The 72,089-nt window shown below is 35.1% G+C and overlaps 3 protein-coding genes and 1 pseudogene across 7 annotated transcripts; 3 read left to right on the forward strand and 1 right to left on the reverse strand.

Annotated features, from left to right (window-relative positions):
- The first annotated feature begins 9,569 nt into the window (after positions 1-9,569).
- LOC18445894 (uncharacterized) lies at positions 9,570-11,074 on the forward strand. The gene has a single exon (XM_006856020.4). The coding sequence runs from the start codon at positions 9,601-9,603 to the stop codon at positions 10,897-10,899; it is 1,299 nt and encodes a 432-aa protein (XP_006856082.1). The 5' UTR covers positions 9,570-9,600; the 3' UTR covers positions 10,900-11,074.
- An 18,685-nt stretch (positions 11,075-29,759) lies between these two features.
- LOC18445893 (outer envelope pore 24B-like protein) lies at positions 29,760-42,928 on the forward strand. The gene is made up of 3 exons (XM_011629392.3): positions 29,760-30,178; positions 30,685-31,044; positions 42,612-42,928. The coding sequence occupies exons 1-3, from the start codon at positions 29,981-29,983 to the stop codon at positions 42,693-42,695; spliced, it is 642 nt and encodes a 213-aa protein (XP_011627694.1). The 5' UTR covers positions 29,760-29,980; the 3' UTR covers positions 42,696-42,928.
- A 5,410-nt stretch (positions 42,929-48,338) lies between these two features.
- On the forward strand, positions 48,339-51,099 carry LOC18445892 (putative indole-3-pyruvate monooxygenase YUCCA5; annotated as a pseudogene). The gene is made up of 4 exons (XR_016048474.1): positions 48,339-49,039; positions 49,170-49,388; positions 50,086-50,208; positions 50,775-51,099. The product of XR_016048474.1 is annotated as a putative indole-3-pyruvate monooxygenase YUCCA5 (transcript).
- Positions 51,100-57,301: 6,202 nt separating this feature from the next.
- Positions 57,302-68,637, reverse strand: EMB2444 (RNA-binding (RRM/RBD/RNP motifs) family protein). Of its 4 annotated transcripts, none has more exons than XM_088856885.1 (10): positions 68,520-68,637; positions 67,348-67,396; positions 65,526-65,614; positions 65,302-65,358; positions 62,991-63,088; positions 61,575-61,637; positions 61,424-61,489; positions 59,745-59,831; positions 59,437-59,530; positions 57,302-58,567 (listed from the first exon to the last, which is right to left on the reverse strand). In XM_088856885.1, the coding sequence occupies exons 8-10, from the start codon at positions 59,826-59,828 to the stop codon at positions 58,020-58,022; spliced, it is 726 nt and encodes a 241-aa protein (XP_088713011.1). In that variant the 5' UTR covers positions 59,829-59,831; positions 61,424-61,489; positions 61,575-61,637; positions 62,991-63,088; positions 65,302-65,358; positions 65,526-65,614; positions 67,348-67,396; positions 68,520-68,637; the 3' UTR covers positions 57,302-58,019. The 4 variants fall into 3 exon arrangements, 3 of the variants coding, with proteins under 3 accessions (XP_088713011.1, XP_006856079.1, XP_088713012.1); XM_006856017.4 differs by lacking the exon at positions 62,991-63,088; XM_088856886.1 differs by lacking the exons at positions 62,991-63,088; positions 65,302-65,358; positions 65,526-65,614; positions 67,348-67,396; positions 68,520-68,637 and adding an exon at positions 62,183-62,380.
- Positions 68,638-72,089: the final 3,452 nt, after the last annotated feature.

The raw sequence follows: 72,089 nt of genomic DNA on the forward strand, positions 1-72,089 counted from the left end.
CTTCAAGATGGTGTTTACAACTGCTAGAGAAGAGTTTTCGTATTTAAAATTTTAGGATCCATTTTAGAATTATCTATTATGGCCTCACCCCTTATATAAACTTTTTCCTTTATGTATAATGTCTTAGGAATTTTGAGTTCTTTGACTATTCACTCTTTCGATGTTGTTTTGTTTTCTTTCATGCATATCTAGGGAATGTATCTTCTTTTTTTTTCCTTTTTTTTTTTTTTGTTATAAAGTTGGTGTCGAGGAGGTTACATTCCCAAAATTTAAGGTCAAGACTACTCCTACTCGAGAGTTTTTACCTGAGGAAATATATGCTTGTGAAGGAGAACATAATCATTCGGCATTTCAATAAAAATATGTGCTAGGTCTGGCAAACGGTCGGGTGTGTCAACCCACACCGGTCGCTTCAACCCTAAAAAAGTAGAGCCTAGACCACAAGCTATGGCTTGAGGCCCAGGCTAGGGTCAATGCCAACCTGGTTCATCCCGGGCCACGTTATTTGAAGTTTTTTTCTTTTTCATTTTTTCTGCATGGCCGGGCCTAGGGCGGCCCTTAATATGTAGGAGACTTAACTCATGAAAGTACTTCTCTAGGGACAAACCACATGCAACTTTCAAGGACGCTATTGATCAGTATACGCAGAGAAACAGAGAGAGGGGAAAGCATTGTCTCCATTCGTGTTGAAGGATGGTATTATAGTATGGGTGTGGTTCAACTTTAAACCATCCAATTAAAGCATATCTCCAAATTTTATCATAACATAACATGTAATTTTGTTGTAAAATAGTATTAGGACTATCTTAAAATCTATTTTCATATCTAATTAGAAAATTTTAAACTCAAAAAATAGTTAAAATCAAGGAGATCTATAAACATATGAAAATCTTGAAAATATATGGTCTAGATAATGTGTTGCAAGATGCATTATTTTTTAGACTTAAAAACTTTTTTTTTTATATTCATATATCTCGATGTCGAGATGATCGAATAGAGGATTTTTCAACAATAAAACAACCTTTCTGATAGATTTTTGAAGTGCATTTTAAGGTTGCAATCTTATATAAACTTTTCTCTTAATAGATATACATAGAGAAAGTATTGTCTCCATCATTCCTATTTAGGTCAATGACCCTATCGTAGTAACACTATTGTAGTAAGCGTAAGTACGCATCGAGAGTATTGTCTCCGCTTCCTATCCAATGAATTGCAATTGGCATGGACGGTGGGATTTAGAGAGAGAAAGTCATTCTTACACGATAATACTTTTGTGAGGGGCATAAGGATTATAATTAAATAAATAAATAAATAAGCTAACTCCTAATTTATTTGAAAAGCCAGCAAGTCTTCCCCATTTAATTACCCAAAAAAAATATTTATTATAAATTTGAGAGAGCGAGAGATAAATTTATCAATTTGAGAGAGAAAAAATAGAATAGAATTCAAGTGAAAGGCTCAAAATGACAAGGGGTAAGCCCAAAATGATATGATTGGAAAAAGTGAAAAAAGATATAGAGATTTATGGCCTCACTGTAGATATAGCCCTTAATAAAGCAGAATGGCAGACCAGAATTCATGCAGCCGATCCCAATTTGTTAGAAGAAAGCTCTGACGATGATGATGACGAGTGAAAAATAGTCGAGAAAAGCATTGTCTCCATCATTCCTATTCAATAATACTACTGCAGTAAACATGGAAAGGGACTGAGAGAGCATTATCTTCGTCATTCCTATTCAATAAAATCAGAGTTCTAAAACCCAAAATCAGGTTTTATCCAGTCTATTAATACGGATCGATTGTATCAACCAAACTAGTGGAAAATTGATCAAAAATAATAAAAAAAAAAAGTTCAAAGGATTCGAGGGAAGGGGGTGGAGGACAAAGATCTCGTGCACATTGAATTAGATCTGGATCAACGACTCTCGCTCCAAATTGCCAGGTTTTCAAACACTAAACAGGAACTATGCAGTTAAAATAAAAAGAGGAGGTGAGAGAGAGAGCATGATTCGTATTCTATAAAACTAGGGCATGATGAAAGGAGCAAGAAAAAGCCTAAATAAGAGGAGAGAGAATGGAGGTAGGATGAGTGGGGGTGAGAAGAAAAAAAAAAAAGCCCTTATAAAAGGGGAAAGAGCCCTAACCTTGAAACTTTTTGAAAGAGAGGAAGAGATAGAAGTCAAAAAAGAGTGAGAAAATGAAGTGATGGAAGTCCAAGAGTAGGGAAAACGATCTCGTGCAAGTCATAAAGTTGCCGGCCACTTTTTGTTTTTGGCATGTGGGCATCCAAGGAGCCAAAATCATTCTAATGTTTTCTCCTTTTTAACCATACAAGAATGTGTGCAAAAGTGTTCTTTTGTAGTCCACTAAAGACTTGGCATCCTTCTTTCTTTCAATTTCTCCAGCGTGTGTACTATGGTCCCACAAGATCATACTGATGCGGTCAAGTTGTTCGCACTCGATAACACGCGGTTGTATTTGCTAGGTGTTAACTGCCGATAATTTTCAACTGCATCATATACTGTGCATCCACTACTCACTTGCAAGAAGAAGATTTTTTTAGTCTGAAATTTTGGAAACCACCTAACAAATGATTATTTTTTAAAGAAAAAAAAATTTGAAGTTTGAGTTTTTTTGACGTTTAGATCTCGCCACTTAAAAATTGGATGGTCATTGTTCAATCTTCGGACATTATTCTTTCTAGTACATAGTGATTTCAATTTTTTTTTTTGTTTTAGTGATGTTAGTCATTGTATCCCTGAAATTTAGAGTCCTAAAATTATTCTTGTCTTGGATTTTACTAGAGGGAGTAAGTAGACAATATACTTCCACAAGAGTATAAAATATTTTGGCTTTAATTTTTAGACAAAGAGGCCTAGGGTTCCTAAATGAGGCTACGGTCTATATTACATATATTACACATATACCGTGTATAGTACAGGGTACATAGACACAACATCCACCATTGGTGTTCATAAACGGTCGACAGAGATTAGTTTGGATTCCCAGCACAGGATCAAAATCCTAACAATACCTCGTCTCTACACTATTCTAATTGATAGGCGAGTTTTTTTTGTACCGATTTTATAAAATTATACTTATTTAAAAACATACAATTGTCATACCTTGATCCAATGAGAACAGGCTAATTAAAAGGAAAAAGTTTATATAGAGCCGAGGCTCTAAACAATAAATTTTAAGCCTAACTCAAAACTTTAACTAGAAGTCGTTGTTTTGATGCCCAAATATCCTCAAATTGATCATCTCGACATCAAAATGCATGGGCATGAGAAAAAAATGGATTTCAAGTTTGGAAAATAGTGTATTTTGTAACGCAGTTTGGACCGTCAATTTTCAAATTTTCATCAATCTACACTATTTTTTAAGCTTTAAACCTTATAAATAAAGATGAACATATATTTTAAGGCTCTCACAAAGATTTTCAGCATTGAAATTGCATTTCTCAACTTGAATGTAGGATCTAATTTGAGTATTTAGAGCCTAGGCTCTATACAAACCGCACCCTAATTAAAATATTATAAATTAATTATTACCTAACAAAAAGTGTTTCCTTTGCTGTAATTTAACCAGTAGTAAAGGATGGCAAATAGATGCAGCCTATAGTGCACCCCATACAAAAGGAGAGAGGGTGGGGTTTTGGTAAGGTCCCAGCTTCATTAAATTTGGCAAAGTCCCACCTCTAAACCATATCAGAAAATGTAATCCTTATAAGTCCTACCCCTAAGCCTTATCAGAAAATGTAATCCTTATGCCAGTAGCTTTGTTGATAACTTGCAAATATTGTTTGAGCCTCTCATAATATAATTTTAAGCCAGTGTTTAAAACATGGATTAGTTGGATGATCTAGCAATCCAAAAAAACAGTTCGGAACGGCAAATAGAACCGATTCTCTAGTGTAGAATTGGATTAAAAAAAATGAAAAAAAAAATATATATATATATACGTGGGAACTGGCTTATCCAGTTCGATCGGATCAACCACACAATGAAATTGATAGAACTAGGTAATTCCAAGGGAACTGGACAGTTCCTAGTTCTGACATGGAACTAGGCTGTTACTAGTTCTAAACCGGTTCCTAATACGAATTGATAATTCCATATCCGGATCACCAATTTTTCAAATTTTGTTTGAAGCTCCATAATATAATGCTTATACTATAAACAAATGTTGCAAGGTAGACGATTTTTAAGCTTAAAATTCATTTTTCCTTTTACATGTATATTGATCTATTTTGATAAGTATTTATATCATATAGTTGGATCAACAATTCGGATTGGAATTCACATCTTCTTTTGGTGGATCCAATACTTAAAATAAATAAAAAATCTAATGAGGGATTATGGGTTGGTGATCAAAGAGAACCAAGAAAAATTAGAGATATTTTTTTTAAAAGGAAAATATATATGAAGGGGTTTTGTGGGGAATTACGCCATAACCCATACCATCCAAATCTAGTCAATCCCCACCGTTTCCAATCCAAATCGATGATCTTGATAAAAAATCGCGACATGCCCTTCAGTTTTAAGGGAAAATTTTAAGCCACTTCAAAAAAAAAGTCTGGTTTTAAGAATTAATTGGAACAACCGAAAGCTCAACATGTCCGAAATTTCGGCAGAAATCCGAAACTTTGAATGGTTCTTGCAGTTAAGAAGAGACCGTCACGTCCTTTCAGCCATTTCTTTCATCTCACGTGTGAGAGCATGACAAAGATCCGTGTTTGTTTGCTTGTGATTGGCTTATTGCCATCGGTCTTGCTGACGTGGCACGTGGTTTTGGATTGGTCCCACGTGCCAAAACGCTTTGAATGTGAGCCTAAGTTACATGCTCCTGCGGGACAAGCTATGCACTCTCTTTTCTTTTTTTACGATCTACTTTTCCTTTTTTTTTTTCTTTTTTTGCGATCTACCCTTTTTTTATTTTTTTATTTTTATTTTTATTTTTTTTTGTAGATAGGTTAGGGAGTTTAACTTTTTTTAAAGTGTCAATACATCCCAGCGCGATTAAAAACCACAACGTAGTAATTAAGTGTGGGGTGCTACCATCAGCTCCTTTTCGAATTGTCAGATGATTATTTCATATAAAATAAAGTAAATCTTGAATCCCCAAATGCTTAGATCTTATTGCCTATAAATCAAACATTCTTTGTTCAATATTAGGATACAATTTATCGTGTTCATGTCATTTTAGCAATGATCATGCTTAAGAGTATTTTATTGATTCGAAATTTCGGAATCCACTTTAGAGTTGGCGAATGACCATATTTACCAAAAATAAAGTAAAATTTGAATTTCCAAAGGCTTAAATCTCTTTTTGGGGTAATTAAGTGGAAAAGATAAGTCCCTACCCATTTATTTTAAATAGATTACGGAGTTAGCTCCTTTTAAAATCCTAGTAGGTGGTATCAGCAGCATTGAAAACCATAACGTGGTAGCTAGATATGGGGGTGCTACCACCTTGACCTAGCCCCATTCCTACGCTTAGATCCAATGTTGTCAGATTCGCTTCGAAGCCATATTTGGTTTTGTGAGAAAAATAAAGCAATTCAGTGCTTCGGTCGATTAGGGGGAAGACTTTGGACTTTTTGTTTTAATTTAGTATAAATAAATTAGATATTTATATATATAATATATACAAGTAATGAAAAAAAGTAAAAATTTAATAATTTAAAATTTAAAAATAAAAAATATTTTTATATAGCTATTTCTTTGTTTGCCGAAGAAGACCCAGAATCTGATCGAGGCAGCCCAAAACGGCCTGAATCTGATCGAAGCGGTGGCACCAAGCTTCGCATCTTTTCGATTTAAGCCTAAAATTCGAAGGCTGACATATTCCGCCGAAACAACACTTAGATCTTACTATCCAAAAAATTCTTATGATTCAGGTCTGTTTTGTGGGGGTTGGTGGCTAGTGCATAGAGTCCGGAGTAATTGGGGTTGTAAAATAAGGTCTTACCTGACAGAGTGAATTGATAATGTGCTCCCTCGGAAACATACAATCATTTTCCTTTCTTTTTTCACATTCTTTTATATTTTTTGTTATTTTTATGAATATTATATGTTTTTAGTAGTCTGGCGAATTCGAAGCTGGTGTGTACTTTTGTGTATAGTATTTTCCATGGAAACGGTCAGGGTGTACGGCTGAACCATGGAATTCAATTCAGAATTTTCCTTGTCCGTCTTCTTAATTTTTTATAATATAAAATGGCTTTTTTAAATAAAAGATTGGTTTCCTGTGTATTTTTTGTGGAAAATATCAAAATTAAAAAAATGAATTTTTCAGGTTTAATAGAGCATAAGACTCGGGCTAGATCCGACCAAATTTGCAACAAAATAAAGAACCATAAACTAACAATAAGTAGCAAAATAATATGTTTTAAAACTTTTGATGCAAAGATTTACATGCAAAATAAATTAAAAAAAATGTCAATTGGAATATTTAACTATCGAAAAGTTTATATAAGTGCAAGGCTCTGAACAATCATATTAGAGTGCACATCAAAATTTTCACTATAAGAGGTTGTTTTGATGCCTAAATATCTTCAAATCGATTATTTCGACCTCAAGATATATGGATGGACATGAGACAAAAAAATGGATTTCAAGTTTTGGAAATAGTCCATCTATTTTTTAAGACTATTTTTTACCTCACCTATTTTTGACATCTAGATGCATGGACGTGGACATGTAATGCATTTTTCGACCGTCAATTTTTAAGATTTTCAAGTTTTCATAGATCTACTCGATCTAAACTATTTTTGAAGCTTTGAATTTTATAATTATAGATGAAAATATATTTTAAGGCTATCACAAAAATTTCCACTATAGAAACCACATTTCTCGACACTATTTAAATGTGCGCTTTTACTTTGATTGTTTAGAGCTTCAGCTTCTTATAACAATTTACTCATTGTTTGCTTTAATTTCACAAGATAATTTTATAAAAAATATTCTTATTATGAAGTATTCACTATTTAACATTTTACACATTTGCAACTATTCCAACTCATAATCATGTGTCTTTACATCCGTATTTTGAAATAAAATATGAGTGGCATGTTAAATGATTCATATATCATGGATACTTTGATAAACTCCCATTTTCTAAAATCAAAATACACATAATCATGAATTATAACATTTGAAATCGGAAAAAGTGTGAGATAGTTGGTAAATTAGTTGTATTTTGATAAATTTCTCAGAAGGAAAAAAAAAAAAAAAAGAGGGAAAGAGAACCCGAGCAGCATAGAGCTTTATCGAGTTGCACTGCAGATATCGCGGTTAAAAGCCATTTTGGTAACTAGGGATCGATGTATTTTGTTCTTTATTGTACATTTTATTTTTATTTAATGGAATAAATTTATTAATGTTAATATATAATGATAATAGAACACCAGCACGGGGGCTCTAAACAATCGAAATAAAGCACACCTTCAAATAATATCGAGAAATGTGGTTTCAATAGTTGAAATATTTGTGATAGCCTTAAAATATATTTTCTTCTCTATATATAAAATTTAAAGCTTAAAAAATAGTATAGATTGAAAGGATATATGAAAACTTGAAAATCTTGAAAATTGTCTGTCAAAAAATGCATTACAAGATGCACTATTTTCGAAAGGAAAAATTTATATAAGGTTGCAACCTTAAAATATAGAACTAAAGATGCATCTAAAAAATCCATCGAAAAATGTTGTCTTAATGTTAAAAAACCCTCTAATTGACTATCTTAACAACGAGATGTATGAATTTGGGGAAAAAAATATATTTTGAGTCTCATAAATAACGCATCTTGCAACACATTATCTAGACCGTATATTTTCAAGTTTGCATATGTTTATAGGTCACCTTGATTTTAACCATTTTTGGAGTTCAAAATTTTATAATTAGGTATGAAAATGGATTTTGAGATAATCCTAAAATTTGTATACACCAAAATTATATGTTATGATAAATTTTGGAGGTGTGCCTTGATTGGATTGTTTAAGGTTGCAGCCTTATAGAAACCACACCCTTTAAAGTTGAAATCCATTTTTTTCTCATGTCAATGCATCTTTTGGTTGAGATGATCAATTTGAGAATGTTTAAGCATCAAAACAACCTCTTATAGTGAATTCTTTCAAGTGTGCCTTAACTTGATATTTTAAAGCCTTGCATTTATATAAACTATCTATGAAATTTAATAATAATAATAATAACAATAAGGGAAATTATCAGAAATATGTTTTAATTTTTGTCAAATTAGAAGAAAAAACCATCAACTTTTATAAACCTCATCTACACAATTTTTCTTTATTTTTGAGATTTAAATTAATTCGAGTTATCACGGTATTTAAAATGCCGTATAAAATGGAGTAGTCATTAAGTACCGTAATATTACGATTTTACGATAATACGGCTACTATGAATGCTATTTTGATAAAAAAATATTTAAAAAAAAAAAACTGACGTGGACTAGGTTTATGAAATGAAATTTTTTTTTTCAATTAGACAAAAATAAATGTATATTTTTGATAATTTCTCCGCTAAAAACCGGAGTCGAAAATTTCCAGAAATCTCTTTTGAAATTTTCGTTTCACGCAAACGCGCAAGCGAGCAGACCAACCAATGGCCGACACGTATTTTTACAGCTCTGTGCCGGCTTCTGTAGACCGTCACTTCCCCCCTCTCATTCTCCTCATCTTTACTTTATTCGCTTTTTAAAATTTTCTCTATTAATATTTAGATATGGCCCATTGTCGTCCTCATCTATTCTGGCAATACCTGACATGCCCCTTTGGGAATGCAGCCAGCCCTCCTGCCGGTCAGCCGTTGGAAAAGAAAAGGAAAAATTATTTTTTATCCCAATTGACAAATATATTTACTATTTTTACATGTCTCTAATAAGTTGAATTACTCCAAAAAATGAAAACAAAAGGACAACATGATGCGCATTGGCTTGAGGTCCTCAGATGTTCGTGTTATTGTGATTAAATTCACAAAATGGTGATTTGATTATAAAAAATTATTTTTAAAAAGTATAATTCTAAAAATTATGGGAATTAAGGATTAAGTTTCAAGTAATGTTGGGCATCGAGCGAATTAGTCTATGCATCCGTATATATTCAAAATATTTATTCTTAAAATTAAACAATGTTAATAACTTTAATGTATGATATTGTTATCGACTCGTTGCCAGCTATTCAAACCCACTACCAACAATTCCATTCAAATTAGACTTTCATATGCATTTTTAGACACATAATTTAATATACATTTGCATGGCGATCTTAGAAAAATTAAGAAAAATGACATTTATGTTTCACTTCTATGAAAAATTTTACCAAGAGAAAATGACATTGGCTTGAGCTTTCGATTCAATCTCCAACATTCTTCATTCCTCAAAACTGGGGTTTGGAGCATTTCGGCACTATGCTCCCTAAAGGTGGACCGAAAGGGACTAGGCTGAGAGGGACAACCTGGTCATTGTCAGCTTTATACAGCCTATCTCAGAGCACACGCGCAATTCTCTCCTCACTATAAATAACCCTTTTGCTTGACGCTTTAATGAGCTGAGGTCTGAAGCTTTTGAGCTCGAGAATTAATGGCGAGGCGCCTGAAGCTTCGAATTTCTCGTGTGTTTCCCTCCTTCCAGTCTTGCCGTTCAACGAAACCCTCGTCCTTGCCGGAAAGTCCAGTTCCGGCCAGAGAATTCCGGCGTGTCTGTCTTTCTCCGGTAAATCCAAAGGTCATCGACATTGATTTCCCGGTGATTTGCAGTGATATTCCGGCGGTTTCCCAGGATTTTCCGGCTGTCTATGAGCGACCGAGGCCGCGGAGCTTGCGGCAGCAAATCTCGAGGGCTGCTGTCTCAGTCAGCTGCGGTTGCCGGAGTTCGAGGTCGAACCGTCCGTTCTCGCCGGAAAATCGTTATCCGGGGAGTTCGAGGTCGGAATATCGCTGGAAGAAGGAGGAGAAATGGCACGTGGTGGCCAAAGTCCAGGAAGAGAAAGCTCGGATTAAAATTTCCGGCCATTTTTCTAGCAATGATCTCTGCCCTCCTCCTGCTTCTCCGGCCACTCCATCGCCTGTGAATTCGTGCTTCAGGTTGCAGGAAATTAAGGTTAGGAAGAAGCGGAGAAACCCTAAAATGAGCTCGAAAAAACACAGGCCTAGCACTTCCTCTGCTGATTCAGGCTGGTTTAGCAGCGAAGACGACGAAACAGAGGCCTTATTCTCATCAAAAAGCCTCTCTTCTGATTCTTCAGATCTGAGCCATCTCCATTCAATCCAAGAATCGCCGATCTCTTCAGTCAGAAGGAGGAAAAGTCACAGGAGAAAAGTTCTATCCAAGCGTTCTCACAGGCGGAAGAGGCCGGTTCTCAAGGCCTCAGATTTCCCCGCTGTTTTGCAGGAATTTGGAGCCGGAAATGAGACAGAGAGTGATTTCCCGTCGAAAAACTCAAGTTTCCGGCGGGAAGATGAGACAGAGAGTGATTTCCCGGTGAAAACCTCGGATTTCCGGCGGGAAGGAGACGAGACGGAGAGCGATTACCTGGCAAAGAATTCAGATTTCCGGCAAGAACTCCCGGCGAATGTGGCTGGGAAAGTTGGCCAGAGCTTCGCGGTGGTGAAAAGGTCGGACGATCCATATGGCGATTTCCGGAATTCGATGGTCGAGATGATTTTGGAGAAGCAGATGTTCGATGCCAAAGACTTGGAGCAATTGCTTCATTGCTTTCTCTCTCTAAACGCGCCTCGCCATCACGCCATTATAGTGAAGGTTTTCTCTGAGATATGGGAGGCGCTCTTCTGCAACTCCCGGGAGCAAATCGATGGACCGGATCGGCCGCGATACGGACGCAGAGGTGATCTTGGCCGTCCAGTCCAGGCATGTGGATGATCGGACGGTCCTGGTCGCAGACGGGATCGGAGGAACCGATGGACGGTCCGGATGTGACGGCTGATGCTGGGTTTGAATCCGGACCGTTCATTTTAGTTTACTTTTTGATGTATGAATGCGTAAATATGAAAAGAATGTGTCCTTTTGTTAATGGGATGGCGAACTTTTACGTGCATGCATGCGACTCGTGCGAGTTTCTTCTCGGTGGTGTCCACGCATGCGGGGTGTGCCTCACGTAATTACCCCAATTCGGCAAATTATTTTTCTAAAATGCCCCCGAGGCCACTACTAGCTTTTATTTGTTTTTGAATATAGTTTCTATCTTTTTCCCTTCTTTTCATTTTTTTCCTTTTTTATGTTTTTTATTTTTTTTTGAACTTGAAGCTTTTTATATGGTGACGTTTTTACAAGGGTTTCAATCCTTTTCGGTTACTCTTTAAAATTTTTATAAATAGTGTAGATCAAGTATATTTGTTGACACTTGAAAATCTTAAAAATCAGCTGCTTGGAAAATTTATAATTTTTTTTATATCCATCCATCTTAAAGTCGAGAAGATCAAGGTTTTCAAGCTTCGCAACCCTCTTTTATATTGAAAATTTTTAAGGTACACTTGATTTCTATAGTATAAGGTTGCAGCCTTATATAATTTTTTTCCTATATGTTTTACTTTTTTCTTATTATCAAAGTTGGTGTAATGGGATTAGGACAAATCAGTTGTGTGAGGTGGTATTTGCAATATGTAAATCTTAAACAGTAAAAATCCTGTCATAAAGCATTATAATAGCTTGAAACTGTTTCCATCCCTAATTATAAAATCTAAATCTTTAACAACTTGGGTATATAAAAAAATAAAAAAGCATAAAAATTATATAAATTTGGAGGCTAATGTATAAAAATGATATATGTAATTTGGTTGTGCTTTTAAGCTTTATTGTGTAAATATTTGTAGATTTTTCTAATATATTTTCAATTGTAGATATTTTTTTTCTAAATCCATTTTTTTTATTGGAAAAGGTTTATATAAGGTGTCAACTTTATACTGAACAAATAAGGTGCACTTGAAAAATTTACTAAAGAAGGTTGTTCTTATGTTGGAAAACCTTCAAATCAATCATCTCGACATGAAGATTCATAAGCATGGAAAATAGGGGATTTTTAGTTCTAAAAATAATTTATCTTCTAACATATTATTTAGACCGTCAATATTCAAGATTTATAAATATTTATAGATCTGCTTGATAGTCATTGTTCTTAGAACTTTAAATTTCATAATTGGAGAAAAAATAGATTTTCATATCATTGTATGGCTTTTAAGGCACCGCAACCAAGTTTTGAGGTACACCTTACTTCAATAATACAAGGTTGACACCTTATGCAGCTTATTTGGATCCCTTATGTTGCATTTAATTTTGTTTCACTTTTAGATTTTTTTATTTTTTAGTTTTCTGAAGTTTTAATTTTTTTGAAGTTTTAAAAAGTTTTATGGCTTTTGAGGCCCAGTAAATTAATTACCCGGCAGAAAGGCTCTCCCGAGCCCCGTTTAAAAACATAGGGTTAAAGAGGATTTTCCGTAGGATTTATATTATTTTAAAGTATTCCTTTTCTGTGGTGTTCTTTTAATTTTATTTTTATTTTTTCTCTTTCTTTGAGATGAATAAAGGTAAGAGGCAAAAATGTCAGGGATATCAGATCTTCTCATGCTTCCTGCAAAAGTTATTCACATTTTATTCGCGATAGCATACGGCTTAATAAAGTACTGGTGTTTTTATGGATAGTTATGCTCAGTATTAGATAATTTAATTAAATTATATTTTCTATTTGTTATTTTATGGATTTATCTGTAAATTTATTTTAATTTCATTTAGCAGCTTTCTTTTACTTTCTCTGCAACACGCAAGAAACACCTTTCAAAAAAGGCCCCCCCTCTTTTTATGCAACTGCACCTTACCCTTTTCAAAACATGGAAAAGTTAGTTCTACAGACAAAGAGACTAGTTGCAAATCTATGTACGGCAGATCGATGTGTTTGTGGGTGTGCTTGTGTGTGAGAGATGTAGGGTTCTTAGAAACCCTAGCTTGAGGAATTAGGAATTTCAAATATCAAAATCTCATAAAAAATTTGTGTACATAATTGGTTAAAGACAGCGAATACACACTATAAGTCGAGTCTAAAAAATAAAATAAACATATAACAGTCACATCACAACGACACTGTTCATCCTGTAAGACTACATGGCAACTAGAAATCCATTATCTCAATGAATATTACAATTTTGGTTACAAAAAAAAATATCCTTATCTAAACATCTGTAAAATATCATTGTTAATATTTTTTTTTAAACCCGCTCTCCCGTCCGAGCGACACCGTTAATGAACATCTTTCCCACTACTGCTATACCACTATTGGAAAGAGAATTTTGAGAGCAACCAAAAGCTTAACTAATACAAAATCTCATCAGAATACCACCTCTCTCTTAAAAGTTATGCCTCTCTCTTAAATACCCATATCCATTTTGGAGATCCCTTCCCTTCTAATAACCCGCTCAAATGGGTGATTTTCAAGATGACAGGTATTATGTCTTCCGACCCTCAAAAAAACGGGGTGTTATATTTTTCGACTCTTTTATGTAGATATCGCTTTTTTGCTTCCCAAAGAAATCCAACCTTAATCTTTAGAAGAAAACCTAGGTATCACCGGATCTAAAGAAAATATAGATATAATGATTTGGCTATCACCAAACCCAAGAGCGAGAGATTTGAGGCAAGGTCACTCGATCAAGGAGGGAAGAGAGAGAGAGTTGTGCAGGAGAGATAGAGAGGGACTGTGTGCATTAGCGAGAGAGAGAGAGAGAGGCAACTCAATGGACTCAACGTGAGAGAGGTTAAGATTTATGGCTGGCCATTCTATTCCAATGGGTGTTTGTGTTTGCCTGTGGCATGCTGAGTGAGAGAGAGATTTATGGCCGATCCGTCAACTCGTCTAGAGAAAGATTTATAATTTACCCAATGAACTCTAATGGGAGAGAGATGTACTGATTAATGTTTGCATGTATGGCCAATTCTTGAGAGAGAGAGAGGACAGAGATTAAAGAGTTCAAGAGAGAGATGGATGATTGAGCAATGGAGTAATGGATTCTAGAGAGAGATTTATGTTTGGCGTCATAATCATTTGTTAGATTTCAAATGGGTGCTTGTGAGCGTGCAATTATTTAAAGGGAAAAGTTTATATAGAGCCGAGGTTCTAAACGATCAAATTTGAGCCTACATCCAAATTTCATTCAAAGAGGTTATTTTGATGTCTAAATGTCTTCAAATTGATCATCTCGACATCAAGATGCATGGACATGAAAAAAAATAGATTTCAAGTTTTGGAAATAATGCACTTTGTAATGCATTCTTGAACCGTCATTTTTCAATATTTTCAAGCTTTCATATATGTGAATCTGAACTATTTTTGAAGCTTTAAACGTTATAAATAAATATAAAAATATATTTCAAAGCTATTACAAAGATTTCCAATAGTGAAACCACATTTCTCCATACTACTTGAAAGTAGGCTCTAATTTGATTGTTCAAAGCCTAGGTTTTATACAAACCGCATCCTTAACTAAACTCAAAATTAAAAAATAAAAATAAGAATTTGCCAACTTTGTGACACACTCAAGGCCATCCAATTTAACATCTAACAGCCCTCTATGCAAAAAAAGATAAATTATCTCATAATATATGATCCCTAGAAAGAATTACTCTATATTTCTTGGATGTCTCTCTCACTAGTTACCATGTTGCGGTTTCCAATCTTGTTGTTTAATGAAAACTAGCTCCCTAATCTATCTGAAAAAATGGGTAGGGGACTATCTTCTCCACTAAATTACCCAAAAAAAAAATAAAGTTTTTTCCGGTTGCAACAATGCCTTGGGGACTTGCGTTTCTTCTCGCTCGTCTCTCTAGTTGGATGATTTAGCCTCCTTCAATATATCCCTCGAGATCTCCATAATGAAACTGTCCAACCAGCCAACCGTTATTCGTTATTTCTCTCCCTAGATGCCACATAATAATTTTTCCAATGTTTGATTATTCGGACTCGTTCGATTATCCCGAGTTTGGTGGTCAAGTTTCATCTAAAGAAGTAAAAATAAAAATATTAAAAATCCAAGAAAAAAGAATTTATTCGTAATGTGATTTTGATGTTTTAAATATTTTGGCTAAGATTATAAAGTGTTTGGTAATGAGTACTTATTTTTATTTTTTTCCTTAATTTTTTATTATTTTTAAAATACCTCTAGTCATAAATTGATTTTTTTAAATTCATTTTTTCACTACTTTTTTAATTTCATTTAGAGCGTTTCGTTGAATTGTAATTTAAACATATTTTTTATTTTTTTGGGATTTTTTGTACTTTATTTTTATTTTTAACACTTTTTATGGTGACCAAAACCAGCAAACTCGAGCCAAATTACTCGGACTAAGTCCGAGTTACTCAGCCCAGGGCCCAGTCGTGCTTTCCAACACTGAGTTATCCAAAACATAGCAAAGCTTTAAAGGAAATGAACATTTCTCTCTCTCTCTCTCTCTCTCTCTCTCTCTCTCTCTCTCTACCATTTACAAGGTACAAAGGGTTGACGAGCTGAGAATGATAAAATACTGCCTCAATCTATATCCATCTGTTGCTCCAAAATACTTATCTCATTAAATAAAGGGAAAAGTTTTAATAAGGTAGCAACCTTAAAATGTAGAATCACATAAGCACCTAAAAAATCTATCAAAAATGTTGTTTTAGTGTTGAAAAAACCCTCTAATCGATCATCTCAACATCAAGTTGTATGAATATGAAAAAAAAAAGTTTTTGAATCTCAGAGTGTATCTTGCAACACATTATCTACACCGTCCATTTTCAAGATTTTCATATATTTTTAGATCTACTTGATTTTAACCATTTTTGGATTTAAAAATTTTTTAGTTAGGTATTAAAATAGATTTTAAGATAATACTATGATTGTTTTACAACAAAATTACATATTATAATAAAATTTTAAGATGCACTTTAATTGAATTGTTTAATATTGCAACCTTATAAAAACCGCACCCTTAAATAAATCTCCTTGAGCTTATTTAAAGCCTCAGAGTATTCATTTGATATCCTTCTCTCTACGTTACTCAATGTTTCCTCCACTGAGTCTTTTGAAGGGGATGAGACCCCAACTCTTGTAAACTTAAATGGATTTTGCCCTTGTACCTCCCCATTGAGTTTTGTTGCCCTAGCTTTGAGCAAGGCTATTTCTCAAAAAATATTTTTATACAAAAAAATTCTCTCATAAGGTTAGATGTGAAAGTATTTTTACATCAATTCATCTCAATGCATATTTTCTTACCAATTGACAACTAATTAATGTGAAATATTTTCTTACCTAACCGCATACAAGAATTTTTTAATGTGAAAATAATTTTCGATAGATATTTACACTTGCATCCAAACGTACCCTAAGGTACTCAACATTTTGGACACTTAATACCATAATGCCACTGTGTACTAACTTTTTTTTATCTAAGGGTATTTTAGATAATCAATTAGGACTAAAGTATATTTTTAATAGAAAGATAAATACTTATTAACTATAGTTGAGGATGACATTGTCCACATGAGATGTGACATCACACATATAAAACAGTGATTGTTCCTTAACCACCGATAAAATATAAAAGTTTATATAAGGTTGCAACCTTAAAATGTAAAATTAAAGATGCAGCTAAAAAATCCATCGGAAAAAATTATTTAATGTTGAAAAACCCTCTAATTAATCTTCTCGACATCAAGATATTTGAACATGAAAAAAATAAAAAATTGAGTCAAAAAAATAGTACATCTTACAACGCATTATCTAGACCGTCCATTTTCAATATTTTCATATGTACAAATCAACTTGATTTTAACTATTTTTGTAGTTTAGAAATTTATAATTAGATATTGAAATAGATTTTCAGATAAGGACAAAATTTATATAGAGTTGTGGCTCTAAACAATAAAATTAGAGCCCACTTAAAAAACTGCACTAAGATAGGTTGTTTTGATGCCCAAACATCAGCAAATTGATCATCTCGACATCAAGTTGCATGGCCATGGAAAAAAAATGGATTTCAAGTTTTAGAAATTGTGCATCTTGTAATGCATTTTCTAACTGTCAATTTTCAAATTTTCAAAGTTTTCATAGATATGCTCGGTCTACGCTATTTTTGAAGCTTTAAGTTTTATAATTAAATATGAAAATATATTTTAACGCTATCATAAAGATTTTTAGTATTGAAACCACATTTTTTACCCTATTTGAAGGTGCGCTTAAAGCCTTAGCTTTATACAAACCGCACCCTTTAGATAAATCCTAATAATTTTTATATATTACATGTTATACCAAAATTACATGTTATAACAAAATTTGGAGATGTACCTTAAAGTTGCAACCTTATAAAAACCACACCCCTAGTAAAATGCAACTAGTTTCTTATTGAAATATCTCTATGTCTATTTCTTTTTTTTCTTTTCTTTTTTTGCTTCTTTCCCCTCTCTTTATGCTCACGGAGAGTCTCCCTCCTCCCTTGTAGGCATAATTAGTCTTCCTCCCAACCCACAAACTGTCTCTCACTCAAGTTCATTACAGACACGTCTCGTCTTCTTTCTCACCCTATTCATCACACCTAAAACCGCTCCAAATGTTTCTATGCTTCCTGTATAACATAGAAGTTCTATCTTCCCCCTATCCAACCGTCCAATCTGAATGGATGGCTAAGTTTGTCCTAATCACAATGTCACGTCTCTACACTATTTTATTTTTAAATTTTTTCTATAAACCATTTAGATACCAAATTTTGGACATCCATTCTTTTATTAAACTCGCACTAGCGAAAAATATATAAAAAAATATTTTTCCTAAAATAAAATGACCAAAATACCCCTAAAAGTTTAAAGGGATATTTTGATCATTATATTTTATCAAAAAATTATTTTTAATATTTTTTATAAGTGCGCCCAATGAGAAGATGACACATACCAAATTTCATATTCATACAAATTGTATAAAAAAGACTAAAAATAAAATATTTTGAGACGTCGAATCTAAGATCAAATGGTGAGTGGCTCTCTTGACCAAAATTGGACGGCTGGATGGTAGGGAGAGAATAGAACTTCTATGATGTAGAAAAAGTATAGAAACATTTCCCTTAAATGAGCATGTAGTTTTTCTCTTCCTCTCTTGTTGATGCATTTAAAAGACATACAACCTCTTCAAACTTCTAAAAAAGTGATCTCTCTCTCCAAACTTCTAAAGAACCTTAAGAACATTTATATTTTTGGCTTCCTAACCTCTATCCAAGGCTGTGTATCCTTTAATTACACACCACCTGGCATCCGAGTCATATATTATAGATGTCAAGACGACTAAGTGATAACTTTCTAAGATTAAATCTAGGATGTAGCTTTTATAAAGCCTAAGCTTTATGGCTCGCCCCGAATCTTTGTCCGGAAAGCACTTTGGGCCTCATAAATCTTTATTATGGCTCTAAAATCAATTTTAAACACCGACTATGAAATTTGGTGCTTAAAAATGTATAGATCTTGTATATCCGTGAACATTTATTGTTAGGAAAAAATAGATAGTCGTGTTACGATATACACTATTTTAAGGCTTGAAATCCCAATTTTCATAGTCATAATGATCAAAGCTTAGATGATCGATTTGGAGGTCTTTCGCTACCACAACTACAATTTTCGATGAGTTTTGAGGTGAGGCTTCACTTATTTTCAGAGAACTACAACCATATCAAACCATTTTCCTTAAATTAATAAGCTACGGAAGCTTTTGGAAACGTATATTTAATAAAATATTTGTGATTATCTTCATTGACTGCCAAAATAAGTAAGTGTTTGTATTCCCTTAAAAAATTCCTTACCAACATTTTCCCAAATAAAACATATTCCCAACCAAAAAATGTGATTCCAAAATAGAAAAAAATAGAAAAGGGAAAAGAAGAGGAAAAGTTATATATATATATATATATATATATATATATATATATATATATATATATATATATATATATATATAAAGAAAAGGTTATATAAGCTTGCAACCTTAAAATGTTGAATTACATATACGCCTTAAAATCCATTAGAAAAAGTTATTTTAATGTTGAAAAACCCTCTAATAGATCATCTAGACATCGAGATGTATGAATATAAAAAAAAAAAATCCATCGAACTTGAGATTTAGATTCATGGTTGTGTCTCGAGGTCGAGACAATCGATTAGAAAATTCTCCAATATTGAAATACTCTCTTATATAGGATTTTTGAGGTGTACCTTACTTCAACAATACAAGGTTGCAACCCTTATGTAAACTTTTCCCGTTTCTAAAAGGCCAGAAAAAATTTGTAGTTGTATTCATTAAATATGACATATACGATACTCCTTGCAGGAGCATATTACATATTTACTTCATTGGAAAAAGAATATGCTCAAGAGGTCCTTTTATTTTAAAGTTTGTGATCCACTTTAAAACCACCACATGAAAAATTTTATAAAGAAAAACTAATATCTTATGACACTTCGATCGGACGTTCAAAAAATGAGTAGACTTTGTTCAATCTTGAGATATTATTTCTTTGGGCAAGCCTTCTATGTTCAATCTTAAGATATTATTTCTTTGGGCAAGCATTTTATGTTTTTTCTACGACATGAAATTTATATACCTCCCCTTATCTAACCATCCATTCCTAATTGAGGGCTAAAATTACCCTAATCACAATATCGCGTCTCTACACTATTTTATTTTAAATTTTTTGATAAAATATTTTGACACCAAATTTTGGGCGTCCAATCTTCTATTAAACTCGCACTTGTAAAAAATATAAAAATAATATTCTCAATAAAATAAAATGATCAAAATACCTCTGAAAGTTTCAAGGGGTATTTTGGTTATTATATTTTATCAAAAATTTATTTTTAATATTTTTTTAGGTACGTCCCAATGAAAATATGGCACATACCAAATTTCCTATGTATGCAATTTATATAAAAACTAAAAATAAAATACTTTGAGACGTCAGATCTTAGATCAAACAATGAATGGATCAAAATTGGATAGCTGGATGGTAGGAAAAGCATAAACCAGAGGGAAAGTATAAAGGGGAAGTATAAACTTTTCCCTATCTCTTTCATTGTGATATAGAGTTAGATTTTCCTTTTTCATTTTCAGTTGGTAACTTGGTTGCTGATGTTACATCCCAAAATTTGGGATCCTAAAAATACTCCTAAATGGAGTTAATACGAGGCAATGGTTGTACCTGCGTGAGCATATAATATTTTGGCTCAACAAAATTGCGATACATTTTTATCTTAAAAAATGGTAGTTTCCTAGATACAAAATTGCGTTTGCAGTATCCTTTAAGACTTTCTAAAAATTCTAAACATTTTCTAAATTACTCTTCGTCTAAGAGAATTCTTACTTCTATCGATAAGTGTGTGTAGTATTTTCTTATCAGGGGTGGATGCTCTTACTTCTATAGATAAGTGTGTGTAGTATTTTCTTATTAGGGGTGGCATTGACCGGGACCCAGAAAATTTTATGGGACCCGGAACTGACCAGACCCGATTGGACCTAACCCAAAAAAATAAAAAAATAAATAAATAAATAATAATAATATATATATATATATATATATATATATATATATATATATATATATATATATATATATATATATATATATATATATATATATATAAAAGAAGATACTACAAAACATCTATAGGCGAAAATAAATAGTAATTTCGCCTATTATCACCACCGTTTAAAGTTCATCGCATGGTCACGATTGTCCGATAGTGTTTTATTTTTTTTTTTTTTTTTACAAATCGAAATTACCTGAAATTTACGGCGCGCGTTTATAAAAAATAGGTGAATCTACAAAAAATATCAAAAAAATATTTTACATGAAAACAATTGACCAAAATATCCCTGACAAGCTTCGAGGGTATTTTGGTTAATTGTTTTGGCAAATTATTATTTTTATATATTTTTATTAGGTGCACCTCACTAAAATATACACACGCTTCAAATTTCAGGTCATTCTGATTTGTAGAAAAAATAAAATAAAAAATAAAACACCACCAGACAATCGTGACCGTGCGATGAACTTTGGACGGTAATGAAGGTAGGTAAAATCACTGTTCATTTTCGTCTATAGGGGTTGAGAAGACTTTTCCATATGTATATATATGTATATATAAATATATATATTATGTTAAATATATACATGTATTATTTAAGGATAAAGTTTATATAGAGCTGACGCTCTAAACAATCAAATTAGATCCCACGTCAAAAATATCACTAGAAGAGGTTATTTTGATGGCTAAATATCCTTAAATTGATCATTTCGGCATCAAGATGCATACACATGAGAAAAAAATTGATTTCAAGTTTTGGAAATAGTGCATATTGTAATGTATTTTTGGACCGCTTTCAAGATTTTAAAGTATTCATAGATATTCTCTACCTACACTATTTTGAAGCTTTAAATTTTATAATTAAAGATGAAGATATATTTATTTTTTAAGGCTATCACAAAGATTTTCAGTATTGAAACCATATTTTTGAACACTATTTGAAGGTGGCCTTTACATTGATTGTTTAGAGCCTCGGCTCTATACAAACCACATCCATTATTTAAGTATTATAATTAAAATATATAGTTATATTTATTTAAATATTATTTAAATAAAAAACTTTTCAGGCCGGGTCCGACTCAAGGCTTACATGGACCCGCACCAGATTAATGTTTAAATCCAATATTTGGACCCAGATCTTACCCGCTGGGTCCAATATTTGGACCCATACCCAAACCCGGGTCGGGTCCGAGTCCATTGCCACCCCTAGTTCCCAACATGAAGTTAAACATGTTACTTGAAATTATTTTTCTTTTTTGTTTATTTATTTTCATGCGCCATTTCAATCGCATGATTCTATTTTTGGAACCAATCTAGTGTCCAACTATCCAACTAAGCCTACTAATTGTCCATGGCCAAGGAGATTGTTGACCCGATTGAGGTCCAGGTCTGGCTCCTTTTCTCTACCAAGCAGGTCAGTTTGGGTCTGGTTATGGGTCGATTCATCATTGATCTAGATCTGGGTCAATCTTTAAACTACGTAGATTGTTCGGGTCAAGCTTCAGGTGGACCCAAGCTAGCCCAACTGGATACATATAAAATAGTATATTACATAGTATACCCTGTAATATAATATTATTATATAATTATAATATAACATAACCCAACCTAGGTTAAGGTCCTTTTAGGCCCCGATCTAGGTTGGACTCGGTAGGGGATGGGGTTTGCACTCGGTCTGGTCGGGTTTCTCAATGCATTCTGGTTGAGTTAGAGGTCTAGGTTGAACCAAAACACTCTCATGTGCACTTATATTATATTCATTGTTAAGGGAGAGCTTACAATAAGACCATTTATCTTAAGTGAAAAATGCTAAAATAACCTTTACCCATCTAAGATGAAATCTGGAGGCAAGGAATGTAGGTTACCCATCTAATATGAAATATGGTGGCAAGGAATATAGTGTTGATCGTGTTTGAATTCTGAAAAAAAAATTCTCAGGCTATGCAGAGAAAAAACACACTCAAGTCTAATTTTATAACAACTAACAGCTTCAGATGATTATTGTAACTTTATATGAAAATAGAAAAAGTCTCGTCCTATACATTCACAAATTTCAATGGGAAAATGCGAATAAAAATGTTCTAATGGGTTCTCTGTCTTCCTATCATGCCCAACAATGGGGTTTAAGCAGTAACAACAACATCTATATATGAAATACTTATAAAACGAAAATAATAAACAAAAGGAAGCGTACAACAGTTAGGTTAAAAAATTATGTGCTCCTGTGGGGGTAAAGGTAAGTGTTCCTTCTGGTAGTACTTTTAGGATTTATATGCTCTCGAGTCAGGAGTACTTTTAGGATTTATTTTAAATTTCAAAGATGCCGACCACAAATAGTTGGGATAATGCTCGGATGATGATGATGATTTCAAATTTCAAAGATATAACATGCTCAACCTAATGAAAAAACCTACTTAAATAGGCATAGTGTAATGTGCGTGAAAGAAGAAAATTTAATCACAAATTTGCACGTGGACTGCATAATTTTGGACAGTCCGATGTAGTCATTTCTATACTTTCAAATATCTTTTTCCTAGAAAAAAGTTCATATGGTTATTGTCAAACTAGAAAAATTCAGATAAAAAAAAAATCCTAAATAGGTCATCTGCTTGAATAGATATTCTGCTCCTGTAGGACCACAATATACATGCTATAGGATTTTTGTGTTTTTCTCTTTCAGGAAAAATGTTTTGTGGACCTCTCCAAGGTAATTAGGAGCATGCTTCAAAGAGGGATGCTTAAGACCAAAGAGTTCCTTGCTTGAAAGAAGAAGGTAGGCACAAAGTATATCAATCTTACAAGGGAAAAGTTTATATAAGGTATCCACCTTATACTGGTACAGTACACCTAAAAACCCATAAGAAAAAGTTGTTCTTATGCTAGAAAACCCTCAAAACAATCATCTCGACCTCGAGATTCATAAACATGAAAAATAATATTCCTAGTCGTAAAAATAGTTCATCTTCTAACACATTATCTAGACCGTCTATTTTCAAGATTTTCAAGTGTTTATATACTTGCTTGATCGTCACTATTTATGAAATTTTAAATTTCATAATTGGGGACGACAATAGATTTTCATTTCATTGCAAGGTTTTACGGCACCGAAACTACATTTTCGATATAGTTTTGAGGTGTACCGTACTTCAATAGTATAAGGTTGCTTCCTCTTTTTGTATAAACACTTTAATCTATAACCTTTTGCATTGGAATGTTAACTCACGAAACATGAATAAGTAATGGAAATGCATACAATAAGAGCACTTACTTTTACTACAAAGAGATCACGGTTATTATTGGCCGCTAGATGTGGAATTGAGAGGTTAGGGATATATAAGTGGTTGGATACAAAGTCCAAACTAAATTTTTTTTTGAATATTGTGACGAATTTTATTGCGTCGGATTTCACATCCGATAGATAATATTGACTGTGAACTCCTTGTACGAGAAGTAAATAGTCGTATAGTATACAATCCTTTAAGTAATGTAGTAGAAAGGCTGGTTTATTCTTGGAAAATAAGATTAATAATGTTAACTAATTGAATGGTCAAGGGGCATATTGGTCATTTAGTAGGAAAAGAGAGTAAAGATAGTAATGAGATTCGAGAGTATGTAGCTCACACTCACAAAACAACTACTCCCATTGACAAGAGAGTAATTTTCGAGGATTTTCTTTTGGGATCCATTTATAATCAATGTATAAATTTTCAAAAGAATAAATTTGGGTTATGAGATCCTAAACCAATTGCTCTCATCATCTAGGACTGAGAATGGGTCAGATCGCATTCGGATCCATTGGGATCTGGATTCAGATCCAAAAAATATACATGGGATCTGGATCCATATTCGGTTCCGAAAAATATACATGAAATATGGACTTGGATATGAAAAATATTCATCGAAATCTAGATCCGGATAGAAACTCGGTCGGATCCAAAAAATTATTTTATATTTATAAAATAGCGTATAACAAAAAAAATTATATAATATATGTATATATAAAATAATATACTATTTTAATATCTGGGTCTGATCCACCTATACTCGTATCTATCCAAATTATTATTTAGATCCAAATTTTGTATCAGAATCCAACCCATAGATCCAAATCTTGGATCCATACCCAAATCCAGATAAGGTATGAAATTCGAGTTTCAGATCCAAACCGACTAAATTCTCAACCCTACCATCATCTAAATTTGGATGGCTTCTTATTTTTCAAGAGCTTACTTTTTTTTTCTTTTGTTTCAAGGCTCAGGTTGAGGAGTTACATCCCTAAAAATTAAAAGTCCTAGAGATACTAGAGACTATATATTATATTGGATCTTAACCCTCCATTTCTGTAACGGATGATTGTAGACACCACTCAAGTTACCTACTAGGCACTATCATTTGTCCTTTGTATTTTGGAATGAATGGTTAAGATGCAAAGTTCACACATAATATGGTACCTGCTACATAATAAGGACGATGAAATTAGAAATTTAAAAGGCTGTGCATGGCGTACTTCTATAGGAGCATATACTATACATTTACTCCCTAAGACAAAATGGCTACTTGGGAATTTTTATTTTTATTTTTATTTTTTTTCTCCGGGATTTTGGGATTGACTTTGGAATTCCGAAATAAGTGTTTTAAAAACGAATTTGAAATTTTGATTTCCTAAACACCTAGGTTTCACAGTAAAAAATTTGCATCATCTATGTTCGATCCAAGGATATTATTTTCTTTAGGCATACATCTGTTTTTCTTTTATTTTTTGGGTAAATACCAAAAAAGAGTTGAAACCCCTCAAAGTATGGTCAAAATATTACAAATTGCAATTGAGGTTATCTTTTTAATTTCTAAATCCATTGGATACATTCTAAAACAATGTTAAAAAATTATCAAGTTGTTCTTATTCTGTTTGGAAGCCAAAACAATTAGTCCCCCCAAATAAGCGTTAATTGAATGTAGTACTTATTTAGGGGTACTTACTAAGTATCTTTAATTGTTATGGCTTCCCAACACTGAATAGAGGTAATATGGAAGTTTTTAATTTTTTATAGGATATAATAATTTATAGATATTGAAAATAAAAAACACTCCCTTCAAGTGCTACTTGTAATCTTTTGAACCTTTAGTAATATTGTAATGGGTTTTAACCCCTTCTTTAATTTCTTTCCCTTTTTTTAATTTTTATTTTCTTTGTAATGTTAACCCGCTAAGGTGAATGCATTAATTTTGGGGACTTATAAGCACTTCTACGTAGGCCTGTACATGAGGGAGTAAATGGATGATATGCTCCCCTAGGGGCATATAATCAATCTATACCTAATTTAAAACGCTAAAAACTCATATTCTTTAGGTAATTTAAAACGATAAAAACTCATATAGTTAATCTTGAAAATACTCAGAACATGCTAAAACCTGTTAACGCTAGTAGGGTGATAACCATTATCATTTAGGACTCTTTGGACCACCCAAAAACGAAATTTGCCCCAAAAAAATGGATAAAATGAAGCCGTTGCTCTGGCCAAAATTTATTGAAAAATGAAACATCCGCTTAAAATAAGAAATATTTTCAAGGAAAAAGTTTATATAAAGTCCGAGGTCCTAAACAATCAAATTAAAGCGCACCTCAAAAATTCACAATAACATATTGTTTCAATGCTGAACAACCTTCAATTCGATTATCTTGACCCCAAGATTTATGGACATGAGAAAAGATAGATTTCGAGTCTTGGAAATAGTGCACTTGGTAATGCATTATCTAGACCGTCAACTTTAAAGTTTTTCAAGTGTTTATAAGCTGCTTGATCTACACTATTTTTTAATATTTAAATTTTATAATTAGAGATGAAAATAAATTTTCAGGTCATCATAAAAATTTATGATACTGAAGCAATATATTTCGGCACCATTTGAAGGTTCACCTTGCTTAAATTGTTTAGGGCCTCGGCCTCATTCAAACCACACGTTTTTTTTAAAATGTGAACCAGACCGATGTTTAACCACTGTCTGAGGCTGATAAACCTCTTTCCCTCTGTTTGCTTTTTCTTTTTCTTTTTTTCTTTTTCTTTTGGGCTAAACGATGCCATTAAATTTCTTTTTAAGCCTTATATAACTTAACAAAAGATCCTCAAATGATTAAAAATACACCTTTTAACTTTTAAGTGTCTCCTAAATTGAGGAGCAATTTGTAGAAATTTAAAATGGATATGCAAGTTCAAGCTATTAAGCCATATTTGATACTTTAAAATTTACATGTATTGCAAATTAATTCCTTCTTTTTTTATTTAAGAATTTATCTTCAATTATGTATAACTTGAATTTGTTTGATTGAATTTCATAGACTTCATTCTATAAAAACAAAATAATAAAATAATTGGAATTGTATACAATGAGACCATTTGCCTTTTGTACATGGATGTCACAATTACATACAACCATTTGATGTGAAATCTGATAGCTTAGGTGTGTCATGAAGTTCGAAAAAACTTATTTTGAACTTTGAGCTTAATCAATAAAATGAATGCACCACCCGATTTGACATCTAATGGTCAAGATTAATTGTGACCATATTGTGCAAAGGCAAATGGTCTCATTATATATTTTCCCATAGTAATTTGATATATTTAGGATTTGATGATTATTAGTAAATTTCCAATAAATTTTAATATAACATCTTGATAAAATTCATCGCTGATACAACGATAGTTTTCTTTGAGGTTACAAATAGATGTATGAAGTGTTAGCGATTTATCTACATAAAAGCATGATTTTTGTCCACGTATTTTCAGTATTTAATCAAACTTAAAGTATATTTTTTGTAGATTTAAAATATTTAAAGTATAATTTTGTAGATTAAAAATATTTTTTAACTACAAAGAAGAATGACGTCACCCATTATGTGCCATCATCCATATAAAAGGTGACATCTCACATATGAAGTATTAATTAATAGAAAAGTGTTTTGTGAGTATGAGAATGATCGGAATTTTTCTTTTTAAAAAATTATAAATGTTATTTTTTTAGCTCCTTTTTTTCATCATCCAGTTTAAGTTTTAGTGGATGAAACATTGTTTGACATCCATCTTAAATATGAACGTTAGATAGACAAGAGACCGCATGATAAGTGGTGAGTTGGCTTACTCACCAAAACCGTGTCCCTAATTAATTTCTAGCAATCAATGAGATACAATTGATGTCTTCTAATAACAGGTGGAGTTTCTATGAGTTTGGACTCATCTATTCATATGCATCTCTACTCTAAATCCATCTTAAATATGACTTTGGGACTCAAATTTATGAGGTCTATAATCTAGACAATGGTGATCATATAAAAAATATTAAAATTTAAAACTTTGAAGTGGTATTTTTTAATTGTTTTATGCTATTTCATTTTAGATTTTTGTTAGATGTCCCCTTTTCAATATATATCTTACATACGGATGTTTGATACTCCCTGAGTTATATAAGTGGTTTGTATGAGGCTGAGGCCCTAAACCATCAAAGTAAGGTGCATCTTCAAATAGTATCGAAAGATGTTGTTTCAATATTCAAAATCTTTATAATGGAATGAAAAAATATTTTCATTATCGAATTATAAATTTTAAATCTTAACAAAGAGTGTAGATCGAGCAGATCTATAAACACTTGAAAATCTTAAAAATTGATGATTCAATATTGCATTACAAGATGCACTATTTCCTAGACTTGAAATCCTTTTTTTTTTTTTTTTCATGTCAATTCATCTTGAGGTTGAGATGATCAATTTGAGTATTTTTAGGGCAATGAAACAACCTCTTCTAATGAATTTTTCAAGTATGCCTTAGTTTGATTGTTTAAGGCCTCGCCCTTATATAAATTTTTTTCCTTATACGTTTTATATGATGATATTCATTGTACACCTAAGTGATAATTAAAGGGAGATGTTTGTATAAGGCGCCCCCCTTTAATGTAGAAGTAAGGCACACTTCTAAATTTTATTGGGAGATGTAGTTTTTGTGTCAAAAACCGTATAATGACTTCAAAATATATTTGTAACCGTAGTTGTTAAATTAAAATATAAAAGGTGGTCTATAAACATTTGAAATTTTGATAACAAAAGGAATAGACAAGCGAATACATCATTGTCCAAAAAATTTTATCTAAAAATAAAAAATAATGAGCGTACAACAAAGTTCTTAAAAAATATAAATTAATTTATTTAAAAACCATATTATTAAATAGAACAGTTTAATTTATATGTTATTTGGAGAGGGAACGATTTATTATGAAGAGATTGTTACAAGGTTGTAAATTAGGGGTGACAATGGATCCGGATCTGACTAGATACCAAAAGGGTAAAACCGATCCGAGTCTAGGTATGAGTTCAAAAATTGGACCCAAAAGGTCGGGTCCGGATCCAAATCTTAGACCCCAACATTACTTGGCTCTGGGTCTAGATCCGGGTCCGGTAATATTTTATGGATCCCAATATATAAAATATTTTTAAATAATATTAAATACATCGATATTTTAATTTTCAATCAGGTCCAGGTCGGAGCCTGGGTCTCACACTATATTTTAGGTCAAAGTCTAAGTCCCATACTATATTTTCAGGTTTGGGTCCATATCCCATATCAATTTTTTCCATGGCTGGACCATAGCCGATCCAACCCATCCCATTACCATCCCTGGACTCTCTTATGCCGATGGCTTTTAGATGCGACCGTAGATTGTTGAAGATTTGTGAAAAAAAGGAAGGTCTAAATTTCGAGAGTGTGTACAAGAAACCATTTACATTTGATACGGTTGAAGATTTGTGAAAAAAAGGAAGGTTTAAATTTGGAGAGTGTATACAAGAAACCATTTATCTTTGATACAAAGTAACGACAATTACTCACCATCGTCTAATGTAAAATTTGATAGTTTAGATGTACCACAAAATTCTACATTTTTTTTTTTTTGAAATTTGAACTTGGTAAGTAGAATAAATAGAGCTACCCTATTTCATTGAGAGCAATTGTTACCGCCCTATACCGAGAGTAGATGGTTGTAATTTTCCTTAAAATTGTCATTAATGTAGGTATATGAGAGGGGCAAGATGGTCATTAAGTTTCGAAATTCTTCCAAAGATCGGCGGAACTGATAAATCCCAGGCGACAGTCGTCGCAGTAAGTCCAGTTGTAGAGAAAGAAGAAAGTAGAGAGAGAGAGAGAGGGGAGAAGCTTCAAAAACCCTTTGTTTCCTTCTGCTCTCTTCCTTCCGCTCTTCTTTCTCACTCTTCATTTTTTTCGTTTCTCTATTCTGGTCTCCTCTTTCTTTCTATATTCCTTTCCTATTTCTTGCTCCATTACTTTCTCTCTCTAGATTGGTCTCCCCTTGCAAGCAATCAAGATGCAGGCAAGTTTAGAGGGACGGTATGAGACCAAGCTCAGCAGTTCGACGGCAACAATCGCCATGAAAGCAGGGGAGCTGAGGTTCAGGGCCTCATGCAGGGACAGCACCTTCACCAATGGCCCCAAGCTCGAGGGGCTCAATTTTTCAGTAGAGAAGCCTGGCTCCTTCATCCTTGATTATAGCGTGCCTGATGAGGTTGGGCCCAATATCCTGTTCTGCTCTCTCTCTCTCTCTCTAACCCCCAACACTCTGTTTCTGGGGTTCGTGCTCTAACAGGTTCACCCCAATACCCTGATTCTTAGTTTCTCCGTCTCTCCGTCTAATAAGTTGAATCCAAAATCCAAAATCCAAAAACCCCATTTATGGTTTTTTTTCATCTCCTCCTCTATCTGAATTCGCTCCGATCCAAAACCTTTATTTATAGATTTTCTCTCTCTCTCTCTCTCTCTCTCTCTCTCTCTCTCTCTCTATTACAGGTTCACCCCAATTCAAAACCCCCATTTCTGGTTTTGGCTCCCTCTCTCTCCTCCGCCCCCTCCTCGTCCTCTCTCTCTCTCCCTCTCCCTCTTATGGTTGTGCATTGTTGATTAGAATTTTATTTTTTTTTTGACATTTTTCCCTAATTATGAGTTTCTCTTTTTAGAGCTCTTTTATGACCCTGAATTGTTTATTCCTCCTTTTTTGGTGATGGGTTTTGTTAGGATATGACTTTTCAATTCATGAACGCCATTAAGGTGAACCAAACACCATTAAAGATCAACTATACCCATAAGGTCAAGAAGAACTCCACCTTATTCAGTGCTTCTCTCGCTTTTGATCCCGATAATACGCTCTCTGGGAGTTACAATTTCGGGAACATGAACACGAAAGTGAGGTACAAGTACAATCATGGAGGAGGTGCTCGTGGTTTCGAGTTAGGATATGATTTTGATGAGGGGTTTGATTTCGCTTTGTCTCATAAGGTCTTTAGTACCGATACTTTGAAAGCTTCATATGGGGCCTCAAAACAAATTTTCCAGTTGGATTATGCTCGAGCTGCTAAGGATACTGGTTCTTTCAAGGTAAGCAATTTGACATATTTCTCATCCTAAATTTTTTTTTTTTTTTAATGTGTCTTTGTTCTGAAAATTGCATAGATTTTTTAATTCTTTTGCATTTATTTGTGTTTTTGTGATATTCATTTAATTTAATCTTTATATATGTATTCAATGTGTTTGTGACTATACATGGCTATGTAAAAAATCCATGGAGTGATTTGTGGAATATAGGAAATGAGCCATGTATTCCTTATCAAAGGAAAAGGAAATGAGCAATGTATGTCGGTCAGTAGTTGTAAAGGAAGGTAGTCATCATGCGATTAGGATTGGCTGTTTTCGATACTCGTATTTGGAACTTTGTGATAATGTAATAAGGTTATTCTTAGAGAATAATGAGTATTGAGGTATAAAAAGCGGAAACTCTTAGATTTTTCTGGGACTCCAGCCTCTGTCCTTAATGGATAAGTAGGTAACCACACTGAATTATGAGATGGTTTCAATTCATCAGAAAGAAAGAGAACTAACCCATTTGTAAAGAGTGATATAGAATCCAATTTAGGAACATATAGATTATTTTATGTTGCAGTATGTTACGAGCCATCTCCTTCCAATCACAGATGACATTTGGTTGGTTTTTTAAATGGTGGTCGATGTTTTCATAGTTTGGGCTTTATCATTTTTTGTGTCTGTTTTTAACTGTCTCTAATATCTGTTGGTTCCCCCCCCCTCCTTTTTTTTCTTTCTTTTGGACAATCAAGGTGGTTTTCTTTTCGTGAAGGAATTTTTTTTCGCCTGAAATGTGGAAGAAGAATTTATTTGACTGTTCCGTGATGGTAAATTCTTTTTGCCCATTTCGATCGTGGTTGAGCTTATTCTTCTTGATAAAATCGAGTTGCAGTAAGTCAGTCAGCCTGTTGCATTGAAGATTTATGGATCTTTATTGCCTAAAAGGGGATACCATGTGAAAATATATTCATGAATGCATGAGTTGAGAGGGCTAATTATATAAGGTGGTGGGAGTTCTCATTTAAGGCTAGTGTACAGTGCTGGGTGGTCTGATTTCTCCTGTAAGATCCCTGACTTTTCAAGGTAGTTTCCATCATGGTACTTGCTAATATCTTTTATACTTCCTTAGAGGATAGTGCCATTCTGTGGTGTGTGAGATGGTGTGGAGGTGGTGTGAGCACTAACTAGACCAAGTTGTTTCATATGCAAGGAAATAGGTTGTTATTAGCCACTGCTTTCGGGCATGCTAGGAGCATGGTTAAAGGTACTGTCTGTACTTGCCTAATGATGAGATACATGCCTATGTGAACCTTTTTTCCAGGGGTTCTACTTGATAGCATAGTGGTTTCGACCAGTTTTTGAAAACTTGCCTGGGTTGACTTGCAAGAGATTTGATAGTTTTTTAATACCAAAAAGTTCCTCCAAGTTTTTTACCCATTTTTAAATTTCAATTTCTTCGCAATTGGTGGTCGAAATTTGATGAAATTTTATTCTTGAGTTTATTTTTGTGTTATTGATCGAACCATAGACTCGATTTTAACTGAAAGAATTTTGTATATACTTTATTTTTTCATTTATTCTATTTTTCTATTTGTTATTCATTTATCAGATTTTCTATATTTTCAAGCCAATAGCAACAATTTTTTGTCTTATTCCATGTTCTGTATTTGTTTGGATAATTTTTATATTTTTCTTATTTTTTGTATTGTTCACAATTTTTTTTTTTTGCGATTTTACATTTTGTCGGTCCTTTTTTCCTGGCTTGGGCAAAACTTAGGAAAGTAGACTCAGACTCACACAAGCTAATCGGTTCTGCAAAGGGTTGAGTCCCAACCAGTCTGTTATGTCCATTGCTGATGGATTTGTGCTTTTCTATTGGGAATTTTAAGAACTTATTTGCTCACAATTGTCTCTATGCTAAAGCTCTTTTAGGTTTATATGAAGCCAAAAGATATTCTACTCCCTTGGGAGTATACTATCCATTTATTTTGAGAATAATCATCTAGTGATTCTAAGCCGGTTACCAAAATTCAGATTGAAAAAATCCTCCCAAGTAGGTCCTTTGAGCGAGGGAGTAGTTTACGTGCTATAAATAAGTGTGACTGAGATGAGAATGTCGAGATGGATGAGTGGCAAGACAATAAAGGATAGAATATAGAATGCATACATCTAAGGGAACTTTAGAGGTAGCTCCCAGAGGCGATGAGATGAGGGAAAGTAGATTTAGGTGGTTTGCAATTCCGACACAGAACAACACCGGTTAGGGTGTAAAAAGGCAAGGGGAAGGCCCAAAAGGACATGGATGGAAGTAGGGAGAAGAGATATGGGCACTTATGGTTTGACAGAGGGTATGGCCTTAGCAACCAATTTTTCCCAACCAAGTATCTCTCTTCTCTCTCTCTCTCTGTCTCCCCCTACCCCCTCCGGGTCCCTCCTCTCTCTCTCTCATCTCCCCCTCCCTCCCTCCCTCCCTCCTTCCTAAAAACAAACTCCCCGTTGTTTCAACAGTTCACTCTGGAAATTTCAAAACTGGGTTCATGGTGCTGTCCCCAGTTGTAGTAATAGTTCTAGAGTGAGAAAATCCATGGCCATGACACGATCACAGAGAGATGAGCTCTCTATCAATAGTTCTCAGAACTGTGAAACCCACTGTTCTTTCTCTAAACAAAGCCATTACAGAGCTCACATGCACAGGCCGGATCACGAGGGCTCGCCTGCTCTTTAATGGCGTTACATTCCAGACCACAATGACCTCGAACTCGATGCTCGTGGTTTATGTTCAAGCCATGGAGTTATTGGAGGCTCGGAAATTGTTTCATAAAAGGCCTCATAGAGATTAGTCTCTTTGAACCCAGTGATCTATGGTTTTGCCAAGGTGAGCTTAGAAAAGTCAGAAAAGTTTTGAAGCTTTACCAGAGAGCGATGCAGTCTCATATAACACTCTTATCAGCGGTGATGGGAGAATTGGGTATTATGTTTATCGGAGGCTCAAGCTCTCTTTGACTTGATGCCTTACAGGACTGTGGCTTCTTGGAATGCCATGATCGCATGTTATTTGAAGAATGGGGAGTTAGGTTATGGGAGAATTGGGTTTTTCAGAGGCTGTCTCTCTCTCTCTCTCTCTCTCTCTCTCTCTCTCTCTCTCTCTCTCTCGGTGGCAGTAACTGGATGAGGTTTACTAGGCATTTATTCTCTCCCATAATTTTGGCTTTTTACATCAACCATATGCTTTCATGTTGTAATTCTCTGATTCGATGAATTGAGTGTTTTTTTATCAGAGGCTCGAGCTCTCTTTGATTAGATGTCTTTTAGGACTGTGGCTTCTTGGAATGCCATCTCTTTTATTTGAGGAGCCATCTCTTGTTATTTGAAGAATGGGAAGTTGGGTTATGGGAGAATTGGATTTTTCTGAGTCTCTCGCTTTCCCCCCCCTCTCAGTGGCAGTAACTAGATGAGATTTACTAAGCATTTATTCTGCCTTGCATGACTGACTTTTTACGTCAACCATGTGATCTCATGTTGTAATTATTTTTACTTACTTTTCCTCAAGAAAAAAAGAATTCTTTTTACTTACCAAGTCTTTTTTTCAGTTACTATGGGTATCTGTCTTCAGTATTAATGTTTGAATAGAATTGTTTCTTCTGTCATAGCTCAAACATGTACTAAACAAAGGTGTTGCCACATATGGATGTTGTTACCATTGTTGGTTTACTCAAGCAGCTTTTGTTTGGCTTTATTTTGATGAGTTATCATGAATTTTGGGATCAGACTGATGACTGCAGCCTGTTTTCTTGGGCTTTATGGTAAAATGCTTTCTGTTTTCTCAACTGCAACACTGCTAGCCCCAACTATTGACTTCGCCTTTTGTGTATCAGTTTGTATTTCGAGAGAAGAATGGGGTATTTTTATGGTTTCTCTGATTAATTTGGATACTTCTGTTGATTCAATATGGAGAATGTGAATCCTTTGAAAATGACATACCTCATTTGGGTGCGATTAGTTTGGGAGTGGAAACCATTTCCAAAATATAGTTGTTGTGGCAAAGGAGCTCATGGATGCTCACTAAAAAAAAAAAAAAATGAACAGACAGTTATAACTGGCTTATTCACAGATCTCCAGATTTCCAGACTTCCAGGCTCAATCAAAAACAAGTTTTCGGACTTCTTTAAAATTCCAGACAGGTTATCAAACAAAGCAATTGCCAGTTCTAGAATGTTAATTCCAATTCCCATGAAAGAAGAACTTCCAATTTCTAGGGAATGTTTACGTTCTAGTCATCAAACTGGCCCTCAGAGTGAGGCTTGTGTGTTCTCAGAGTGGGTTGGATTCTTGGGTGTAGAAGACGACTCAGAAGAGGTGTCCGCCATTTTGAAGACCATGAATTTTCTTAGATAGAGGAATTTGATGGATAGTGATGAAGTTGCAGAAAAAATAGGGATGATCCTCATGGTTGCATCTTGGGCTAGTGCTCTTGTTCTCCGACCAGTTTCTTCCTCTTCTCCTTAGTTTCGTCGGTTTGGTGAGAGAAGTTTGAGAGAGAGGTTAGAGAGAAAACTGGAGTATCAGAGACGAAACAAAAGAGGTAACTGGGCATGAGAAGCCGCACAAGAAGCCCCAATTTCTCATGTCGAGCTTTATGCAAAATCTGCATTGTCAAAATAAATGGACGGTGCAAATGGTTGCTATTCTATTTCAATAAACTAGCGAAGGGCATGTGCTCTGCACATACTTTTGAGTTATCGGTTGTGAGATGTTGTTATTTTTATTTGTGCTTAAGAAAATATTTGACAGAAAAGTTTTAGGAATTTTTTTTTTCTGAATTTTTTACATAAATTCTAGGTTTTCGGATTTAGAATGTCTTTCTACTACTAAACTGTACAAAAAAATGTATACTACTATGTCTACCCACATAATAGTTATCATTATTCATGGATCACAAAAAAATTAAAATAAAAGAAGTAAATTTCCTGATTATATTTTTGAGATGATATTATAAATACAAATATTTAAAGTTTAACATTTTACTTAAAATAATAATTTGGTCACTCACTTTTTTTGTAATTACTTTGATTTTCAGGAATGTGGGTGGCAAAATTACTAATTTAACCAATAGAAAATTGAAAATATAAATGACTAAAGGTATTGAATTTGTGATTAAAAATACTTATAGTTAAAAATAATTATAGTATATACTTGATCTTTATATGAATTAATGATATCACTTAAATAAATTTTCAACTTATAATATATTTTCAACTCAATTGGATTTATCAATCCACTTTTTATATAGATTTTATATTTTTTAAAAATAATATAAAAAATGAAGGGGATGGATAAACACTTTGTGCCGGACTGGCTTCTTGGGGGCCAAACGTTAGTTTGGCACTGTGTGCTGGACCGGCTTCTTGGGTAGCAGAAGCTGGTCTCGCACGAAGTGTGCCAGACCGGGTTCGAGAGAGAAATTGCGTATTGTCATTTGAGGTCTTTAGACAAGAGAGAGAAACTTTGGTTAAAAAAGTGGGGGTATTTTAGTTTGAAAAACTTAACTTTTTTATTTGTTTTTTCTTGGGTTGGGGGTTAGGTGCCAGTTTTGGGGGTTTAAGAAGTATTTTTGTGGGTTTTTTTTTTTTGTGTGTGTGTGTGTGTGTGTGTGTATGTGTGTGTGTTTTTTGTTTTTTTTGGGTTTTTGGGGGGGGGGGGGGGCACCTAATAATAAGACAATTTATTAGGTGGAAAGATTAGTTATCTGATTGATTGCACCTAGTCACCTGCTAATGGTCTGACAACAATCTTGATCTATGTTACCCTGATCGTAATTAGAAGAAAGACGTGAAGTGGAGAATTCCATCTCCGAACACCTTGCCGAGGTCGAAAAAGCGATATCGAGTTCGTTCAAAAGCTCTTCGCTGCCCCTTCTGGGCCCAAGCCCACCATGGGTAATCCTTCTTTCTTGACTCTCCCCCCTCGAGAAGGCAAATGGCTGGAACTACCTTTCTCAAAAGAGGAAATACTCAGGCGGCCAACGGTTCCCCAGGGGTTTCATCCCATCTTCTAGGGGTCTATGCCAGGGTGACCCACTCTCCCCATTCCTCTTTGCCGTTGTAGCGAAAGTCTTTAGTCGCTCCATCTTCTGGCTTTTTAGCAAGGGCCTACTCCACTAGTTTAAGTGCGGCACTCATGACCTTACCATTTCACCCTTACAATATGCCAACGACACATTGGTGTTCTGTAATGCTTTGCCCCAAGAAACCGATACTCTCTTCCTGTTCCTTAAATGTTTTGAATGGGCTACAAGATTAATATAGGTAAATCAAAGATGATAGGGGTGGCGCTCGACCCCCACGTAACCCAATCATTGGCCAAGAGTTGGGGCTACAGTATGGATAGCCTTCCCTCATCTTATCTCAGACTCCCTTCTGCATTGGCAAACCTTAGCTTAGCTCTTGGGCGTACATTATCGATAAATTTGAGCGCTGGCTTGCTACTTGGAAAGGCCGTTTCCTTTCCCCGCCCAGTAGAGCCTCCCTATCCAGCATCCGAATCTACCAAATGTCCCTGTACAGAATGCCAACAACTGTTCTTAACTGGCTAAACCACCTGATGAAGAAGTTTCTTTGGGAGGGGGATAGCGATGGATGCAGAATCTACCTATCCACCTTTTAGCTTGGGACAAAGTATGCTCACCTCGCTATCTTGGGAGCCTCGGCATCTGAAAGCTCAAAATTAACAATATCGCGCTCTTGGGCAAACGGTGGTGGTGCTAATCCAATCACCTGTGGCAGCTGGTTCTACATCAAAAATACCACCTCCAACCTTCCTCCTGGCAACCTCCCTCCAGGGCTTACAGCAAGGCTCAGGCGTATGGCTCACCCTCCTGAGCACCCTCAAGGTGTTCAAACAGAGCACTCGCATTTTAGCTTGGGTTGGCACTAGAACCAAATTTTGGTCCGAACAATGGTTTGGACCCTCACTCTTAATGAATCTCTTCCCTTCCCACTTTCTTCTCACAGTCAATAGGCAGGAATGGTTGCTGAAGTATTCCATATCCTAGAACACAAGTGCGTGTGGAGCCTTACCTTGAGGAGGTGCCCTTCAGACATCGAAATTCCTCCTTCATCCCCATCCTGGGCGAGGATAGGCTCATCTGGTGCCCCTCGCTCTGGCTTCTTTTTGGTATCATCCTTTTACTGCAAGCTTACCCAACCTCCTACCTTTCCCTTAAACCCCACTTCTGTTTTTGCCATGATTTGGTTTCCCCTCGTGCCCCATAGGATCTAGTTTTTCAATTGGATTGCCCTCCACCAAAGGGTTCTCACGGTTGACCATTTACAGAGAAGAGGCCTACCCCTTCCTAACCGATGCACCATGTGTTTCGAGGCTGAGGAATCCAACGAACACCTATTCATTCACTGTCCCGTTGCCTCCCTACTCTGGAGTCGCCTTCTTTGCCTCTTTCACTGGCAATGGGTTACTCCCCAATCCATCCCCTGGCTATTTTCCTCCCTCCAGTCCTACCCTTGGCCTAAGTCTGTCATTCTCCCAAACGGTGGAAGCTCTTGCTCTCCTCAAAGGCCTTAGACTTTTTTATCATAGTTGTCCTATACCCTCATCATCGAAGGTGATTCGCACAATGTCCTTCGCAGCACCTCTTCCTCCACCCCCTACCATTGGGCTCTAGCAAACATCTTCGAAGAAATTGCGCATCTGTGATTGGGCCTTTCGACTTCTTGGAAACATGTTTGGCGCAAAAGTAAATTCACACGCAGACACACTCGCTAAAGAAGGTGCTAATACTCAAATGACTTAGTAACTTTTTGCAACCTCAGTCATCCTGTCCAACTGAAGGAGTGTCCAACCCCTTCAACACTCCCTTTTTTGTATAGAGCTCCCCCAAGGGGAGCCTCATTTCTCGGATGTATACAGCCCCCATTCTTTTGGGACCAAATTTCGTATCAGTTTATATGTTATACTCAATACAATGTTAAAATTCTCGAAAAAAAAAAAGGAAGCCATTATGTTTTTATTTTCTTGAAGGATGTTTATTTTGCATATTTCAAGTCTAGGGTAGCTATGTATGTTTATTATGCAAATTTCAAGTTTAAGTATGTTTATTATGCAAATTTCAAGTTTAAGTATGTTTATTATGCAAATTTCAAGTTCAAGTCTTTTCAGTTGGTCTAAAAGATGCTAAGCAGCTAAAGTTCTTATGTATGGTGAAGCAATTGGTTATATTAAGTTAGAAGTAAAAAGATGAGATGAGAAGAATGTTATAAAATCAATTCTTTAGATTTCTTGAACATTATAGAATCAACTGATGATTCGAGTCGTGTTTCAGAAAATGTTGCGCTTAGAATTGCTGATTCATTGTATTAATGGGAGCTAAGGCTATTAGTTGCAAATGGGTTGCAAATTAAGACGATGAAGTTATGTTGAAAGGTTCAAACGTGGTTCGTTTCTGAAGGTGTTTCACAAAATTGTGGGCTACAATTTGAGGAATTATATCTGCTACACTAGCCCCAAATAGTTGGGATAGGGCTCATATGATGATATTTCCTACAGTAGCACTAATGTGAAGGCTATTTTTTCTCCCTTTGGCATCAATAAACTTATTTAAATTTGTGGAAAATTGATCCTAACAGTTCTATATAATCTTGCTCAATCCGGTGATTTCTTAGAAAGTGGGGTCCTGTTTTCAACTTTAAAAGAACCAAGTTTTGGATGTGGGCAAATCAAGGCAAGAGTTGATGGAGGTTCACAATATATAGGCGTCTTATTAGAAGCTTGATTTGTCTCTCATTAGGCATGGTATTGCTTTTGCAATTAGTTTGTTGATTAATTTGTAAGGCACTCGCCATCTTCTTATTGATACACCTAGATTATAGTTAAGATCATCAGTGCCTCTTGGTTGTGATTCTTTCTGAGTCTGATACAAACTCTAGGATCTCCGCAAGTCTTCAAAAAGATGTGCACACTCACTTAGTGAGTGGATGCCTGGAATTAAAAACTGCTGGTGTCTCATTTATAACTGCTGGTATCTCATTTTCCTTTCTTGTCATTTGTGAGTTTACTGGTTTGTTTCTTTTAGGTAGTTAATTAGCACACGTTTGCAGTCCCAATGCTCAGTAGAAGCCCTTGGATCTTATGTTAGGACAATGATTTGGAGCTTTTCTTTTACAGTATAAAATTCAATACTCATATTTGTTATTGCTATAAGCAGCCTATAAAAATCTTTAGTTACCGCTGCTGGATTTGCCTCCAAGTTTCTCATATCTGAATTCTGATTTTTGATATCTTTCATATTTGTATGTTTGCTTTCTATTGATTCTCTTGTGGTTTCAAGCATAATTTTCCTCCTACCCCCACTTAACAATTTTGGATGTGATGTGCTGTTAAATTTTAATTATTATTGCAATAAATAATCAAGGATCTAATACCCTGCATGCTATCCTCCAATGGGATAGTGAAAGAAAGCATTGATCGTAGAATGCTTTTTCCTATGCTGAAAGATCGGTGGTGGAGATGAACCATGATTCCTGATGACAGACATTCACCCCATCATGGTTCATGTCAACTGTTGTGTAGGGGAATGGGCACAGGATGTGCCCTTATAACAGAAAACCCATGCTCTTGGTGTACTGTATACTTCCTAAGGAGTTTGCTTTCCACAATATGCACCTCATTAGATTTATATCTGAGCTCTGCAAAGTTAGAGGACCAGAAACTTGTGAGAAAATGACCTAAGAAAGAAAAAGAGACTCGTGAAATAATTGGGTTGAAGCCATGAATGGAGAGATTTATAGATTCATTTCAAGCAGGTGAACAATACCAAGTGAATACTCTCAAATTTTCCATGAAAAATTTTGTATAGCGAAAATCATAATTTAAAAGAGCTATATGATAGCTTTGCTGCTTGTTCTTTTGGTTAAGCTGTGACAGCTTTCAATTATGTAACTGTCGTAAACTATGTACATTAATTATGTAAAGTGCAGTGGGAGCTTTAGTATGTTCTTGAGTATGCAGGCAATTCGGATAGGTGCTTAGTGCGTCAGGGCTGGCACGAAACCGGGTCTGACATGTGCGCGCGCTCTCATGTGTGTGCGTATACCCGAACCCTGACCTGGAGAGGTCCTGGTGGGACAGGACCTGACTCAGCGGATCTACTTTTAGAGGCCAAACCCGGAGCCTGGTCAGGTTAACAGAACCCAATTAGCAGCAAGACCTAAGTTCCTAATCTCAATTAGACATACTAATTTTTTTAGGATGTCCATTTCTCTATATCAATAACCAATAATAGCCTTTCGTTTTTCTTTTTAATTTATTCACAACCATTCCAGATTTTTCAAATGTTGAAGATAGATAGTGCAAATTCTTTAAGAATTCTATTTTAAGAAGGTGTCCTTTTTTAATAGAAATTGGTTTGTTACTTTTCATTAAAACATAGGAATGATTCTACAGAAAAAAAAAAAAAAAATCACATCAATCAGGAGTGCGGGATTTAACATTTGGTTCTACAAACATCATAGAAAGGTGCCCCATTAAACTAGTAGATAATAAAGTAAGCAATGGAAAATTCTTAGTGAGAGAGTCACAAATCTTGAAAAAAAAAAAAAAAGAAGAGGAAAAAACGACATTAAAAGAGAAAATCCTTTTTAAAGAACAATTTATTTAGTTTCACTATAAACACCAAATATAATTACAATTTTTTAAAATATGTTAAGTTGAAAGCATTGAATTGATCATAATTAGAAATTCTTAAGTTTGTTGGTGTCGTTAATTGTGCATGCCCATGCACCACATGGTCGATGGACCAGTGTACCTTTAATTTGCTAGAGGATTTCTACACAATACGTTGGCAGTAATAAACCAGAGGTGAGAAAAGATGGACAGTAGCAAGTTTTATGAGGTTTTCCTTCATTTTGGGGGCTCTCTCTCTCTCTCTCTCTCTCTCTCTCTCTCTCTATATATATATATATATATATATATATATTTCTTTAATAGTTTTATCAGCAATCGTTCGGTAATTCTTTTGGAATAATGCTTATTTCAATCTTTCTATGTCTTGTCCATGTTAATGAGTTGTGAAACCTGGTTAGTTCTCTTCATTGCTCAATGTTTTATCGGTATGCTTTTAAGTGATTATTTTGAAATAAATCTTATCTTGATCTTTCTGTCTTTGTTTATATTGATGATTTATGAAACGTGAACAATTTTCGTAATTGCTGATTTTTTTTATTGGTATTTTTTAAGTTTTTATTTTGGAATAATGCTTATTTTCAATGCTTTATCTGTTGTCCATGTTGTGAATTCTGAAACCTGCTCCACTTTTGACTGCTCAAATGAATGGGATACAATTAGCAGTTGGGCTATCATTGATCATAAAGAAAGAACAGAGCACTCCGCTGCTTGAAATCTTCAGAGTTTGAAATTTATGGTTATATGTTTGAATTTTCATAATCTTGGTCTTTGAATATCTATCGGATTACTGCGACTGTCGATTTGAAAGAGGAGAAGAAAGTCAATTTCAATTTGATATTCTTGGTTGTATGTTTGAATTTTCATAATCTTGGTGTTTGAATATCTATCAGATTACTGCGACTGTCGATTTGAAAGAGGAGAAGAAAGTCCCCAAGTTAACTGCCATGACTACATGGAGTTTTGATCTTTTGTGATTTACTCGGATATGGCGGGGTGAGTACTTAGGAGTAATCCCTGGTTTTGTCCTTTTCACTTGCTGTAATCTTGGCAAAGCTCATTGCTCACCATGTCTCTGTTCTTCTTCTCAATATATCAATTTGTAATCATTTGTTTGGCCCCGATCCTTCAACTGAGGTCACAGCTGACTTTGTTGTCTCCATAAACATTATCATTATCTTTATTTTCAATGAATATCTCCTGTTCTTCATTCTCTCAGTCTCTCTCACACACACACACACTTCACTTGCCCTGAATGACTTATTTTCTCGACTTTCATTGACTGAAGCTCTCTCTCTCTCTCTCTCTCTCTCTCTCTCTCTCTCTCTCTCTCTCTCCTCACACACACACACACATATCTATCTTTACTTGCCATGGATCTCTTCTTTTCTCGATTTTCATGGATTGAAAGCTCTCTCTCTCTCTCTCTCTCTCTCTCTTATGTGATATGATATGTTTTCCATTATGTTTCTTCTTTTTTTTCTAGTAGATTTATGTTAGTTTTATGCTATGCCAGTGCAAAACGAATGAAACAAGAAATCTAGGTCACATTTCAAACAAACAAGTCTTTTAATTAAGCTCTAAAATACGACACAAAACAAGGAAAGTAAAGTGGCCCTGGGAATTGTTTTTGAACGGATGTGGAATGTAAAAGCAAGAAATGTACATCTCCTTGCTTTAGGAAGTCCTTGTCTCAATGGATTCCTTTTGTTAGGGCTGCTTCTTTCTAACAAGAAAGGAGAGAGATAGAGAGAGCGGCTAAGACATTGGTTATCCTGATTTAGGAAGTCCTTGTCGTTTATATTTGATACCAATGCTTCCTTCTAACAGGAGAGAGAGAGAGAGAGAGAGAGAGAGAAGAATCTTATGTTAAAAAAGTCAGATGCGGGCACCCAGGCAGTTTTGAGGGCCGCAGGTACCCAGGAGCAAGGAAGGAAAGGGAAGGGCAGGGCAGGGCAGGGCAGGGCAGGGTCTTAAGGAATTGTTAGGGCAGGAGTTTAGGCCTCCTTGGGGAGTTCTTGGGCATTTTTAGGGCCCCAAAACTCTTGAAAGTAAAAAAATGCATAATCACGTAATATTATATCCCGGAGATTTTGTTTTGCAATCCATATTCACAAAATATCAATCTTTCCAAGTTTTGTCCTATCCACAAAATATAAGCCCAAAACGGTAATAAAACACTAAAAATTCTAACTATAAACGTGTAAAAATATTAAAAAACAAGAAAATAAAAAATAAAAGAATACCAAACCATGATTCATTATGCAAAAACTATAAAATAAAAAATAAAAGAATATCATACCATGATTCATTATGCAAAAACTGGAAAATAAAAAATAAAAGAATATCAAATCATGATTCATTATGCAAAAACTATCAAACTTTATTTCAAGGGTCCGGTTCTATAATGTTGCAACCTTAAACAATCCAATTAAGGTGCACCTCCAAATTTTATCATAACTTGTAAATTTTTTGTAAAAAAGTTTTAGTATTATCTTAAAATCTATTTTTATATCTAATTAAAAAATTTTAAATTCTAAAAATGGTTAACATCAAGGAGATCTATAAACATATGAAAATCTTGAAAATGGATGGTCTAGATAATATATTGCAAGATGAACTATTTTTGAGACTCAATATATATATATATATATATATATATATATATATATATATATATATATATATATATATATATATATATATATATATATATATTTTATATTCTATATCTTGATGTCTAGATGATCAAATAGATGATTTTTCATCATTAAAATAACGTTTTCAATAGATTTTTGAGGTGCACCTGTAATTCTACATTTTAAGGTTGCAACCTTATATAAACTTTTCCCTTAATTCAAATATTGTATTGCACCAAGCTTTTCAAAATAAATTGGATATAGGTCCAAATTGGGAAATATTCGCAAAATATTTCAAGTTTTCAACTATAAACATGTAAAATATCATAAAGGTAAAAAAAAAAAAAAAATTAAATTATAACACATTATATAATAAAATATCAAACCTTAATTCAAATATTGTAATACAATAACTTTTTCAAAATGAGCCTGATAATGGCCCAACAAGTGATCTTTGGTCACTAAAAGTCCACCTATGACCGCTCCAAAAGGTATAACGAAGAATATCTTTTGAGATCACAAGAAATTGAAAATCTTGATTTTTTTTTTGATCTTGAAAAAAAAAATCAAAATCTTCTGCTTTATATATATATAATCTTTTTTTCTAAAATAAAAAAAGAGATTTTGGAGGACTAAAATGCTCCCCAAATTCATTTTCCCCGCTTTTAAGAAGGGAAACCTCAATATGCCCTAGCATCCGTCCAGGTGCGGCCTAAGTGCCCATCTCAAGGTAGGGACTTTGGAGGACAAAAATTCTCCCCAAATTCATTTTCCCCTTCTTTAGGAGGGGAACCTCAAAACCCCCTCTGGCCTGGGTTAAGGCGCTGCCTAGGTGCCCATCTTAAGGGAGAGCATCTAGGCAGGCGTTTAGACATAAGATGCCTAAAAACCCTGCCTAGCCGTTGTGGCTTTGACCGGTGAATTTTTGAAGAGAGAGTGAGAGAGATGTTAAAGGTTTATGTAGATAGAGAAAGGAGTGTAGCTCATGCTGATGTTCAATGTTGGGAAAGTCCAAGAGCAACAGGAGGCCATGGCTTATTTGAATCATCAACTGTGGACCACAGAATACTAAAATGATGCCATGTCCAGTGAACTGAACTGGACATCAAGGGGTAAAATGCTACTATAGACAAATACATTCTGTGTCTTGTGGAACCGATTTGGAATGCATGCCCGTCATAACTAACCGTCGAGACTCACTTGCTCCACAACCATGTCCATCAACTAACCGTCCATCTTCCTGGCTGGCTTAGGAAGTACCAGCTGTGGTGGTACAGAGCACGTTGAGGCCTTAATGCAAGAGGGAGATGTCCTTTCCATATAAAAACAATTCAAGCCAATTCCAAAGACATTATGTTTTAGATTATAGAGTCAAAAGGAAAGGAGAAGACAAAAAGTGGAGTTCAAATTAGTTTTCAAAGCTCAGCATGAATAGAAACATCACATCTTGTATTGTATGCACGAGAGGTCTCTCGTAAAAACTTCAAACCATTACAATCAGCGATTTATTCGTTGTCGATCTCACTCAAAATCGCATGAATTCGCTTAAAAATGAGAATCGGATTCTGCCTCTAAAACCCTTGAATTGGTCGGATTTCTTGATTTTTCATAATAGTTCAACTTTTTGTATTAAAAATTGCGAGGTTTGGCTTAGATTCCCCTAGGGGAGTTCGGGCAATTATAAATTTTTAATAAATAAGGTTTAATAAATTCTAAAAAATATCTCAATCCTTGAATTTTTATATTTAATTATAGATTATAATATTAATAATATAGTTATTTTTAAATATTTTAATTAAAAAATATCTTATGCTAAAAATACCCCCACCAATTTAAAATATGAAATTCTAAAATTATTATAAAAATGTCCAATTACCCTGCTTAGCCATGTATGCAAGTCACCCATTTGGTGGATATTTACATTTACATCTTTGAAAACTCAAATAAATATTTTTATTTTTTTTATTTAGTTCTCCAGCTGATGATGATGAAGCCGTCTAAAAATTTTAATTTTTTATTTTAATTTTGTATGTTCTTAATGAAAATAAAAAGAGGTCATTACTATATGCAGTTAAACAATCACCTCTAACATGATTTCTGAAAGAGTGATTTTATTATGTTGCTATAAGTTATATAATTGTGCAAGTATTTCATGAAATCACTCCCCAAATTTAAAAAGAAATAAAAACAAAAAGGGAACTCAAATTGGCTTATTTAAGATACCAGTAACCCCAACCTACTTGCCTAATTAGGAATTAAAACTAGCATTGTACTAGACTTAAGCCCAATGCTTCAGCCAAAATTGACTTAAATTAAGGTTAGTCCTCTTCTCTTTATGTTTGTCTTTCTCTTCACATACTTAAACCTTCACTCTCTATGTTTTTCTCTCTCTTCATATACTTAAACATGCTTAGGAGTACAGCGAGCCCTTGGAGCACATTGTATATTTACTCCTTCAGGTAGATGACTTAGGAGGATCATTTCAATCTCAAATTTAGAATTCAATTTAAAACCATTAGTATTTTAATGAAAACTCAGATTTAGAGTTCCTTAAAACTTAGATCTACCATCCAAGGAGGTTAGTTCTCCTAAAATTTGGGGTCCTAAAAGACGTGCATATATGAGGTTTTAGCTAAGGGCCTGAATATAGGGCATATGCTCCCACGCTCTTTTGGCTTTTGCTGCTGTATAGTCCTCACTCGAACTATTCTTTCTCTCTCTAAATTGTATAAGTCAAATGTGTTAATGATAGTTTTTTTAATGTGATATGTTAATAATAGGTTTTATGTGGTATGTTAATGATAGGTTGTTTTACGTGGCTTTAGACTGTATGGTAGAGATAGAGATAGGGCTATAATTTTTTTAGTTGGATGATGTAGATTTGATATATTATTATTTTTTAAATAGTTCATTAATAAGAATATATCATTAAAGTTCAATACGTCAGTTATCTAAGATGTAATAAAATCTATACCCTTCAACTAAAGAGAAAGGTCTTTATAATTCCCTTTACCATCCAGCTGTCCAATTTTGATCAAGAGAACTACTCATCGTTTGATCTTAGATCCAACATTTCAAAATTTTATTTTTAACTTTTTTTTATACAAATTGTATGAATATAGAAATTGGTATGTGTCTGCTTGTCATTGAGGCGCACCTATAAAAAAATATTAAAAATAATTTTTTGATAAAATATAATGATCAAAATATCCTTTGAATCTTTCAAAAGTATTTTGATTATTTTATTTTATTGAAAATTTTATTTTTTTTGTTTTTTTACTGGTGCGAGTTTAATAGATATCCAAAATTTGGTGTTAAAATAGTTTATAAAAAAAATTAAAAATAAAATAATAAAGGGACGTGATATTGTGATTGAAGCGATCTGAACCCTTCCTTCATAATAGACGGTTGGACGTAGGGGAAGTATATAAGTATTATGTTCTAATGAAACCTCCAAAGCTTGCCCCCAACTAAAATGAACAATGTAAGTTTAAATTGAAATTTTCATTTTTAAAAAGAAATGAAAAGGCTGGAACTCCTATTAATGCACGTTCCCAATGATTGAAGTGGCGAAAAGGGGACTTCAGTGAGATCGAGAGGGACCTCACAAAAAATGTCCTCTGCAACTCTAATATCGGCTATAGGGTTCGTAGCTCATTGCCTTTATACCTGAAGAGGCCCGAGGCCCTCACTTTAGGACCACTATTCCAACTATACTCTGATATAGAGAGAGGGAGTAAAGTGGGCTTTGAAGAGAGAGAGATCACAGTGGGCTTTGGAGAGAGAAAGAGAGAGAGAGAGAGTGGGGTTTGAGAGAGAAGCGAGGGGAAATCAAAGTGGGTTTTAAAGAGAAAAAGAGAGTGGTGTTGTGTGTGTGTGTGTGAGAGAGAGAGAGGGAGACATTAAAAGAGAAATACAGTGAATTGTGTGTGTGTGTGTGAGAGAGAGAGAGAACAAGAGAAGAAGAAGAAGAAACGAAGAAATTAAGAGAGAGAGAGAAGAAGCTCCAGCAGTCCAGCTTGCACTAAAAGAAGGACCGTTATTTAAAAGCCAGAAAAGGAAAAAAAAAAAAAAGAGAAGAAAAATCCGGAAAGCATGAAAAGAAGGAGTGTTTGGGTAGCAGGTCCTGTGATAGTAGGAGCAGGCCCCTCAGGCTTAGCAGTGGCTGCATGTCTAAGAAACAGAGGAATTCCCTTTCTCTCTCTAGAAAGAGCTCACTGTGTTGCTTCTCTTTGGAAGCTCAAAACATGTGATCGCCTCAAACTCCCCCTACCCAAATCATTTTGCCAATTGCCCCTCATGCCCTTCCCCGAGACTTCGTCGTCTACCTCGAAGCCTATACCAAGTGCTTCAGCATCACTCCCGAGCTGGGCGTAGAGGTAATTTGTGCCCAACACGATTCCGGCATCGGTTTTTGGCGGTTACTTGCGGTTAGTGGGTCGGATTGGGAGGTTGAGTATGTTTGTCGTTGGCTGATTGTCGTGACCGGTGAAAATTCAGAGGCTTTTTGGCCGGATATTAGAGGTTTGGATAGCTTTCCCGGCAGTTTTTCTCACTCTAGTATGTACAAAAATGGGGAGGAGTTTAGAGAGAGAAAGGTCTTGGCGGTGGGGTGTGGAAATTCAGGCATGGAAGTGGGTTGCAGTTACAGTGCCAATGTGTCTATGGTAGTGAGAGACAAGGTAATTCTTCCGGTCTTCGAATGACAAATGATAAAATGACTCTCTCTCTAAAATGACTTTCTTTCTCTAAATTGTAGAGTTCTTTTTTGGATCTTGGATTGCTTTTTTGAGGTGGGTTTTCATGTTATAGGTTCATATATTGGCTAGAGGAATGAAATTGCTCAAATGGTTGCCTTTGAGATGGGTGGATTGCTTCCTTTTGTTGGTTTCATGGTTTTTGATTGGAAATACAGGGAAATTGGGGTTGGAAAGGCCAAGGCTTGGCCCTCTAGAGCTCATGAGAAGGCAAGGAAAGACCCCAGTTTTGGATGTGGGGACTTTGGATAAGATCAAAACACGCCATATCAAGGTTCACCCACCCCTCTCTCTCTCTCTCTCTCTCTCTCTCTCTCTCTCTCTCATACACAGACGTACAGATACAATGTTAGATTAGTATTGTCGGGATCAGGCCGGCCACTGAACCACTGGGGGATTGACTCTAGTCAAAACTAATCTGACTATCGAGCTAATCGATTGGCTTGGATTTCAAAAATATTAAACAAAAACATGAATTAGTTGGAAAATATATAATATATTGCAAAGAAGCTACCCACTTTGTTTGGGCGGTCTCATCGATCGAAATAGGCTAGCTGAATTGATCAAAACCGATCAAAAATTAATTTTGACTGTTAACTAAATTCAATTTTTACTCATCAAATCAACCAAGGCATCGATCAGCAGTCCGATCGGTCCAACCACTGAAGGTTTTGATGACTATGAGGTAGATACTTATGTGGACTCTCTCATGTTCTCATGCAGCTTAGAAAATTGATATTAAATTAGATGCTTGTATGAGCTTAGATACTTATGTGGGTTCTCATGTACCTTAGAGAATTGATATTAAATTAGATACTTTTGTGTCTCTCTCACCCTCAGGTTTTCATGTATCTTAGAGAATTGTTAATAAATTTCATACTCATGTGGACTTGCTCAATCTTTAGCTTAAAGAATTGTTATACAATAGGATACCTATTTGGTTTGGATTAAGGAACTAAATATGTATGCAGGTTGTGCCCGGTATAAAGAGATTCAATGGAAGCAATGTTGAGTTTGTGGATGGGAAGATGGAGCGGTTTGACTCTGGTGTTTTGGCAACAGGGTATCAAAGCAACGTGCCTTCATGGCTAAAGGTTCTCTCTCTCTCATGGCTTAAGGCACTCCCTCTCTTCATGGCTAAAGTAGGGGTGGTAATGGATCCGGACTTGACCCGGGTTCTGAGGGATAGACCTGATCTAAGTCTAGGTATAGGTCCAAAAATTGGACCCCTTTGGTCGGGTTCGGTCCAAATCTTGGTCACAAATACTATTCTGGTCTTTCAGGTTCGGGTCCGGTAATATTTTTCAGGACCTAACATATAAAATATATTGAAAAAAACTATAATGATGATGATGATTTAAATAGAGTTAAATACATAGATATTTATTTTTTGGTTTGAGTCCATTCGGATCTGGATCCAGATCCAAGTCCCACACTATATTTTCCGGTATGTGTCCCATATCATTTTTTGTCATTTTTTGGGACCAGACCCTACCCGTCGCCACATCTGGGCTAAAGGTTCTCTATCTGTCATGGCCTCATGGCTAAAGGCACTCTACCTTTGTCTCTCTCATGGCTAAAGAGTGTCTCTCTCTCTCTCCATTTTATTTATTTCAACCTGTCTAATGGGTCTCTAATTTGATTCTTTGTTATTTAAAAGGAGGGAGATATGTCAAATAAGAAGGGTGGTGTGAACAAAAGGCTATTCCCGAATGGTTGGAAAGGAGAAAGAGGACTTTATGCAGTGGGTTTCACCGAGGGAGGTTTACAAGGGATCTCCATGGATGCAATCAGAGTGGCTGAGGACATTGCAAGCATTTGGAAATCAGAGGCCAAGCTTTTGGCCCTCTCTCACATGCCATGAAGACTGTTGTGAATCTCATTGCACCATTGTTGCTTTACATATTTACATAAGAAAAGTCCTTCTTTTCTTTTGTTTTTGTTTTTTTTTCCTACAGAAATTTAATGAATCACACCTATGAGATCAACTATTCAAGGAAAGTGGTTTGATAGGGCTGAAGCCCTATCAAAATAAGTATAGCCCCACCTCATAACTCAACGAAAATTGCAATTGAAGTGTTGGAAATCCTTTACATTGATCACCTCGACTTAAACATTATGGTTGTGAAGAAAAATTAAGATTTCTAGCGCTAAAAATAAGATATATTACAACTATGTAGACTTTTTATTTTGCCCTAAAAATAAGTGTTCATCAGTAGCAATAGGGATTAGGTAGATGTGAATATTATAAAAAAAAAAGACATTAGATAGATGTGAAATGTGGTCTTCCATATCTTGGTTCAGTAACTAAAATGTATTGCCATGGCACTAGCATCCAAGGATCCAATCCAACTAACCCTTACCAGCCTAAAGAGTGAGGGAAAGTGAGATGTCTTTTTTAAGTTTTTATGATATTTACAATCAAGACAAATTCAAATGATTTGGTGGCCATTGATGTCTTTATTTCATGGACCACCAATTTATATAGCCTCCAAAAGTTCAAAACCCCACCATATTCAAAAGCCATCAGAGCCTCACCCCATTATGATGTAGGTATGATGTATTGGAAGGCTATTTTTTGGACCCTATCATACGTTTTGAAGTTTTAGATTTTCAAAGCCTGAAATTACTAAAATTACATCTTAAAACTAAGTTTTGTGTAAAATAATGGGAACCATTTATGGTATGTTTATGTAAATTGAAAAGGACACTTGGGTCCCTTTCCATATTGCTAAAATGACAAATATGTTCTTAATATCCTCATTATCTTAAAAATTTGAACACAAAAAATCTAGAATGTATATAATATATTCTCATAGGGACATCCTCTACATTTACTACCTCAGCAAAAGAGTTAGTAGAAGGATTTTTTCTTTTTTTTTCTATAATTTGAGATTCAATTTAGAATTATCAGATAAGTATTTTCACAAAATCAAATTAAATTTTAAGTTCATAAACACTTAGATTTGATTATCTAGGAAATGGATTTTTTTGTTTAAACTCGTCGGACATTATCCTTTTTATGCAATGTAGAGCACCCTTTTTTTTTCATCTTTTAAATTTGAGGTTTATTGCTAGGTTGAGGAGGTTATATCCCAAACTTTGAGGTGCTAAATTTTTTCCTACATGTGGTCCTACCTGAGGGAGTGAATTCAATATATGCTCCCATGGGTACATAAAATCTTTTGGCAAAAAGCTATTCCAGAGTTTCTAAAATCCTTCTTTCTTTGAAAAGGATGTGATTGTTGCAATAGTTTTATGAGAAGGTTGGGATCTATCGGGAGCCATCTATTTACCTACTCTTGAAAGGCGTGTTTGTTTTTTTTTTTCTTAAATGTAGCTATCTTTTTTTTTCCTTCTATTTACCCTCTTCACCTTGTTTTCTTTCTGTAACCTTCCTCCTGTTTCTCTTCCTCTAGTATTTTCTGTCTTCTTTTTTTTTTTTGGACAAATTTTTTTCGTCCAATGCATTTTTTTTTGGACAAATTTTTTTCGTCCAATGCATATTTTTTTGGACAAATTTTTTTCGTCCAATGCATATTTTTTGGGGCAAGCTTTCTATGTTTTTTCTACAGAATAAAACTTATATACTTATATCCAACCGTCCATTCTGAATGGAGAGCTAAGATTGCCCCAATCAAAATGTCACATCTCTACACTATTTTATTTTTAATTTTTTTTTTATAAACTATTTTAACACCAAATTTTGGACATCTAATCCTCTATTAAACTCGCACTAGCAAAAAATATAAAAAACATATTTTCAATAAAAAAATAACCAAAATACCCCTAAAAACTTTAAGGAGTATTTTTGGTCATTATATTTTATCAAAAAATTATTTTTAATATTTTTTATAGGTGTGCCCCAATGATAAGATGGCACGTATCAAATTCTATATTCATATAATTTGTATAAAAAAAACTAAAAATAAAATAAATTGAGACGTCAAATATAAGATCAAACGGTGAGTGGCTCTCTTAATCAAAATTGGATGGCTGGATAATAGGAGAAGTATAGTCTATGCTGTAGGGGAAGTATAGAAACCTTTCCCCTTTTTTTTTGGGTGAACTTTGATAGGATTTTGTTCGTTTGTTTAACTAGAATTAGCTTTTCCTTTTAAGCCACATAGAGAGAGGGAGACTCATAGGCAACAGCCATGTAGGCAAGAGGATGAGCCTGGGCTGGCCCGAGACCCTAGTAAGGGTAGCAATAGGCCCAGCTTGTGCTAGCACGAGGCCACCTTAGGCTGGCCCAAGACCCTAGTAAGGATGGCAATAGGCCGAGCTTATGCTAGCATGATGCCCCGCCCCGCTCTTGACTAAGCCAAAGGGGCCCTGGCCAAGGGCTTGCTTTTGGGCTATGTGGCCCAGTTTGGCCCTATTAATGGGTTGGGCTAGGCCGAAACTATAAGGAAAATGGGAGGGCAAGGTCATGACCATGGGCCTATGCTCAGCCCAGCCATCGAGCCTAGATTTTAGTCTGGGCTCGGGCTCGGCTCTCTGGCCAACTTTAGTTGCTTAGGCCCAGACTTTTGAAGGTCATGCTGCTCTGCTCATTATGTCACCCTTAGGCCCACGTCGAGCTTTGGGGTTTACCAAGATTTGAGAAATAGAAATTAGGAAGTCTTCCATCAATGCTTAATCGAATTTTTATTGGCAAAATATGCATAAAGACCATTTAGATTTAGTATACGAAAGTTACAATCAGCCTTAACTATTAAATGCGGAATTAGTGCCATGAATATGCCATTACCTGATGAAAATCTTCTTTATCGGTTTTGGAGTGACTTTTACCTATGCTAGTCTCATTTTTTACATTTTATTTCATTCGCTCTATCACATTTATTTCTCACATCATATGTTACTAAAAGACTTAAAAACTATAAATATCAAGTGTTATTTCCTTATGGAGGCGGTTAGCATACGGCCAGGCCAGCACATGTAGAAATGCTGGTTTGGTAATAAATAGATTTTTTAAATATAATTTGACCTTAATATTTAGATAACTTGTTTGGGTGTAAGGTAGGCTCTTTCCTTTTTACTTATTTGGGACTTCCTATTTCTAACTCAAGACTTACTATTGCAGTATGAGATATTATTTTTGAGATGGTCTAAAATAAACTTGCTCTTTGGAAACATAAATATTTATCTTTAGGGGGAAGGGTTACTTTATGGAAAACATGTTTATCTAATCTACCAATCTACCAAATGTCTTTGATCCATATGCCTGCAGCAGTTGCAAAAAGATTAGATAAAATGATGCGTGATTTCCTATAGGGTTCATCTACAGAAAGAAGGAAATTTCATTTACTTAGATGGGATAAATTGTGTTCTCCGAAAAAAGAAGGTGGCTTGGACATTAGGAAGATTACTTTGGTTATTCAAGCATTGATGTGCAACTGGTGGTGGCGCAGCTCCCTTCTTAAAGACCATTTGTGGTATAGAATTTTGGTGTCCAAATATGGGATGGAATGCAACAATATGTAGATTGGAGGTGGGAGAGGTAACAAGCTTGCATATTTAAGGAGAGAAATTTATAATTGTAGACCAATGGTGTCGGGATATTTCAAATGGAGTACTGGTGATGGGAGGAAAGTTTCTAGTGAAAATTTTGAGCTAGGCTCAAATTTAATTGTTTAGAGCCTCGGCTCTATATAAATTATTTCCATATATATACATATATGGATAATCTAAACTTCACATCCCTTCAAATTACAAAGGTTCAAGAAGAGAGAGTTGTCAAATGAAAATTTATTAATTTTGTAGCCTATTTTTGAAAAAATGATACTTTTGTCATCTCCATAAGAGGTAAAGTTTAAATTTTAACTAAAAGACAAGGGCACTTTACAAATACAGTTCCAGCGCACTAACTTTCAAAATGCCATTGTATTTTTGTAAAAATTTAAAATTTGCCCTTGTTTAATGATAAGTTACCTATTTAAATAATTTTTAATAAAAAAGCAATCATTGTTTTAATAAATACACCCATCACAACCACTTCTAACTTGAACCTTTGTATTTTGAGGGGTTGATAACTTTAGACAAACCCATATATATATATATATATATATATATATATATGGGAAAACGCTAACAATAGCTGGCCAGCTATAATGAATAGTACTATAGGTGGAATGAGAACCGTCAAATCTTCATCATATGGTTCAGAATGTATATCACTATTTTAATTTTAATTATTTTTCTATAAATCGGATCATAATGAAATTCTGGACATATGAACTAAAAAATAGAGCGCACAAATAAAAAAGTATATAAACAATATTTCTCATAATATAAATTGATCGAAATACCCCTGAAAAATGACATAAGTATTTTAGTCATTTTAAATTATTGAAAATACTTTTTTTATATCTTTATATGGTGCACAATAGTATTAGGTATATACACCCAAAATTTCATATTAATCATATTTATATAAAAAGAACTTAAAATTCAAATAGTGATGTGTATTTTGAACTGCATGATAAAGATCTGACGGCTCTCATTCCACCTATATACTATTCATTATAGCTGGCCAACTGTTGTAAAGTTTATCTATATATATATATATAATTTCACAAATGTATTTCCTTCAAGAAACTCTCGTATCTCTTTCATGAATGATCGTTTTAAAACCTCTCACTCCTACGGTTCCCTAAAATCTCTCTCCACAGTCTCATAAAGGTTGACAACAGGTGATTTAGAAAGTGTACATGTCCCTTTTTTTTGCCTCTCTTAAATCTCTCAACCTCTGTCAATTATTAAGTGAGTTTCCCCTATTTCTTAAATCTCTCTGTCAATTATTAAGTGGGTTTCCCGATCAGTACATCTCTCCTAAAATCTTTCTCCCTCTTAACTTTCAAGATTTAAAATCTCTCTACGGTTTCCTGAAATCTCTTTATCTCTACAGTTTGATAAATGTTGCCAGGGGTGGTTTAGAAAGGCACGTGTCCTAAAATCTCTTAACAGTTTTGAAGCCACCCCCACACCAAACTCTTCAAGAAACATGAAAATCCCCCTATCTGCTATGCCTCATTCTCTCACTCTCTGCCTCTCTCTCTCTCTCTCTCTCTCTCCTCACCCTCACTGTCTCTACTTTCGCTTTCTGCATTCTGTCACTCTACTCTCTCTTTTCTCATCTTCTTTTTTTCTACACTTTTGTCTCCATCATAAACTCTCTCTAGGCAAAACCTTGGTCTATTTTGATGGTTATTGGATGACCAATCGTATTACTGGTATCGATATCAATAAGTTTGAGTTGATTTTTTTTGCTATTCTCGGTATATTTCTTTGTATCATGTTCAATTTTTTTTGCTATTCTCAGTATATTTCTTTTTATTATGTTGATTTTTTTTGCTATTCTCGGTATATTTCTTTGTATTATGATATATGAACAATGTCTCTCTCAATCATTTATGAGAGATAGATATGAGAGATTTTTAAAAAGAGATATTTGTGAAATCCTTGAGAGAGACACTTAACCAATATAAAATTTAAGATCACTCACCCAAAAGGCAGCTAGTACATAGCTATGATCAGGGTCACAATGGAAAGGGTCCCTTTCTTCGCATAATTTAGGTGATGATAGGACTTGGACCGTGAAAGCTCTTCCTAGTTTCCCTTTCTTAGTCTGCATATTCTTTTTGCATTCTTTGATCACTTTCATGTCCTTGCCCAAGCTCAAGGTTTCATGTCCAAAAACGTCTCCCCAATGTAGGGTCCCAGTCACAGTTCAAAAGAAACTCTCTCTCCTCCATCCCCATAGCGCATGAGACAAACATACGCAGTTCGATTAAGGCTGTACTCTATGGTTACGATTCTCCTATAGTGCACAAGACAAATATATGCAGTTCGATTAAGGTCATACTCTATGGTTACGATTCTACATTATGTCCTTTTCATTCTGTCAAAAAATCAATTTTAGAGAGAATTTTTAGTTACAGAAGATGATATGGCACCAATATAATGGAGCTACGATAGATAGACATAATATGTGGCTAGCTAGACAGCTATATCTGTAATGCATTTGCTTAACCCTATCTCCCTTTGTGCTTAACCCTATAACTCTTTGAAAGGAATCGTACACATGCTAATGCAATCTCTCTCTCTTGAAAAGAATTGTACACATGCTAATACAATCTCTCTCTCTCAAAAGATTCAACCCTCACTCTCTTTGCCGGGCCAAAATTTGAAACCTAGGCCAGCCCAAGTTACAGTAAACTCAAAGTCAACATGTCAACAAGCATTCTGCATATAGCCCACAACATGGTTGCATATATCCATAAACAAATTGCAAAAGCCTAAAGCATATATCCATAAACAAATTGCAAAAGCCTAAAACATCAACCTAAAAATATCACAGGAGAATCCACTTTCCCAATAAACTGTAGGCTCACCAAAGGCTGTTTGATTTGTTGAGGAAAGGAGTAGCAAGAGATGCCTTGGAATAACAAACAGGTAGCATGCCCAAAATCCTGAATGGAAAAATAATAAATGAAAATATCTGTATGCCTACATTCACACTAAGTACCGTCCCCCTCGTTCGATATCTATGGCAGCCTCTCCCACTTTCAATTCCTGTTTCAAAAGTATAGATCTTCCCTCAGGACATGAGAGTGTCATATATGGTAACCCATGTTTTCTTAGATAGGAAATCAAGGATCCATCCGGGAGAGATGAACATGTAGAATGGTACTTATCAATCCCCCTCATCTTTCCAACTGAGTAGAGAGAGCGAATGTTCTCTAAGTGAATTGTGGATTACATCAGGCAGTAGATAGTTAAGAGAGAGGATATTTCCTACGTGAGTGGAGCAGTAGATGAGTTAGGGGAGAGATCTATCAACCCTGAGACTGTGTAGAGAGAGAGAGAATGTATTTTTGAGGAGAATGAAAGAAAGCCCCCATCAAGCAGTCGATGAGCTCACCGGGGGCGGAGGTGGAGGGGGCATCGCAGCCATCTGCGGTGGGGGTGGGAGCCGCATCCCTGGCTGTGATGGGGGTGGTGGGCCACGCTGCCACATGGGCTGCTGGCCCTGGCCCATCAGGCCCATAGATGGAGGCATGGGTCGTGCAAGTAGCCCCTGCTGAGGTGGCGGTGGCATATTGGGTGGCATCGGCCTTGTTGGGCCCCTGAACTGCTGACCTGGCATGAGAGCTGCCATTTGCTGCTGACCTGGCCATGATGGCAGTGGGCCCCCAGGTATTTGCATAGGAGGGGGGTAGGGCCCAGTGCCTTGGGGTGGGGGAGGGGGACGGACAGCTGGGATTTGACCGGGTGGGACTAGGCCATTTGCAAATGGTCGGGGCGGGGGAGGGGGCTGTGATTGTGCTGCCATTGGGGGGTTTGGAATGGCACCATTGGCCTGTGGTGGAGCAGTGGGGGGCCCGCTGGCAAAGAGGGTGTGGGGCCGGTTCCTCTGTGCTGCTGGGTTGCTCGCTGCTAGAACCCTCTCTGCAAATTTTGCGAAAAAATAAAAATACAAGTTAAAGAGCATCTTCAAGGATTTAACATCATGTCACACAGTGATGAGTGTCTGTGTGTGTGTAGGAGCACCATATTCATCCTACAATAGACAGATAGGACCTCGATCTCCACCGTCGGTGGCTATGTTAAGGCTGAATACCGATGATGGAGATGATCTACCATTCCAGTTGATAGACAATGGCAGACTTTCTACGAAAGCGAACTTCCAACGAAGTTAAGGACCATAATCACCACTTCCCAATAAATTTCATGTAGGATACAATCCCCAATGGCCATTATCCAAGCGCATAATTGGATACATGTACAGGGAAATATTTCCAAAGAAAATTTCTACACCGTTGTCAGTATCGTAAAGAGTATACAACAGTTGGATAGAGAGATGCGGAAAGGTAACCAAACATACCCTTGCCTCTCTAAGTTAGATAGGATCCAAAGGATGTAGAATCTTACTAGAGGGAACCTATAGCAACTTACCTTCACGGTCATTCCCCATATAAATAAGTGCCCACCGCAGAAAAACGAGAATAAAAGATAAAAGACAATGGGAAAATATATAATAGACCATTTGGCTTGGTATAACGAGGTAACAATCATCCCTAGCCCTCAGATGTAAAATCCAGCAGCAGGGGTATAATATTTACTGCAATCAAAGTCTCATGCGATTTTACATCAGATACCATGGGTGTTTGTAACCTGTATATTGAAGGAAAGGGTCTCATTTTATACAATCCCAAAAACTATATATGCAGCAGGAGAAGAATGAAACACGAGATCTAGAACCCACAAGACCATAATAAGCATTTAGAAACAAGGGGAACTGGTGAGAAGCCACTAACCGGCAGGGGTCCCGTGGCGTTCTCCTTTTGTGTCCTTCTTGTATGCATATGATACAGTTATTTGGCGGTTGCAAAGATACTGGCCATTCATAGCCTGCAAAGACAAGGAAGGATTATAACCATGTTCAATGGCAAAAGTAAGAATTAAAAAACAAAAGCAATTTCAATCTTTTTTTATGAAGTCTGCACAAAAATGACCTTGTAGAAATTGAGATCTCAATGAAGAACCTTTTCTATTTGCATTAGGACTAAAACAGAAAATATTTAAAATTTTTAGTTTATTAGCATAAGTTGACAAATTGAGATACCTCAATTGCAGCGTCAGAAGTCTCGAATGAATCGTAGCTGATGAAACCAAAACCTCGCGAATTACCAGTCTCAGGATCTCTCATTATCTGCAACAAATTAAGTGTTCCATAGAAGCATATAAAACTCAGAGAATAGAATCACAGAGAGCCACACTACATGCTCCACAATGTAACTAGCATAATTACTCATTTGCGTTTGTGGTGAGGAAAGTCAGGACAACTAAAATCTTTAATCTCTATTTGAAGCTTGAAGTTGGATACAGAATCACAGGCTTAGCACAATCGTTAACAACAACCCTACCAAAATGAAATAGCAAAGCTGCACCTTCTTTGACAATCAATAATATCTTATAGATAATGTCTCCTGTGTAATCTATGGTCCTTCGGAATTGTCAAGAAACTGCTGAGTTTCAATGATACAATCCATAGATGAAGTGCAGGGATGGGGCAGTAGAAACCATCAGACAACAAGCTGTCGACAATTACAATAAAATAAACCAAATAATTCTATGGTTCATTGCGCCAATTCTATTTGTAAGACACATAAAAACAATGTGTAGCTCAAGTATGTCACTAAAATCAAACCTCCCATCAGGAGAGAGAGAGAGAGAGAGAGAGAGAGAGAGAGCAGGGGGGGGGAAGCAAAATGAGACTGACACAGAAGTCCCAGTTTTGAACATCCAAAAACCCAAATCCTAGTGATTAAAAGTATAATTGGCGACACCTGATTTTGACATTATCATCAAAGGAATAATCGTGATTAGCTAGTTCTTACCCAACTTGAACCAAATTACTCATTGCATAGAAGATTTCAACCATCAAGTATAAGTTATGAATAAATGTTGTTATTAGAAATTAGACAGTACAGTAAGAGAATGAAATTCTGCAGAAAGTTGGGCATCACAAGAAGGAATTTGAATTGCGAGACAACATATACTGTCATACATATGGTTATATGGTAGTTCTAGTCTTTGCATGAGGCTCTTACAAAGGGATGTGAAGCGATCATCACAATCACGTAAACTAAGTAGAGAGCTTCCAAGGATGTGTGTTTTCAAATTTTCATCTATACACAGGAGAGGGAATAGAATAGCAAACTAATTTTAAATCAAGCTCTAGATGAAACCAACTGAAATGGTTGGCATCGGAGGACCCCAGCTTCCCTTATGCATTGATTAATTTTCCAGACGACAACGGAAATGAATTTAGTCAATATGGATTTCTGAGATGTCATGTAATGCCTCACATCATCTTCAACCTCATTCGCAATGTTTAACAGTGGATGTTCGAACACGCTATAGCCATGCTTTGGAAATGGCACTTAGCCCATCATGTCAACTAGGATCAGTAGGGTTTCAGGCAACTTTTTCTTTTTGTTTTTGAAAAGAGGGTTTAGTATTAGTGCAACTACTTCTCTTTTTCTTGAGAAGAAGGTTCCATCAAAAGTGGGTACAATGGAACACGAATGATATACTACTTAAGCCAGGTGCTCTTTTCATTTGATCACAATTAATACATATAATAGAATCCCAAAATGTAACTCACGAAAAAGGCCAATGCACCACGGAAAGAATAGACACTAAATCACATTCCATATGATTCTAAAAGTCCAAAAGTAAATTTCTGCCAACTTATTAGAGGAAAATTACAAATTCAAGAAGAGGAAAAGAATCAAGGACCTTTGGATTTGTGACAATAACACCAAATGCGCTAAAAGTATCATATAAAAGCTTCTCATCCACATCCTGCAGATAAATAACAGAATAAGTGTTACATTGAACATGCAAGATGTAGAATAACGATAAAGAGATGTCTCTATAAATATCTTACTGGGTCAAGATTGCCAACGAAAAGATTTGCTCCAACATCCAGGCTCTTCTTGTCTTGGGAAGCCTGAAAAGACCCAAAATAAGCAAGCAAAATTATGAATCATAATTTTGGATGAATAAACTTCGCCCTTTGTGTTGAAGACAATTGGTAACAACATCAACCTCTTATTTTCAATAAAGAAGCGGGATAATATATCGCAAGAGAACATGCTAGTGCAGAAGATTAGTGCAGAAGACAATAACATAACAAAAAAAAAATACCCTGACAAAGATAAGTAACAAACTGTTAAAAAAAAAAGAAAAAGGAAGAACTCCATTAGAGTTGAATATCTTGATTCTGAAGCTCAACTCATACATGGCGTGTTTGACAACTGGAACTTTTGGCATCTCTGGCCGAAAGTTCTAGTTAATTGTAGCTGTTCAGAGTTTGTCAACTAGGAATTGCTACACGGGAAGGGGCGAGCTGGAAGCCTCCTCAATATATTTTGTGTTTAGGGATAAAACTGGCCAATTTCCAGATCTCAAGGTTTCCAGACATCCAGGTTCAGTCAAACAGAGGATCCTCGACTTCCTAGGACTTCCAGACAAGTTAACACACATAGTATTTACCAGTTCCAAATATGAAATCTTCCAGCTTCCAGACCCCTGAACTTCATAGTTTTCAGATAGGTTCCAACTTCCCACAATGCTTTCGTTGAGTCACAACCTTCAGTGCATGATATTGCTGTGGACTTGGATCCCACTGGTGCATGCATTGATCTTTGAATTTGGAAGACCATCCTACCCCTGCCCATATTTTACCCACTCCTACAGCATGGTCTACACTCATGAACTCAAGCATAATAGGCCTGGGCTTTGAAATTAATAGTGTCTACACCATGTATATCGAGGCCAGCAGTACTTACAGTGCATGTAAATGACAATGTGCTTCATGTGATCCAAAAAAAATAAAGAAACGGCCAGATGAATGGAAGAAAAGTATTGTAGTATCTATTTACAAGAACAAAGGAGACACAGAGAATTGTGCGAACTATCGAGGGGTAAAAATTGTGAGTCATACTACGAAGTTGTGGGAGAGAGTGATTGAGCAACGACTAAGACATGAAACGAATATATCAGAAAACCAATTCGGTTTTATGTCAGGAAGGTCAACAACAGAGGCTATTTTCCTACTTAGGCAACTGATTGAGAAGTTTAGAGGAAAAGAAAAAGACCTCCACGGTCTTTATTAATCTAGAGAAAATTTGTGATAGAGTACTTCGAGATTTGATTTGGTGGGTGTTGAAAAAAGAAATGAGTCTCTAGACACTACATCGACTTGGTGAGAGATATGTACAATAGAACGTTAACTAGTGGAGAGACGAGTGAGTTTTCAATGACGATAGGTCTACATTAGGGGTCAAGCTTGAGCCCATACCTCTTCGTCTTGGTCATGTACGACTTAACTAGACACCTACAAGATGAGATACTACGGCAAATATTGTTCGCATGTGATATAGTTTTGATTGATGAGACCTGAAACAGCATCAGCACGAAGTTAGAACTTAGGAGAGATGCTCTACAATCTAAAGGCTTTAAAAGTAGTCAAACTAAGACAGAGTATATGTAATGCAAGTTTAGTAATAATCAGAGTAGAGCCGACAAAGTAGTTAAGATTGACAACCAGGAAATACCAAAAACATTGTATTTTCGATATCTTGGGTTGATAATCCAGAAAAATGGAGAGAATGAATAACATGTCACACATAGAATTAGAGCTGAGTGTGCGAAGTGCAGATGTACAACCAGAATTTTATGTGATCGCCGCATACCAATGAAGCTGAAGGGTAACTTTGTTTTATGGGGTGGAATGTTGGGAGGTCAAAAAATAATATACCCATAGAATGAGTGTAACAGATATGAAGATGTAAGATAGCTGGGTGGCAAGACAAGAAAGGATAGAATTCGAAATGAATACATACGAAAAAATTTGTGTGGCACCAATAGGCAATAAGGTAAGAGAGAGTAAACTTAGGTGGGCTTGCCATGTGTAGTGCAAACCTACTACAACACCCGTTAGGATGTGCGAGTTAGTTCAAGTGGAAGGCTCAAAAAGGACAAGGGGTAGGCCTAAAACGACATAGTTAGAAGAAATGAGAAAAGATATGGGGATTTATAGCCTCACTGAGGGTATGGCTCATAATAGAGAAGAATGGTGGACCAGGATTCATGTAACCGACGTCAATGAGTTGAGAAAAGGCTTTGACGATGATGATAATAGAAAATAGCATATTGAAATTTTAGAGAGAGAGAGAGAGAGAGAGAAAAATCTTTTGTAATGGGCAGATTTCATAACCCCCACTCGTTTTTTGTATATCTTGAAATTATTTGCGTATGTAAATATTTGCACATATATGTTTTCCCACCAAACTTTCATACGTACCAAACGACCCCTAAGGAAACTGGAAATCTACATTCTAGAGGTGGTGTACAATACAAATAACTTATCCATGGCCAAAAACCAACCAAAACAGATGATACAAGGGCTACGGGGGTGGCCCAAATCAGGTAACCTAGGGTACAAGAAGGTCATCAAGGAGTAACATTCCTGTAAAAGACCTCCCAGAGAAGCACCCCATAGCCTCATGTCACCAACTGAGGTAGTCGTCAAGACACCAAAGGATAAAGACTACCCTTAGGAGTTTCTAAAGGCCACAAAATTACTCTATCCCATGGTTAAAGAAATCCTCCAGGATGCGACGGCACCAGAGCATCCTATTATCACTTAATAAATGACAGTATTCACTAGAAGCTTCAGACTCAAGCGATAGGCATGCTGATCTTGGATAACACTCCAGGAAAATAGGCCACTGAGCATCTGTCCACCCAAATAATGACGTGTTGTCCACTTCGACAACCCTGGATCTGATTCTAAAAGTCATGTGCAAAGTTTAAACCCAGTCAGACCTCCAAAAGCACACCAAGTTTAACAAAATCGGTGGCCAATTCTTTAGGGAGTAAGTGAGTTCTAAAGACATTTGCAATTGTCATATCTTGCTGGAAGATTAGTTGCTCGATTGTCAAAGCATAAGGGGGCAAAAGAATGTGAACTACAGTGGGCGACTTGAGTGTTTCCATTATCGATCACCAATTTGAGGGAGATATTGTCCAATTGAATGTATAGAACAATGTATGAACATTTTATTTCTCTTGTACTACATATGCAAGTTCTAGAAAGCGTGGTAGTTTGCCTACTAAAAGATGTAGGGCAGTATATATATCCACCTAGAACTGATGTTGTAGAGAAAGGCTGGATGTGTGATTGTGCGTACAGATACTGCTACTTATCTGAATTAGCAATCCACATAACTACCACAAAATCACTGCCAAAGAGCACAATTCATGAATTGTGGTGTTGAAAAAATCATATTGAGAACTATACAAAAAAGGAAAACAAAAAACAATACAGAAATTTGAGTAGATACATGAAACTCTAAGGGAACTGGAAAGGTATACAAAGTATAAGGCTGTTATAAGAAAGGAACGAATACAAAAAAGAACATAATTTCAATGAATATCAAATTCCAAGAAGCTAAATTGCCTAGCATTCAATACTTAGAAGAACAAGGATGAGTCAAGTGTGCATATAATAAAGTGAAAGCTATCATAAAAACTGGAGCAACATAATTCTCAAAAAAATAAACACGAGCAACATATGGGCCACAATTAGATGAAGCAGAAAGTTTCACCTTATTTACTCTTATTGGCTTCCCATAAAGCTTGATCATGTTCAAAATCTTGATCGCCTGCATTTATGAAACAAAAACCAAACAAACAAAAGTTAGAAGATCGATATCTACCTACGAATCTACTAAAAAATGTCCTCGTAGTGTGTATATCATAAGTAAGTTCCAAAGATGAACAAGTTTATAGTGTATAAGATATGCAAAGAGCCATTATAGTCAAAACTTACATAGTCAGCATCTTCCTCGCTACGGAATTCCACGAACCCATATCCTTGATGTAAGTTTGTCACTCTGTCTTTTGGCACATAGACATTGACTGTTGAAAGAAAACAACAGTAACTCAAAAGATGGACGAATGGATTAACTAGAAAATGCAGAATCAGCCAATTTACCATCCAAATTTTTAGAAGAGATGCAACTATCAAATTTTGGATGATTCATATTTAAATTATCTAACTTTTAAAGTTCATATTTAAATAATTCAAAGTAGGAACATAGTGGTAGAAGGGACTGTCATAGATACATTCGTAGGATTAGGATATCGGCAGTGAAAGAAGCTTTGAAAATGATGAAGATAGGAAAGGCTTTAGGAACAGATATTATCGCAATAGAGGTTTAGAAGTGCATGGGGGAAACTGGCATTGACTGGCTAACAAAATTGTTCAACAAGATGTTGAGAACAATGAAAATGTCAGACAAATGGAGAAAAAGTATTGTGGCACCTATTTTACAAGAACAAAGGAACAAATAAGATATACATAATTCTACAAACTATCGAGGGATCAAGCATATGAGCCATACTATGAAGCCCTGGGAGAGAGTCACATTGAGCAACGACTAAGGCATGAAACGAGTGTATCTGAAAATCGATTTGGTTTTATGCTCGAAAGGTCAACAACTGAGGCTATTTTTCCTACTTAGAACAACTGATTGAGAAGTTTAGGGCGAAGGGAAAAGACCTCTTCATGGTCTTTATTAATCTAGAGAAAGCTTATGATAGAGTACCTCAAGATTTGATTTGGCGAGTGTTGGAAAGGAAAGGCGTCTCTAGACACTACATCGATTTGGTGAGAGATATATACGATGGAGCGGTTACTAGTGTACGAACAACTAGTGGAGAGACCGGAAACGGCGTCAACACAAAGTTAGAACTTTGGAGGGATGCTCTAGAATCTAAAGGTTTTAAAATTAGTTGGACTAAGACAGAGTATATGGAATGCAAATTTAGTAATAATAGGAGTAGAGACGAGGAAATAGTTAAGATTGACGACCAGGAGGTACAAAAAAGGCCGCACATTAGATATCTTGAGTCGATAATTCAAGAAAATGAAGAGATCGAGGAAGATGTCACACAGAATTAGAGTTGGGTGGATGAAGTGCAAATGTGCAACTAAAATTTTATGTGATCGCCACATATCAATGAGGCTGAAGGGCAAGTGCTATAGGACAACAATGAGACCAACTTTGTTGTATGGGGAAGAATGTTGGGCGGACAAAAAACAATATACCCATAGAATGAGTGTAACGAAGATGAGGAGTGAGATGGATGAGTGGCAAGACAAGAAGGGATAGAATTCGTAATGAATCTATTAGAGAGAATTTAAGCATGGCACCAATAGGCAATAAAATAAGATAGAGTAGACTTAGGTGGGCTCGCCATATATGGTGCCAACCAAGTACAACACCTGTTAAGAGGTACGAATTAGCTCAAGTACAAGGACTGAAAAGAGCAAAGGGTAATGCCCAAAAGGACATGGTTGGAAGTAGTCCAAAAAGATACGGGGACTTATGGCCTCAATAAGGTTTTGGCCTTTAATAGAGTAGAATGGAGAACCAAGATTTATATACCTGACCCCAATTAATTAGGAAAAGGCTAAAATACTGATGATGATTTAAATAATTCAAAGTTTTGGGAGAAATTTTAAATAATTCAAATGTGAATATCATGCTTTAACTGCAATGCTACCCCATCAAACTCAGAGTCTAATTTAATCATCTACTATTTGTTTTGTAATATAATGTGCAGTTTGAGTAAAACATGTGACTTACCAACTGGGCCTGCTTGGACAAACAATTCCCATAGCAACTCCTCAGTAACCTACAAATAACAGATACAAAACCAAATTTAAGACTTTTGCAGAATTAAAAATCAAACGAACCAATGTCCAGTGACCTTCATATTCAAAGAAATAACTCTGCATGATAGGGTCAAACTTCACTAAAAGTGGTGAGGTTGAAGTCATGGATTTAGTGATAACGATTTGAGGCTTTTTGTCTACACTTTCTATGCAAAATGTTTGATTCTCCTAAGCCAATGATATGGTAATTATCAACAAAAGAAGCTATAGTGATGAGCAGTGAATCAAAACTTGGATAGTCCAACTCTGACTCGCCCGAGTTACTCAGACTCAGTCGGCTGCCGAGCCAGGGACCAAAACCATGAGAATCGACCAGGTCTTGCCTGTTCCCAATATTTAATTATTATTATTTTTAGGACTCGGACTAGTCTCTGACAAACTCAGCCAAGTACAATTTTCCAGACCCGGGTTCAAGGCCCTTTCGTTCAACATTATTTGGCTCGGAACCCTAGCGAGTCCCCACCCCAATCCTTGTTCCAAACCACTGAAGTTAAACATGATAGCAATAATCCCCGATGCCCAATTCCTCATAGAAAATTCACATTTTTCCTGTTGTTATATTCTCACCAAAACCTTCATATGTATTCATACAGAGAGACTGTGCACAAATGAATTTAATCTCACCAAAACCTTTACATGGAAACCATATATCTGTATAAACTGAACAATAGATCCTAGAGCATCTCTCTAAAACACAGTGCAAAACCTAAGTCCAAGAATTCCTCTAGTTTTCTCGGCGATTTGGTTACCAAGCTACCAAACCCTAATTTCCAAAGGCCCCCACAAAATACCATTTCAGAGCGCACCCAAAAAAAAAGGTTCATACTCAGAATAGCTTGTTTTAGAGAAAGAAAGAAGATAAACCCAATTGAAAGGGAAACTAGAGGAACCTCGATTTCAATAGAAATAAGCAACAACAAAAAAGGGAAATAAAATAGCTTGTTTTAGAGAAAGAAAGAAGATAAACCCAATTGAAAGGGAAACTAGAGGAACCTCGATTTCAATAGAAATAAGCAACAACAAAAAAGGGAAATAAATATGAGAAAATAAGAGGAAAATTAATGGAGAAAGAGAGAGATGAACCTGAGCATCAAGATTTCCAACGTATGCAGTGGCGTCCTGGTTTCTCTCGGCCGAGTGCTGGCCCAAGAGGTTCGCCCCCACGCCAGGGGCAATGCGAGTAGTCATCGTACTAAATCCCACTTTCTAGAAAGAAAGACTGAATATGTAGCAAATACTTCTCCTGGATAGAGAGAGGACTGAAATGAATTAATGTTAGAGAGAGAGGAAAAGTTCACATAATCAACTTAACAATGTGAAACTTAGGCGAACTTCAAGAGTTTATAGCAAAAGATTTGTTTTAATGTTCGAAAATTATCAAATTTGATCATCTCGACCATATGGTCATGGATAATTTAGGTGTGACAATAGAGCCCAACCCGGCTAGGGACCCAAAGGGTAGAGCCGACCCAAGCCTGGGTATGGGTCCAAAAATTAGACCCGAAAAGACCGGTCCGAGTCCAAATCTTAGACCCCGCACACTGTTCAGGCCTTGGTTTGGGTCCAATCAGGTTTGGTTCGGGGCTTATATATATTTTTGGGTCTTAATTTTTGAAAATTAGTTAAACATATATATATATATATATATATATATATATATATATATATATATATGGAAAAGATGGGATTAGCCCATTAGCTCATATGAACATGAGCCCAGCATTCCAGATTGAATCTGGGCCGATCTGATGATCACAGATATCCGATAGTGTTTAAATTTTAGTTTTTTTTTTTCTACAAATCCAAATCACTTGAAATTTTATGCGTGTATTCATAAAAAAATAAGTGAATCTTCAAAAAATATCAAAAAATATTTTGCATGAAATAAATTAACCAAAATAACCCCGAAAAGTTTTGGGGGGTATTTTAGTCATTTTTCTAACGAAATTTTTTTTTTATATTTTTATTAGGTGCGTCTTGATGAGAAGAACACACACATAAAATTTCAAGTGATTTGGATGCGTAGAAAAATAAATAAAATTCAAGTACTATCGAATATCTGTGATCGTCTGATCGGCTCAGATTCAATCTGAGCCGTTGGACTCATATGTTCATATGAGCTAGTGGACTAATCCCATTTTTTCTCATATATATATATATATATATATATATATATATATATATATATATATATATATACATATATCTTAATTTTTGGGTCGGGATTGATCGTGTCCAAATCCAGATCTAGGTCATCTAACTTCAGTTCGGGTCCGAGTCCCAAAATATTTTTTTGCCACCCTGACCCATTGCCACCCCGATGGGTAAAAAGGGTTAGTGTGTTTTGTAACATTTTTACCTAAACTATTTATTTTGAAAAAAATTTAGTGTTTATAGATTTACCTAATCTATATTATTTTAAGAACTTCAAATTTCATAATTTGAAGTGAAAATAGATTTTGAACTCATTATAACGTTTTCCACACCAAAAGTTCATTTTTTGGTGGAGTTTGTAGGTGTGTCATACTTTGATATTTCAAGGTGGATACTATATATATATCTCACCTTTTTTTAAAAAAAAAAAAGGGTGTGGTTTGTACAAGGGATAACAGCATTAAACAATTAAAGTAAGGCACGGCTTTAAATATTACTAAAATATGCAATTCAACGTGTCGAAAACTCTCATGATGCTTATATAATTAATTGTAAAATTTAAAGATCCAAAAATGGTGTAAATCGAGTCTATAGACACTTACAAATATTTACAATAGATGATTTAAATAATGTGTTATAAATGTACTATTTTTAAGATTTGAAATCCTTTTTTTTCATATCTATACATCTCGATCTAGATCAAGATAATCAATTACAAGGCTTTTCCAAGCCACAACAATATTTTCTGGTAGATTTTTGATATGCACCTTATTTCTACATCATAAGATTGACACCTTATATAAACTTTTTTCTTAAAAAAAAAAACTCAATTATTTCTCCCCTCCTTACATTTTTTAATCGTTATATCGTAAGGAAATTTACGCACATGTCCCTTAAAATACAATTCTTCACAGTTTCACTTCAGAGTTAGATATTACATTTATATCTTTTTTTGTGTTTTTTGTTTTTCCTAAATTACTCATAATTTGGATCTTAAATATCTGAGGTTTACAAACCTTTAAGGTCAAAAGTTATTTTAGACATTGAAGGCTTGAAGTTTAAAATTTAAAACGTTCAAGATCCTAAGCTACTTAAGTTTTTTTTTTTTTTTCAACACGAAACCTGCACAACTTGGGACTTTGAAAGCCTCATGTTGAACAAACTAACTTTGGCAACTTCAAATATTGAAGGTTCGAAATATAGCAAATTGGGTTCTTGAAGGTCTTCATGTTGTAAAAATAATAATCTTTGAGCATTAGATGACAAAAATATGAGAAATGTGAGAAAACCCCAAAAAAAAAAAAAAAAAAATGAAAGTAATATTAAACATTAGGATAGGATATTTGAAATAACGGTAATTTAAGGGTATATGTACATCATTTATTTATGCCTTACAAAATTTAATATTTTTTCAAACCATATTGTATTTTATGTCAAGATTGAAGAGTAGCGATTAAACTTTTGGGAAACTTTTTACGTGTGGAGCAATAGACAAATAATTTGAGTGCGCTATTCACAATTGTGTTTGATCTAAATAGATGTTTGGAATGGCTTCAGTTTCAATGTCGTGTCAGTTTTTTTTACAAATCATCTTAACGTGAAATTTGAAGCATGCCAACTCTTTATATGGAGAGGCACATCCAACAAAAAATATATATACATATTTGTAAAAAATTAAATAGCATTTTGATGTTTTATTTTGTCATAAATACCTCTTTCATTTTTATTAAGTCTGCCTCTATGAAAAGTGAGAACCCTCTAATTTACATGTCACACTGATTTATAAAAGTCCAAAATAAAATATTTTCAGCCATCTGATCAAGATCAGATGCTCAGAAGCGAACTTGTTATATTGTGACTAAAGCTACACACCCATCCATTTAGATCGGGCGGCTAAGAATAGTAGTCACACATAGTTTATAAGTAGGCTGCACTTCATATAAAGTTTTCTATTGTTATAAGCAGATCTAATTATTTATACTTAAAATCTAAATTTATGCCTTCCGATATCTTATTGATATAAAGTCCATCTTATAAGAAAGAACATTGGCCAAAATTTGGTAAAATCTGGAAACTTATGTTTCTTACGTCAAATAAAATCCGTTTTGAAGCCTAAACTTGTGAACCTCGATCCAAACATGACAAGAATTAAATCTTTCATGTAAATAAGTCTAAGTACAAGTACATAAATGTGCATATCACTTGTTGAAAAAAAAAAAATTAGGGTAAAACCTATAAGAACAGGAAGCCAGATTATGCACTCCAATGGGAGTGCATCATACATTCATTCCCTTAGGTGAAACCCTATTCAGGAGTACATTCAAGATACCATTTTTGGAAACAAACCCCTTTTTTGATGAATCAAAAGATAAAAAAATTGTTTTCTTTTTCTTTTTTTTTTCTTTTTTTTTTTTGCCCTAAACCACATATTCAATCTTTCTCCCTCATTTTTATCTAAAATTTATGTTTTCAAACAAATATTCTACTTTTATGTTTGAT

Source organism: Amborella trichopoda, chromosome 13, assembly GCF_054954075.1.
Source record: "Amborella trichopoda isolate Santa Cruz 75 chromosome 13, AtrichopodaSantaCruz75HAP2 v2.0, whole genome shotgun sequence".
NCBI lineage: Eukaryota > Viridiplantae > Streptophyta > Magnoliopsida > Amborellales > Amborellaceae > Amborella > Amborella trichopoda.

Excerpts from the sequence above, each read along its gene's own strand:
- EMB2444 (XM_006856017.4), bottom strand. The coding sequence starts at position 68,624 with ATGACTACTCGCATTGCCCCTGGCGTGGGGGCGAACCTCTTGGGCCAG. Across the intron at positions 61,638-65,301 it reads AGCCAATAAGAGTAAATAAG|GCTTCCCAAGACAAGAAGAG; the intron begins GTGAAACTTTCT and ends GGGTCTTTTCAG. Across the intron at positions 59,531-59,744 it reads CTTCTGACGCTGCAATTGAG|GCTATGAATGGCCAGTATCT; the intron begins GTATCTCAATTT and ends TTGTCTTTGCAG.
- LOC18445894 (XM_006856020.4), top strand. The coding sequence starts at position 9,601 with ATGGCGAGGCGCCTGAAGCTTCGAATTTCTCGTGTGTTTCCCTCCTTC.
- LOC18445893 (XM_011629392.3), top strand. The coding sequence starts at position 29,981 with ATGCAGGCAAGTTTAGAGGGACGGTATGAGACCAAGCTCAGCAGTTCG. Across the intron at positions 30,179-30,684 it reads ATTATAGCGTGCCTGATGAG|GATATGACTTTTCAATTCAT; the intron begins GTTGGGCCCAAT and ends GGGTTTTGTTAG. Across the intron at positions 31,045-42,611 it reads AGGATACTGGTTCTTTCAAG|ATTACTGCGACTGTCGATTT; the intron begins GTAAGCAATTTG and ends AATATCTATCAG.